Genomic DNA, 60948 nt, shown 5'->3' with positions numbered 1-60948 from the left:
AGTGTTATTTAATTGAGTATGCATGGAAAATTTGTTTATTTCTTTTATAAAGGATTTATTTTCTGGTTAAGATTCTACTCTCAACAGAGCTGACCTTTGTTTAACATGGTGATCCTTGGTGCATCTTTGCAACAGCTAAGAGACTGTTTCCAGTATTACCACAACTAACTAGTCATCTGGACCCTCTGTTTCGTATTTTCATATCACATAGTATTGTCTATTCCTTCTGCCTATCTCATGTTATAGGTTGTGATTCTTTTTGATTCCTGTTTCTTTTTTTTTAATCTGTTAAACTCTTGATGCCTTAATTTGTGGGGTCCTTGAGATATTGTTCTTTATCCTTTTTTAATTTTGAATATATGTATAAAAGAAGATGATTACCGCATTCATCTGTGCGCTATTACTTACTAATTCGTTAATCAGAGTTTCTAGTTAGTTAATAGTAGTTACTAGAATGTTAATATTGCGTTATTCATTTCTTCCTGTGTAGTTAATCATTAATGACTTATCCATATTCTAAAATTTTACCACTATCTTTAATGATGCACACATCATCAGCGGAGGAATGCCATTTCAGCAGCAGTCAGCGTTCAGTGATATCACCATTGTTTTTCTTTAAGGAAAAACCTGTGAATTACATAGGCGTAAGTTTGTTTTGAAAAGTGTTAGACAAATATGAGGGTGCGGCAGAGCAATGAGCAAGATACAAAATACGTTCACAACAGCCCTGTTGTAAGTATACCCATATACAGTATGCAGTAAGCTACAATCATAAAACATTTTTAAATAAATAAAGAGCTCCACTGACCCACACCTCCATTACATTAATCTACATTAAATGAATTGTCATAATTCTTCATGGATTGTTCCAGCCAATATTTTTAAAATTGCAAATCAATATGCTCTTAAACGCTGCTTGTGTGTATTCAGTCCCTTCATACTTGAACCTGGTAGAATCAACGTTAATTAAAAACGACAGATGTAAGTATGTTGGGGTAAGTTCCTACAGGTTTTTCAGGTTGGCTGGATGTAGTTTGTTGGCTGCAATTTGCAAACACTGCCCCAGACTCTCAATGGGATTCAGATCTGGACTTCGGCATGGCCAATGTATATAATATTCAACTTTTTGTTTTTAACCTCTCATGCATTGCTTTGGGCTTGTGTTTGAGTCCAATTTTCTTGCTGAAAGGTGACATTTCTTCTTTTCTTTAGCAGACTAAAGCAGGTTTTCTTGTAATATTCCCCTGTTTTGTGCTCCATTCATTCTCCCTTTAATTTTCACAAGAAGCCCAGGTTCTGAGGATGAAATGTGTCCCCAGAGTAAGATGAAAGACTTGTGATGGAAAACAGACAATGTACAGGCAGAGCCAGAAAGACCACCAGCAGACTGGGCAGGATAATTGGGAGTAAAATCAAGAATAAAACATGCAACAAAAAGCAGCAAGAATTGCTTTAAACATGAATAAGAATTACCAGATACAACTAGAAACCATTCATCAGGTAGAAACCATTCACCATTCATCAGCCTCAGGAATAAACATGGGTGGAATTAGCAAAAGAACATGCACAGAAAGGCAGCAACTTTTGGAGAACTGTCTTATTTTCAGATGAATCCATATTTAACTTGGATGGATCTGATGGCAGAGTGTTTGTCTGGAGAAAGCCAGGAGAAACATTCCAACCAAACTGCACTAAAGCTACAGAAGTGTTTTTCTACAGTGGTGTTGGTGATCGTGTGTTCATTGATTGTATCATGAACTCAGAAGTGTACAGAGATATTTTGGATACAAACCAACAGAAATCAATAAATTATCCAAGTGATAAGTCAATACTTCCCAGAACTCTGACCTGAACCCTATAGAGCATTTATGGGATGCAATGGAGAAGATATTGTTGATTGTCAATATGTCATTGTGGATGAACTGAAAGTTTTTTTGCTTGAAACTTCGAGGAAACCTCTACCACAACTGTTACAGAAACTGGTTGATTCCAAGAACCAGACTTTGTCAAGAAGTTCTGATAAATAAAGAATGGCAAACTAAATACTAAAATACAATAATTTTTTATTTTTAATGAAGCCACTATTGAGTGTCCAAACGGTTTGTTTGGTCTATATTATGACCAGTATATATATTATTATCTACATTTTTAAACATTTGGGAAATGTTTTGCTTGAAAAGTGTGTTTGGAGTATATATATATTTGTGAAAGGAAAAATCCCTGCAATCCTTGAGAGAAATATTGTCTCCAATACCTTCTTCTCTGAGCTCATCCTTGTGCATGTAATTTAACAAAACAATCTGTAGCCTCTCCAGGAATGATTCCTAATGTATGATAGTAGTCCGCTGTGAATACGCTTTCCTAATATCCTGTATTTTGCTACATAATACATTTAATTTATCCCAATACCTAGGACATAGCATTCAAAGTCAACTATGCCTATCAAGCTGCTTTAATATGATGAGTATTGTAAAAGCAATCTATAAATAGAAATTTATAAAACTATATAGCTAGAAATTAGTAGCATTCTATTGTATTTCCTATTCAGATTTTTTTTTTGCCATCCCACCCTCATACACCACGTTTTACAACAAAGGTACACCCATGTCTTTCACAAATGTATACTAAAGAGTGTAGAAAACAACTTATTAGCAAAGGGTTTAGCATTTACTGAAACTTGAAGGAGTTCAATATTGTCTTAAATCGTTGTAATGCTTTTTTGCTAATTAACATATGTAACATGACCAGATGTCACCTCAGACTGTTTTTCACTTGCAGAACCTGCTCTGCACATTTGCACATAGTGAAACAAAACTATCTGTTCTACACCCATCTCAGGACTTCAAATAATTTCTTCCTAAAAAAAGCTACAAACGTTTTGTGTTATTGTTCCATTTCCAAGATACAAGGTAAAATGGGTTGGGTGTAGAACAGTCTACCGAGTACAAATACTGACCACAAGCAGCAGTAACAACAAAAATAACACAGACATCGACTGAAGAAATCATGCTAACAGTCTATAATGGACTAAATGTGGTAAGCTATGAAAATACCTTACAGTGTTCTGCAATTCAAATATTTAATTCAGTTGAACAGCTTAATTAAAATTAAAAGCTACAAATAGTCCTTTTTCTGTACACAAATTAATGACAGTGCTAGTACTAGAAAAGAGAGTAGGAGTGACAGCAGAATTTCCAAAAGTCATTTAATTTTTGCACAATATGATAGTCAAAAATGCATCGGGGTGTATATTTGTGTTTCCGTGCATATTTATAGTGGCAAAGCACTTGTAGAAAGTGCAAAATTTATGTGGGACATTTTTCGCATATGAAGCTTGGCAAGATCAAAATAATGTTGTTGTATTTTTTGTGTTTTTAATGCAAAATTTTATCAAATAAACTTTGCATAGATTTAATAACATTTACCACATCAAATCAGGCTCTTTTATTTTCTCCACAGGTATAACTGAAAATTTGTATTGTTGGATTAAACACTGGCAAACTTATGCTGAAGAAACATGGCGTCTAACGCAGACGTCACTACAAGTAATAACTATATATTATGATTTTTGGCAACATGCATTAATGTGTGTGTGTGTGTGTGTGTGTGTGTGTGTGTGTGTGTGTGTGTGTGTGCGTGTGCGTGCGTGTGTGTGTGTGATTGCATTGGCAGTTTCAGCCTAGATTTTACTACTAACAATCTGCAAATTGAAATAAGTTGCTCATGTGTTTATAATTAAACACAGCTTTATTTTGTTCATAGCAAAAGACTTTGGTTCTGGATCAGGATCAGCACAGAAGGACTCAAGCCAGCTTAGACGTGAGTTAATACCATTATGGCATACCAGAGGGAAATCAGAATTACTTTTATTTTAAATTTGGTGAATGGGGCTTAGAACATAGAGGTGGGGTAGAGATAGTGATATCCATTATTACACAGTAAAAAAAGTTATGTTGTTATTTTAACCTACTTGCTGGGTTACACATATTGGGTAGTTTAGTAGGCTTATTTGTTTCATTATTGGATTAATTTGGTAACAACCAAACATGATGGTTTAGATATTCTGGTCTTGAGATTTCATTTTAAATATTAATGGTCCAACTTGTAATGGACAGAACTTGCTGATTTGTTATATAAGCCTGCTGCTTTACTTGAAAAAATAAAGTTAGCAATATAAATCCAGTGTTGCTGACCAATTACAGGTACATAATATCCACCTTTTTTAATATTCATAAATAAATAAACTCACCCCAGTCAGTTACATAAAGTTAATGGACATTATTTTTGTTAGCTTATTATGTCCGTTACTGTTGCACAAAATGTATACTGAAATACCTCTGGCCCCTGTGTAAGAACACACCCCAACCTTTGTGGATGTCCTCTGAACCTTGAACTGATCATGTATTTCCAGTTTGGTTCAAATCCACATTACCAGTCATGAATTAAAAATATTTAAGTAAACCAGCTCTGCCTCCTCAGAATTGACTGATGTGTGGCAGCCATATTGTTTATAAAAGTCAATATATTTTTGAAAATTATTGAGGTCATGCTCTCCCAAGTAGTTTGCCATCAATTTTGTGAAAATTGGCCAAAAATCCTAGGGCTAGTTCTCAAAAGTAGGTTTTACGTATTATGCAAATTATCATTAAATTTGAGTGGGTGTGGTTAAATAGTCCAAAAGGCAATTTTCTATAGTTTTAGAAATAAAATTTCTTTCTACACCTTATTTTCCAAGAGATATGCTTTTGTGTGCAAAACTATGAATAGCACCCTCAGTGGCCAATTTGAGTGAGATTGCATCAGTTTCTAGTGGGTAACTACCTAACCCTATTATTCAAGTTTCATGAAGACAGCTCAATGTTATCACTGTCAAATGCCTGCTGAAAACTGATTTCCAATGGCGGCCATATTTTTTTTAATGAATTAGGTCATCATCACAAATCCACGTACAGATTTACAGATTTACCACATAGATACAGCATATTAAATGTCAGCACAATCGCACTTAAGGTTCCTGAGAAACAGTTATCTGTTTTGAATTTGCCAAAGTGTTGCAGATTCAGCAACACTTTGCAAATTCAGTTTGGCATTATGCCATAATAATTGTTGATGTGTTATTATGAGAATGGTATGGTCTATTAAAAAGCTTTTGATTACATTTGGCTGGCATGGTCTGAAGATGATCTGAATCGAGTTTGGTGAAAATCGGGCCCATGGCCTAAGTTAGAAAAAGTAGGTTTTCAACTGAATTCAAAATGGTGGACAGCAAGTTCAATCGAATATGGCATAATTGGTAACACTGACCTCTGCATGACTCACAGAATCTATCAAGACCACATTCATTACAGTAGGCAAAATTATTCAAAAGCTATTATCATTTTTAAAAATTTCATTATACTTTTTTATCACAAGGTGGCACTGTCTCTAAACTTCCTGAGTACCTTCAGAGTATGCTGCTGATGACATACCGAGTTTTATAAGTATATGCCAATGCGTTTGTAAAATTTAGAATTTTACTACAAAATTCAAAATGGCCAACATGGGGAAATTGGGTACTGTTCACTTCCATATGCTGTACTAAAACAAATGAGACAAGTCTCGTGATTTTTGGTCAGCCTGTTCAGAAGTTATAAGCAAAATTGGACATTTGTCATATCTCCTGACCACTAGGTGGCGCTGCACTGAAACTGTCCACGTACTCTCAGGTCCTGCTTGTGATGGCAGTTACCAAGTTTTGTCTTAATATGCCAAACTGTTGCGGAGATACAGCCTCATGTCCATTTTGGCGTGCTCTCAGTCGAATTAGTTTATGTGCTATACAAGAACAGTTGGGTCTATCAAAAAGGTTTTGATCAAGATTTGCTAGCACGGTCTGAAGATGATCTGATTAAATTTTGGTGAAAATCTGACGAACTGCCTAGGAGGAGTTCAAAAATATTTTTTTGGGAAAATTCAAAATAGTGTAAAAACATAAAAAGCCAGAGGGTGATGTCGAATTGCCTTGAGCTAAGTAATCAAAGCAAAAAAGAATACTGTTTTTATACATTTCTATCAAAACTTATTAGCATATACATGAGTGCAAGTGGCCAAGGAATTTAGAAAGATTTGACATGACAATGGGCAAAAGTAATCAAAGCAATTAGCATTTTTTAATACTGCATAATACTTTTTGACCACAAGGAGATACTGTTCCAAAACAATGCAGGTACCCTCAAGTCATGATGCCAATCACAGGTACTAAGTTTGGTCTGAATATGTTAATGCATTACGGAGATATAGCCTCACACCCATTTTGGCATGATCACCATCAAATTCGTCCTCATGTTGTTTGAGAACAATTTGGTTTATCAAAAAACTTTTGATAACACTTTGCCAGCATGGTCTGAACATGATAAGTTACGAATTTCAACTAAATTGGGCGACCGGTATATCGATGAGTTTTAAAAAAAATTGGTTTTTCAGAAAATTTTAAATGGACAGGAATTTTAGCCTACCATGGCATAATTACCATCATTGTTCTCTGCAAGGTCCAGGGAAATGGGTCCCGTAAATGTAAATGTTGTAATTTACATGTTGTAATTGTTGACCAGAAGGTGTTGCATCCTGAAACTTTTTGAGTATTTTGGGGGCATGGTACTGATGACACTTACCAATTTTTGTAAGAATGCATCAAGTCGTTCATAAAATACAGTGTTTAAGACTAAATTAAAAATGGCAGACGTGAAAATGTAATATCAAACAACTTGTTCTGCCCCACTGAATCGAATAGAGACCAGTTTCATGATTTTAGAGCGGTCTAGGAGGAGATCGAAAAAATTAGGTTTTTTGGAAAATTCAAAATGGCAGAAAATCTAGTGGGGCAAAAATTAAAACTATGGGGTCCATTCAACTCGGCACAAGCAAAGGAATCGGGGGAAAACCGGAAGTATGTGAGATGGCTATAGGTCACTCCATAAACCATCAATAGGACTTCATCAGTCTTTGTTTGATCTCTTTGGGTTCAACGGGCAATCATGCATGATCTAGCTGAAATGAGGAGGCCAATTCCCTCCCATCAGTCAGCTCTCCCCTATCACATGACGGCTAACAACCAGGGAGGGTGAAGACTATCATGTGCTTCCTCCAAGGCATGTGAAGCCAACCAACTGCATCTTCTCAAACTGCTACTCATGCAACATCAGGGGGTGACTTAAAACACATGTCTTTGATAGATACTCGTGAGCATTTCTGTAAGTCGCTGTGGATAAAGGCATCTCTCAAAAGCTGCAAATGTAAATGTTACCGAATGATACATGATTCACATTTGTGACAATTTTATATTTATCACCACGTATCATTAATATTAAAATAATATATATTTTTTTCAGATGGTCTCCTTTCGTTTTTGAAAACACTGGGACTTGAAAAGTACTACCCAAACAAACTGACTCTGAGGGCTTTACTGGAAATCAACAGTGCCACTCTGTCTGATGAAGAGATAAACTCACTGCAAGCAATACCATGGGTCTTCCTAAGAAACTTACTGATGGTTAATTCGAAATCAAGATCCTTACTATCTGCACTTTGTGAAAAAGATGAAGCAGATGACTTGTTTAGTGATGAGGACAATGATGGTAGCTTTAACCTTCTAGATCTTCACACTGCCCTCTTTTTCTGTGCAGATAGTTTTCTCCAGCAAGAAATGGCACTTAAAATGTCAATGTGCCAGTTTGCAATACCATTTGTGTTGCCTCAAGGAGTACATAATCGAAGCACTCTTATGTTATGGGCTCTTAGATCTATCTTAAAAGAATGGCGTCCCCATTCAATGTCAGAATCTAAAGGGTTTGTTGAAGACAGTGTTGCTCATGCAGAAATTCCCTTGATATCATTTGCGAGGTTAAGCAACTGTAGCTTGTCCAAGTCACAGGTTTTGAACCAAGTGATCAACAATTCAGAGCAGCATCATGACTTCTTTTCTCACCGAGAAATGATCGGAGGATCTGCTCCAAGGATAATCGCTAATGGTATGGTTGAAATGTGTTGGACTCTGCCATGTGGAAACAAGTGCATTGATGTCTTTCCTGAGGCAGTGGCTATTGCTAATTTAAGAGGAGATGCTGGTTCTTTTGAAACACAATTCCGTTTCCTTACTCAGGTGTCCACAGCTGTCTTTGTCTTCCTGGACAGTGTTGAAGAAAACGAACAAAGGTTGTTTGCCTCTTTACAAGAAATGAAGTCCAAAATCTTTCTTGTGGTCAACTCTCAGAGAAATATGAACCAGAATGTGAAGTCATCTATTGAGGCGGTAATTGATACTCTGCAACTGGGAAGAGACCACATAATTAAGAAAAGCCCAAAAGTGAATTTGGCTACTTTTGCAAAGACAATCAATTCTGCCATTAAGAGTGTTCTGTTACGTGAATGTCACACATCATGTCAAATTGAGTCCATGAAGAACACTGCTCAGGAATTAGGTCTTGGCATTGATGAAAGTGAAAACAAAGCCTCCATTTCAGCAGAAGAAATGGCAGAGAAAGTCATGCAAACTATTGGAGTTCGTCAAATAACGGACTATAAAAAGACACAGTTGCCACTACAAGGTGAAAATTGGAAAAGACTGGCTAAAATAGAAAAAGAGCAATGTCGACTAAAAAATTCAGGAAAAATGAGCCTGGAGAAATATAAGGTTCAACTTCAAAATGAAAAAAAGGGAATTTGGAAGAAACAAAACCAGTGTAAAATGACAAGAACAATGGATGTGTTCATAGAAGCTTTGTCGACCTCTGATAACACTGAGCGAGCCTTCTTCCTGAAATGGATGGGACTAAAGATGGATATGCGATCACGCAAACACATGTCAAGCCTTCGACACAAATACAAAGAGTGTGAACAACAGAAAGACAAGGATGCCATAGCCCGATTAGACCAGGAGCTTCTTGATTGTTCTCTTGGCATAGAGCACTACATGAGAGAAATGGGACAAATCTATGAGGCTGCTTCATTTGGTTCAAACAAAATATCTGAACAAAGCAGCAGTCTTCCTACTCTGGCTGCCAAACTGCTTCTAGCTGGGTTTCCTCTTGAACTACTTGATGGAGATGCATCAAATATCCCAGAGAAATGGGTGAGTGATGTTCTCATGGAGCTTCACAGGATGGTTGGCCAGAAGAGCCGTTTGCTGGTTATCACTGTGTTAGGGGTTCAGAGTACGGGTAAATCAACACTACTCAACACTATGTTTGGAGTCCAGTTTGCAGTGGGCAGTGGTCGATGCACACGTGGAGCATTCATGATTTTCCTTCCTGTAGGTAATGACTTGAAAGACGAGTTACTTTGTGACTTTATTCTTCTGATTGATACAGAGGGTTTGAAATCACCAGCACTGGCACAACTGGAAGACAGTTATGAACATGACAATGAATTGGCCACATTTGTGATTGGTCTGAGTGATGTAACCATCATCAATATAGCGATGGAGAATTCCACAGAGATGAAGGACGTCTTACAGATAGCAGTTCATGCTTTTTTACGGATGACAGACCTTGGTAAAAAAACAGTTTGTCATTTTGTTCACCAAAATGTTGCTGGTGTATCTGCATATAACAAAAACCTGACTGAACGAAAACAGCTCTTGGACCAACTGAATGAGATGACAACAATTGCAGCTGCAATGGAAAAGAAGCCTAACATAAAAAAATTCACAGATGTCTTGGATTATGATGTGGAAAAGAACAACTGGTATATACCAGGCCTATGGCATGGCACCCCACCAATGGCACCAGTTAATACAGGCTACAGTGTAGCTGTACTTGACTTCAAGAAGTCCCTCCTGGGTATCCTTAAAGCAAAAAAGGATGAAGAAACCTCTCAGATCCCAGAGTTCCTGCAGTGGATGAGTAGCGTGTGGAAGGCAGTGAAGTTTGAGAACTTTATCTTTAGTTTCAGAAACAGTCTTGTGGCCCATACCTATGATAACCTTTGTAAAGAGTTTTCTGAATGGGAGTGGTCTTTCAGAAGACATATTCAATCTTGGCTTTCAACTCAAATAGTTCAACTATCTAACAATGAAAAAAATGGTACAAATGAGGTTGTTGAGCCACTTATAGAGAATGCACACAAAGAGATTACCTCTCAAAAAAAGATAATTAATGAAAAACTAAATAACTACTACAAAAAGAAAGACCGACATGTATACTTGGTGGAAAAGTACAAAGCTGATTTTGCTAATAACATAAGATTTCTGGAGATTGAAATGAAGGATGAAGTGAGAAAAATAATAGATGCTGCTCTTGAGATGAGAAGTAACAAGAAGAAAGTAGAAGACATTCACAGAAAGCAAACTGCAACGATTGAGTGCCAAGTCCTTAAACTCCTCCAAATTTACAAAGATCAAAAAGATGAGGTGTCTGATGAGCACCTTAAAGCTGAGTTTGAGAGAATGTGGAAAACTGAGGTGGCAAACATCACTGGTCTAAAAGAAAGGGATGTTCCTTCGGATGTTTTGAGACAACTGCAAGTAAGTTTAGTCAATCGCAATGTCATGGAGTATTTGGACAAAGTTCATGATTTGACACAGTATGGGCGAGGAGAATTCCAGGTCAAAGACAAGCATGTAAAATGGGAAAAGAAAATACAAAGTTTCTTCACACAGCGTAGTGCAAAGCAAGATTTAGAGATTATTGCAAATGCTGTAATTAAGTGCTGCGATAAAATCATTCAGCAGCATGCACAAGAAAAATGTGACTACCAAAACACATTTATAAAAGACGTGCTAGAGGAAATTGATAAACAGCTCCAACAGGCAGGTTCAAAAATCAATACAAAATTTGAACTTGACCTTAAATTGCACATTTGTGGCGTTGCTTCTCAGAAATTCCTTGAGATGCACAGGAAATTTCTCACTGAGCAAGATCCCGTTAAACATTTGCAGAAATTTAAGAGTCAGTATCTCTCTGATTTCATTGATTTGTACAGAAAGAGGGACCAGTGCCACAGGAAAGCACGAGACTTCACTCAGCTCTGTCTCAAGCCAGCAGTGACCGTGTACATCGACCAGACCCTCGGACCTGACATTGTTGATGCAGTTCTGCTAAACAACCCAACTGAGTACAGTTCCCGAGTGCTGTTTCAGTACACAATTCAAAAGGATCTACTGGAAAAATCCAACTTTGATGATTTTAAAAAGTACATTTTGCAGTATGATGATTATGTTAAAGATTGGATATACAATCATATCATAAATTGCTTTTCCAAAGACATATCTCTGCAAAATTTAAAAATTAAGAAGTTGGACATCATAATGAAGAAGATCATGAAAGCAATGGAAACCTCTAAACTTGAAGACAATGGCTCGCCTTTGCCCGATAATGCAGGAGGTACAACACGGTTGATCCAGAACTTTTGCAAATCTATGAACTGTGTCATCTCAATATCCATGAACACAGTGGAAGGGGTCCTCTTTCAGAATACCAACTGTTGTGCTCCATTCACCAAAAGTCTCTATGAATGTGTAGATGACATGAAACTACAGCTAACAGATGAAATCTCCAGGTCAACTGATATAAAAGAGACACTAAACAATGTGTCTGTGAAGCCCCAAAATGAGCTCTTTAAGAAGGTGTTTGGATGTGGGAGAAAGTGTCCCTTTTGCAAAACACCATGTGAGGCAGGAGGAAAGACACATCAACAACACCATGCAGCTGTGCACAGACCAAAAGGACTTTGTGGTTTCCCTAATGTAAAGACTAATACTCTCTGTGAAGAGATCTGTACATCTAGTGTACATGGGAATGGAACGTTTCAAAGTCAAGAAACAAATTTTGAACCTCATCTCTGCAAAGACTACCAGAAATTCTACCCAGACTGGCATATTGCACCTGACATATCTATAGAAGCCTCAGATTACTGGAAGTATGTGATGGTGACATTCAGTAAACAATTTGCTGAAAGTTATAAAGCAGAGCCAGCTGTGTATCCAGAAGAATGGAAGAAAATCACTAAAGAGCAGGCTCTTATTAGTTTGAAGAATAATTTCAATATTAAATGAGAAAAAAACTTCCAAAAAGTCACAATAAATGTATTGGCAATTGTGAACAAAATGCAACTAAACAACTAAAGCATGGGGGGGGGACAATGTCAGTTGAGCTGTCTTTTTGTTATAATGAAAAAAGAATCTTCCCTGCTGACTATTATCTAAATATATAACAAGTCTAACTAAAAGTGATTTTCAGGGAGTTAAATGGTTTCTATTAAACATATGTGTATTGTATGTCTACGGTGATTTTAAAAAAATGGTTTGATTATTTCTGTAATTGCAATGTTCATGAAAATGTTACAATTATTAATCATGTTGTTACAATTTTGTTAAAATGTCACAATTATGTTTATTAATTAATTTCTGAAATTCCAATTAATGCATTTTTCAGAATATTCTTTATGATCATACAGTATGGGTATATTCATGAATTAATTGCATGCACAGATATAAAAATATATCTGCAAAGCAAAATTGGTTGTGAAGGCAAGTTGTATTACAATTATACATTTAGAGAACTACTTTATGATAAACTAATAAAAACATAATAAACGAATAAACTCTCATATTCCTTCAATCTGAATCAATTCAACATTATTGTCGTCATACATATACTGTACATGGGTATATCGTATAATGAAATGTACCTTATCTACATGGTGCAAACATATAACATGGATTTAGGTTTTTTAAAGATTTTATACATAATATGAATTATGTTCTCCATACGTAATACTTTACATTATAAATGTTATATGCCAAGCATAATGTCTTATAATGAATGGCATACACACATATAAATGCTTAACAGATTTTTGTGGACCAGATTATGAAGCAGAAGTGTTAGGAGACCTAAATATATACAAACCCCGATTCCAAAAAAGTTGGGACGCTGTGTAAAATGTAAATGAAATCAGAATGCAATGATTTGCAAATCTCCCATATTTTATTCACAATAGAACATAGAAAACATATCAAATGTTTAAACTGAGGTGCCCTGTGATGGTTTGGCACCCTGTCCAGGATGTACCCCGCCTTGTGCCCGATGCTCCTGCGGATAGGTTCCAGGTTCCACTTGACCCAGTAAGGATAAGCAGTATAGAAGATGGATGGATGGATGGATGTTTAAACTGAAGAAATGTACTATTTTACAGGGAAAATAAGGTAATTTGAAATTTGATGGCAGCAACACATCTCAAAAAAGTTCGGACAGGCCCATGTTTTCCACTGTGTAGCAACAGTCTGTATATGTCTGGGAAGTGAGAAGATCAGTTGCTGGAGATTTGTTAGAAGAAGGTTGTCCCATTCGTACTGATACTACTCAACAGTTCTGGGCCTTCTTTGTCGTATTTTTGGTTTCATGATGCGCCAATTGTTTTTAATTGGTGAAAAGTCTGGACTGCCAGCAGGCCAGTTAAGCACCCGGACCCTTTTACTACGAAGTCATGCCGTTGTAATAGATGCAGTATGTGGTTTAGCATTGCTTGCTAAAAAATGCAAGGCCTTCTCTGAAAAAGACATTGTCTGGATGGAGACTGTATATAGAAAACTGTATTAATTGTGAAACTGTATATAGTTTCTTAATAGTTCTCTGGGAGTCATGAAAGAAATAGTAGTTATAAATAGTTTTTTAGTAGTTCTCCAGGAGGCATAAAAGAAATAGTAGTTATTGATTAGCTAATAGTGAACTACCGTATTCATCTGTGCGCTATTACTTACTAATTCGTTAGTTGGAGTTTCTAGTTAGTTAATAGTAGTTACTAGAATGTTAATATTGCTTTTTTCATTTATTCCTGTGTAGTTAATCATTAATGATGGATCAGTATTCTAAAATGTTACCAAACAAAATTTTGCTTTTGTATGGACAACATGTGTACACTCCCTCCATGTGTGGATCATTGTCATTTCTTTGCCTGAAGCACCTCTCCTGCTGACAATCTTAAAGTGGCTATATTAAATGTTAACTGGCTTTTGCTTCAATATGAGATATCTGCTTTTAGACTTCTGAGTTCATGATGCAATCAATGAACACACGATCACCAACACCACTGTAGAAAAACACTTCTGTACCTTTAGTGCAGTTTGGTTGGAATGTTTCTCCTGGCTTTCTTCAGACAAACACTCTGCCATCAGATCCATTCAAGTTAAATATGGATTCATCTGAAAATAAGACAGTTCTCCAAAAGTTGCTGCCTTTCTGTGCATGTTCTTTTGCTAATTGCACCCATGTTTATTCCTGAGGCTGATGAATGGTTTCTACTACATTACTCTCCCACTGTAAACATGTTCAAAGATCCTACTAATAGTTTGTGTTCTATTTGTACCTGGTAATTCTTATTCATGTTTAAAGCAATTCTTGCTGCTTTTTGTTGCATGTTTTATTCTTGATTTTACTCCCAATTATCCTGCCCAGTCTTTCTGGCTCTGCCTGTACATTGTCTGTTTTCCATCACAAGTCTTTTATCTTACTCTGGGGACACATTTCATCCTCAGAACCTGGGCTTCTTGTAAAAATTAAAGGGAGATGAATGGAGCACAAAACAGGGCAATATTACAAGAGAACCTGCTTTAGTCTGCTAAAGAAAAGGAGAAATGTCACTTTTCAGCAAGAAATTTGGTCTCAAACACAAGCCCAAAGCAACGCATAAGAGTTTAAAAACAAAAAGATGAATATTGTATACTTTGGCCAAGCCGAAGTCCAGATCTGAATTCCATTGAGAGTCTGGGGAAGTGTTTGCAAATTGCAGGCAGCAAACTACATCCAGCCAACCTGAAAAACCTGTAGGAACTTACTCCAACATACATCTGTTGTTTTAGCAAAAGGTGGTTCTACCAGGTTCAAGTATGAAGGGATGGAATACACACAAGCAGCGTTTAAGAGCATATTGGTTTGCAATTTCAAAAATATTGTCTGGAACAATCCATGAAGAATTATGACAATACATTTAATGTAGATTAATGTAATGGAGGTGTGGGTCAGTGGAGCTCTTTATTTATTTAAAAATGTTTTATGATTGTACCTTACTGCATACTGTATGTGGGTATACTTACAACAGGGCTGTTGCGAAGGTGTTTTGTATTTTGCTCATCGCTCTGCCGCACCCTCATATTTGTCCGCAACACTTTTCAAAACAAACTTACGCCATGTGTTTGTACTTAAGGATAAACAAAGGTGGGTAAAAAGTTTCCATGTAGAATCTGATCAGGAATTGCTGGTATGCAAAATGAAATCGAAAGTTGGCAACTCTGAGGTGCCATCTGTCAGCATTCAGGGCTTTTCATAATAATGTTTTGTTCACATACCTGCAGGTATTTCTGTGTTTCATTTTCTAAATAGCCATGAACTTGAACTTGTTATTAGATCTCAGTTTTGGTATGTCGGCCAAGGAGGAGGAAAACAGCACTTGATGAAAGAAAAAATTTTAGAGTTGTGAAGAAAAACTTTGCTTCTGGAACAGTTTTACTAATCTTTATTGATGATGCAACTCATGATTGTAGCAGCAGAATGCATTCAGAATGTTCCCGGAATATATTGTCTGCCAATTTACAGAGAAATGCATTCAATCTAATTAAGTGGAATAACATCATGCATCAAGACAATGACCCAAAACACAATGCTAACACAACAAAGACATCAGGGGAAAAAAGTCAAAGGTTTTAGACTGGTCAAGTCAATCATAAGACCTTAACCCAATTGAGCATGCATTTCACCTTTTGAAGAAGAGACTGAAAGGAGAAAGCCATCAAAACAAACAAAAAGAGAAAGAAGCATCAGTACAAGCTTGCTTGCTACATTTCTTGCAAACGAGCTATGCAACCAAAGATTAAGCATTATTTGCTTTCATTTACTTTAAGGCTATCAGTTCCTATACTTTTGCTCACCTAAAATTGAGTGGTCTGGAATGTCATGTAAGTTGTTGAACACATTTAGATGTAAATATCAGGAAATAGAAGTTTAATCTCAAAATCAAAACAACTGGCCTTGCTGTTACAATATGTATTTTGGAACAAAGTAATTAATAAATATAATTATGACAGTAAAATAACAAATACATTCAAATACAATACAAACCATGCTCATTATTCTATTTTAGATTTAATTGCTTTGTTAATTTATTGTGAGTTATTACACACAATCTACTTTTATTTCACAAAATTTAATTGATTGTAAGTCTCGTCGCTCTTAAGATTGATTCCATATTTTAGTAGTAATGATTACCAAAACTTAACTGACACATTTTTCTCCACTCAATTTCCAAACAGATTCAAAAGGGCAAATTAGGAACAATTAATTTTTTCAGCACTGTTTTCTGTATTTGGAGTCTCTACTAACAAACCTGTTTCATATTCATATTTAAGGTAGATTTCAGACTACTAAGAGCCTTTTCTTTTGTTATTTTATTCCATGCACCTGGATACACAGCTGGATTTACATCATACTGTTCAGCAAATTGCTTATTGAATGTCACCAGCACATACTTCCAGTAGTCTGAGGCCTCTATAGACATGTCAGGTGCGATATGCCAGTCTGGGTAGATTTTCTGGTAGTCTTTGTACGGTTGAGGTTGGAAATATGTATCATAATTTATAAATGTCCCGTTGCCATGTACGCTAGATGTACAAATCTCCTCAAAAAGGAAACCAGTCTCCAAATCTGAGTACGTGGCAAGTCCTTGTGGTCTATGCACAGCTGCAAAGTGTAGCTGATGTTTCACTCCCCCTGCCTCACATGGTGTTTTGCAAAAGGGACACTCCATCCCACATCCAAACACCCTCTTGAAAAGCTCTTCTTGGGGTTTTACTGACACATTTTTCAGTGTCTCAATGATATCCACTGAACCTGAGATCTCCTTTGATATTTGCTGTTTTAGATGATTAATACATTCATAGAGACCTTTGATGAATGGTTCACAACAGCTTGTGTTCTGAAACAGGACCCTCTCCACTGTGCTCATGGATATTGAGATGACATCACTCATAGCTTTGCAAAGGTTCTGGATAAACATTGTGGTACCTTCTGCATTATTGGGCAAAGGAAACTTATTGGGTTCAAGCTTAGATGCTTCTACTGCTTTAGTGATCTTTTTAACTACTCTGTCCAGCTTCTTCAGTTTCAGTTCTTGCAAAGATATGTCTTTGGAGAAACATTCAATGATGTGATTGTATATCCAGTCTTTGACATAATTCTCATAATGCAAAATATACTCTACAAAGTCACTGAAGTTGGATTTTTCCAGTAGTTCCTTCAGGATGGTGTACTGAAACAGTGCTCGTGAACTATACTCAGTAGCTTTACTTTCCAAAACTGCATCAACAATGTCAGTTCCCAGGGACTGGTTGATGTACTCAGTCACTGCTGGCTTGAGACAGAGCTGAGTGAAGTCTTGTGATTTACTCTGGCACTGGTCCCTCTCTCTGTACAAATCAATGAAATCAGAGAGATACTGCCTCTTAAATTTCTGTATATGATTTAATGGATCTTGCTCAGTGAGATACTTCCTGTGCATCTTGGTGAATTTCCGAGAGGCAATGCCACAAATGTGCAATTTGATGTCAAGTTCAAATTTGGTATTAATTTTAGAGCCTTCTTTTTTGAGTTGTGCATCTATTAGCTCAAGCACATCTTTTGTAAATGTCTCTTGGTAATCACTTCCACATTGTATAATCTGATCAATCTTCCTCCTACAACTGGTAATGACACGAAATGTAACAATCTCTAGAGCTTGCTTTGCATTACTTTGAGTAAAAAGTCCTTTAATTTTATTAAGCAGTTTTACATGTTTGTCTTTGACCTGGAATTCCTCTAGTCCATATTGTGTCAAATTCTCAATACTCTGCAAATCCTCATTGACATTGCGATTGATTAAACTTGCTCTCAGTTGCTTCAAAACATCAGCAGGAACATCCCGTTCTTTTGGACAAGTGATGTTTGCCACTTCTCTACTCCACATTCTCTCAAAATCAGCTTTGAGGTCATCATCAGACACCGTATCTTTACAATCTTTGTAATTCTGCAGTAACTGCCGGACTTGACACTCAATCATAGCAGCTTGCTTATTTTGTATCTCTTCTATTTTCTCCTTGTTTCTCCTCTTCTCAGCAGCAGCTTCTAATTTCTTTCTCACTTCATGCTTCATTTCAGTCCCCAGAGATTTAATACTATTGGTAAAATCAGCTTTGTACTTTACCACTAAATGCACATTACTGTCTTTCTTTTTGAAGTAGTCTTTCAATTTTTCAGTAATTTCTTTTGTCTGAAGCATGATCTCTGTATCTAAATTTTGTTCAAGTGGTTCAACAACCTCGTGAGTACAATTGCTTTCAGTGTTAGAAATTTTAACTTCTGCACTAGTTAGCAAAGAGTAGATATGTCTTCTGAAAGACCACTCCCACTCTGAAAACTCTTTACAAAGGTTGTCATAGGCATGGGCCACAAGAACATTTCTGAAACTAAATATGAAGTTCTCAAATTTCACTGCTCTCCATAGGCTACTCATCCACTGCAGGAACTCGGGGATCTGAGAGGCTTGTTCATCTTTTCTTGCTTTAAGCATCTCCAAGAGTTTTTTCTTAAACTCAAGTACAGCCTCACTGTAGCCTGTATTAACTGGGGCCATTGGTGGTGTGCCATGCCATAGACCTGGAATATACCAGTTATTCTTTTCCACATCATAATCTAAGACATCTGTGAATTTCTTCACATTAGGCTGCTTTTCCATTTCAGCTGCAATCGTTGTCATCTCATTTAATTGGTCCAGGAGCTTTTTTCGGTCTGTCATGCCTTTTTCATGTGCAGATACAACAGCAACATTTTGGTGAACAAAATGACAAACTGCTTTTTTACCAACTTCCTTCATCCGTAAAAAAGCATGAACTGCTATCTGTAAGACGTCCTTCATCTCTGTGGAATTCTCCATTGCTATATTGATGATGGTTACATCACTAAGACCAATCACAAATGTCGCCAACTCATTGTCATGTTCATAACTGTCTTCCAGTTGTGCCAGTGCTGGTGATTTCAAACCCTCTGTATCAATTACAAGGACAAAGTCACAATGTAACTCTTCCTTCAAGTCATTACCCACAGGAAGGAAAATCATGAATGCTCCACGTGTGCATCGTCCACTGCTCACTGCAAACTGAACTCCAAACATAGTGTTGAGTAGTGTTGATTTACCCGTACTCTGAACCCCTAACACAGTGATAACCAGCAAACGGCTCTTCTGGCCAACCATCCGGTGAAGCTCCATGAGAACTTCACTCACCCATTTCTCTGGGATATTTGATGCATCTCCATCAAGGAATTCAAGAGGAAACCCAGCTAGAAGCATTTTGGCAGCCAGAGTAGGGAGACTGCTTATTTTTTCAGACATTTTCGTTGAATCAAATGAAGCAGCCTCATAGATTTGTCCCATTTCTCTCATGTAGTGCTCTACGCCAAGAGAACAATCAAGAAGCTCCTTGTCTAATTGAGCAATACCGTCTTTGTCCTTCTTTTGTTCACACTCTGTGTATTTGTGACGAAGCTTTGACAAGTGTTTGCGTGATCGCATATCTAGCTTTAGTCCCAGCCATCTGAGAAAGAAGTCTCGCTCATCAGACTTTGACAATGCCTTTACTAATATATCCATTGTTTCTGTCATTTTATACTGGCTTTGTTTGTTATGAATTTCTTCTTTTTCATATTGAAGTTGGTCCTTATACACCTCCAAACTCAAGTCCCCTGCATGTTGTAATCGGCATTGCTCTTTTTCTATCTGAGCCAATCTTTTCCAGTTTTCACCTTGCAGTGGCAGCCGTGTCTTTTTATATTCCACTATAGGACGAACTCCAATACTTTTCATGATTTTCTCTGCTGTTTCCTCTGCTGATTCACAGGCTCTGTTTTCACTTTCATCAATGGCAAGACCTAATTCTTGAGCAACTGCCTTCATAGTGTTGATTTCACATGTGTGGTTTTGCTCACCAAGCAATTTTTTAATGGCAGAACTGATCATAATTGAGAAATTGGCCAAATTCACTTTTTGACTTTTCACAATTATTTGTTCTCTTTTCAACTGCAGAGTATCAACTACTGCGTCAATAGATGACTTCACATTTGGGCTCATATTTCTCTGAGAGTTGACCACAAGAAAGATTTTGGACTTAATTTCTTGTAAAGAGGCAATCAGACTTTGCTCATTTTTGTCAACACTGTCCAGGAACACAAAGACAGCCGTGGACACCTGAGTAAGGAAACTGAATTGTGTTTCAAAAGTGCAAGCATCTCCTCTTAAATTAGCGATAGCCACTGCCTCAGGAAAGACATCAATGTTCTTTCTCCCACATGGCAGATTCCAGCATATTTCAACCATCCCATTAGCGATTACCCTGGGTGCAGATCCTCCGATCATTTCTCGATGAGAAAAGAAATCATGGTGCTGCTGTGAATTGTTGAGCACTTGGTTCAAAATGTGGGATTTGGACAAGCTGCAGTTGCTTAGCCTCACAAATGATATGAAGGGAATTTTTGCATGAACAACACTGTCTTCAACAAACTCTTTAGATTCTGACAGTGAATGGGGACGCCATTCTTTCAGGATACCTCTAAGAGCCCATAACATAAGAGTACATTGATTATGTACTCCTTGAGGTAACAGAAAAGGTACTGCAAACTGGCACATTGACATTTTAAGTGCTATTTCTTGCTGAAGGAAACTGTCTGCACAAACAAAGAGGGCAGTGTGGAGATCTAGAAGATTTGGACTACCATCATTGTCCTGCTCAGCGAACAAGTCATCTGTTTCATGATTTTCACCAGGTGCAGATAGTAAAGATCTTGAATTGGAATTAGCCATCAGTAACTTGCGTAGGAAAGCCAATGGCATAGCTTGCAGTGAGTGAACCTCTTCATCAGATACACTGGCACTGTTGATCTCCAGGAAAGACCTCACAGTTAGTTTGTGTGGGTAGTACTTTTCAAGTCCCAGAGTTTTCAAAAATGAACGAAGATCATCTGAAAGTTGAGATAATTTTATGTCAATGTTAATTTCACTATTGTTTCAGAAACACGACAGCAATGAGGAAAAGCGGAAATAAAAGGTTGAATTCTGCCTTTAAATCCTACAAGAAGTCTCCTGTTTCTCCAATTTGTCTCCTGAGACAATAGCCCCAAGTAATGTCAAATGTCTCCTCATGAGTTTTGGTAGACAAAGTAATACACTGGCTTCAGATCTGCTCTGTGAATGTATTGGGTTCATTAAAATATATTACCAAGTTTTTATGAAAAACATATATTTGAAGAGATGTACTGTTTAAACTTGTTATGCGATCATGTCTTAGCATATTAAAGGGGTCAGGACATGTTTTTTTATTATTTTCCCTGAGGTGTAATTATAATATTAGAAAGGTTTTCTGCACAAAAAACATACAACATTTAGTAATTTAGTACCCTTTTACACCCAGTCTCTGACCCTCTTATTGAAATGGTTTTTGTGTCCTTTTACACTTCAATGTAACCACCCACTGCTATGATTGGCTAACATCTATGAATTAATTATCAGTGCCCCCTACCATAACATTCCACTTTTGACAGCAAGCCAGTTTTCTTGCTGCTAAAGTTAAACATTCTGGAGGGGGAAGAATTGTAGATAAAATTACCAGTGTATATATGCATCATATCCTACGAGATGAAGGAGAAGCAGTGTGTGCTCTTTGCTATTGTGGCCATTTACAACCCTTTTCTAAAATTAAATAAAAACAAAAGTCTGTGGTTTTACAAGTCTCTTGAAACTGTAATTAACTGACAAAAGTACAAAAAAAGATATTCACAAGTTTTCACTGAACAACTTAATTGTTTTTTGTAAATATAAACAAATTTAGAATGTGATGCCTTCACCATACACAAAAAAGTTGTGACAGAGGCAAAATAAGATTTACAGAATATTCAAGTAACACCTTATTAATTGGTAACATGGGAGGTTATCAGTATTGTGCATAAGAGGAGCATCCACCAAAAGCTCAGTCTTTGCAAGCAAGGATGGGACGTGGCTCACCACTTTGTGCCAAACTTCATGTGAGAATTGTCAGTCAGTTCAAAAAGAACATTGCTCAATGCAAGATTGTAAAAAAAATTAGGTCTTTCACCATCTACAGTGCATAATATTGTACAAAGATTCAGAGAATCCAGAGAAATCTCCGTGCCTATAGAGTAAGGTCGGAAACCACTGTTGAATGTGCGTGACACAAGTCCTCAGGTGGCATTGCCTGAGAAATCGTCATGCTACTGTGATAAATATAACCACATGGGCTTGGGAGTACTTCAGAAAACCGTCGTCACTTAACACAGTCAACCTCTACTTCCAGAATGCAACCTGAATATCTATTACACAAGGAGAAAGCCACGCATCAATTCTATGGAGAGACACTGCAGAATTCTCTGGGCCCGAGCTCATCTCAGATGGACTGAAAGACAGTGGAAACGTGTTCTGTGGTCAGATGAGTCCACATTTTAGCTTGTTTTCGGGAAAAATGGACATTGAATTCTTGCCAAAGATGAAAAAGCCCAACCAGACTGTTATAATTGAAAGGCGCAAAAGCCAGCATCTGTGATGGTATGGCAGTGCATCAGTGTCCACTGCATTGGTGACTTGCATATGTGTGACGGTACCATTGACATGGAGGTGTATATTGAGATTTTACAGAGACGTATGTGCCATCAAGGAAACGTCTTTTCGCGGTCCATGGTTATTTCAGAAGGACAATGGCAGGTCTCATTTAGCACGTGCTACAACAGCGTGGCTTTGTAGACACAGGACACGTGTGTTTGACTGGCCTGCCAGCAGTCCAGATCTGTCTTCTATGGTGCATCATGAAGAGGAGAATCAGACAATGGCGACCAGGGACTGTTGAGCAGCTCAAGTATTGTATCAAGCAAGAATGGGCAAAAATTCCACTTGCAAGAGTGCAAAAATTAGTATCCCCGGTTCACAAACAATTAAAAAGTGTAATTAAAAGTAAGGTTGATGTAACATAGCAGTAAACCTGTCTCTGTCCCAACTTTTTTTGAGTGTGTTGAAGGCATCAAATTCTAAATTTGTTTATATTAACAAAATACAATTAAGTTGTTCATTGACAACATTGAAAATCTTTTCTTTGTACTTTTCTCAGTTATGTAAAGTTTCAAGAGACTTGTCAAATCACAGATTTTTGTTTTTATTGCATTTTTAAAAAATCCCAACTTTTATATAAATGGTGTTGTATCTGTGGCAAAAGCATGAACGACAATTAGCTTAGATTAGCGCTTTAGCGTGTTTAAACCAAAATAATAATAATGAAGCACACTCACTTTTTGTTGCAATCGAACAAAATCTCAGTGTAGCTCTCATCTCTGTAAGTGAGCATCACCATCATCTGTCATCATCTGTTTGATGGCAACAGGAATCCAGAATCTGGCCTGCAACTCCTTGGCCATGGCCTACATTTTTCCTGGGTGAAGTGTCCAGCTGGGCACTGCTCGGACTCGGGCACCGAAGCAGTGCCAAGCTGGACACTTCATCCAAGATAGGAGCTACACCAAGATTTTGCTTGATTTCAACAAAAAGTGTGTGTTTTATTATTATTATTATTATTATTATTATTATTATTATTATTATTATTATTATTATACTTTAAACACACCAAGACCATAAGCAAGGCTAAGCTAAGCTAATTGGCTGCTTCTCTTTAATCTCAGATCATCACTACTTCTGCTCACAAGCACAGGAGGCTACGGATCAAATGTGCTATAATGTTTTTCCCATTTTAGTCGCTGCAACAAGTCTTGCTGCAGGGGCAGTCATGTGCAAATGTATTTGCCCATGTGATGTAACAAATCTCTCCAAATCCAGACGAGGCTTGGTTAAATAAATGCTCTTTTTATACTGAGGAGGACGTATTAAGCTATGAATCTTGCAGGACGTTTTAATGGTACAATGACAATATGTCAACAGATTGAGGAAAAATTGATTTCTCATGTCATGACCCTTTAATTAACAATGCATTTATGATAGGCCAATCTAAGTACTTGGGAAAAGCAAAATAATTTTTATATGCTAGCATTTATAAGTATACTTGAGAAATAGAGAAATACACTAGCTGAATATATATATATATATATATATATATATATATATATATATATATATATATATATATATATATATATATATATTTTTTTTTTTTTTTTTTTTTTTTCCACCTATTATTTTTGTTTTATAAATGGGTATAAGATGTATTTCTAAATACTCTATTTCTAAAAATTCAAAATGCTCAGGTCTACTTATTCATTGTACATGTTATTTATGTTTCATGTGCACAAGTTTTAATCCACAAACATTATACCAATAATACATAGTAGAATTAAAATAATATAAAGAGTAATATACTAGATTTTAAAGTGTAATTAAAAACCTTTATGTAAAAATCTTTTAACTTGATTTCACTGGGAAGTCAATTCTTAAAAAAAAATACTAATAATAAAAAAAAAAAAAAAAACAATAAACTAATTTTAAGCCATATTTGAAGTAGTGCAGTGGCAAAATGTTTGACCTGTCTCTCTGTTTTATCTCATTTGATCCTATAAAATCCCAGCTTTTACTCACCTTTGAGCTGGCTCGACTCGGTCTGTGCTGATCCTGAGCCACAGTCTTGCACTAAAAGAAACACGTTTGATTAGACACAGGTAGTATTATTAAAGTGAAGTATTATCAAAGCAAACTATATTAGAAGAATACAGTTGTGGAGGCGGGGGCATGTACAAGCGCTGGTTTGTGAATGGATGGCAGAGCCGGAGAAGGCGAGTGGTAAGGATTGCACACCTATGGGGAATTCTCTTAATTATTGTTCTCTGTTGCAGTGAGACGAGGCAAGGATTAAGGTACATGCACACATGGGAGAACAGTATATAATGAATCACACACAAACATCCATACATTTTTGAAGGAATATTCAGTACTCAAAAATGCTAGTGTGTAGTTACTTTCGTCTGTGTCATCTGTGTCAGAGGCCATATTTCTTCACCATAAATTTGATGGTTGTTACAAATTTTCTGAAATATCTGTGGAGAGAAAAACAGAACATGATTTGAAATGGAGTGTTCTTAAATGGCTGAGTCAGTAACCTGATCTCAACCCAATTGAGCATGCTTCTCACCAGGCTTGGAGATTAACCGAAGACATGTAACGGTGTTACATAAACAGGATACAACATAATAGTAACTGTAATCCGTTTCAGTTACATCGAAAAGCAAAGTAATCGGATTTCATTTTGAGGCATTTTCTAAAAATTTACTTTTGTAAAAAACAATGGGAATACTATCAGGATTATTATTATTTTATTTTTATTTTTTTTTCAATTTAAAACCAAAGAAATTCATCTTTTAACATAACGCAAAATATACAGCTGCTTGATTATAGTTCTAGTTCTCTCTTGCCAGTTCTGGCTCATGTGAGCAACCTCCTGGTGCATGTGCAAATAAATTTTTGCGCAAAATTAATTTGGTACATATGAACACAAATTGTTCTCTGAAATGCTTTTGTAATGGTGACCATACGTCTTCTTTTTCCCAGACATGTGCTCTTTTTCAGACCTTAAAAAAGCATCCAGCCAGGATTTCTAATTTTAGAAAATGTCTGGGATTCGGCTTTAATTTCATTATGATGTGATTATGGTCTGCATCATGTGTGTGCATATTTGCATTGCTTTATCCCCTCTCTGTTCTTCCTGCCTTTTCGCACACCAATTGATCAATTATAAAAGGCTTGCAGCACCTATTGGCCAAATTCCTTCCGCTAAATTATTAGCCTTCTCTCAGCGAACATGTGAAGCACTGTTGTGTATGGCATCAAACAGTTGCTTCACAGTAGTAGCAAATGACAGCATTCCTGAGTTGAAACAATCCCATGGCCATATAAAGTCATTTTTAACTTCACGTTATCACATTGCTTGGTATTACATGGCCATTAAAATGTGTAAATGATTGCAGAAGGTACATTCATGGCATCTAATATTTTGTAAAATACATCATATATAAATAAAATATATAATTATATAAAATGGATGCACTGTGGTTTAATGGTTAGAGCATTTGCCTCACACGTCCAGGGTTGAGAGTTTGCATGTTCTCCCTGTACTTTGGTGGTTTCCTACAGGTCCTTCAGTTTTCTTCACCCATCCAAAGACATACATTGTAGGCTGATTGGTGAGTGCAAAATTATCCATAGTGTATGAATGGGTGTGTGTTCTGAGATTTATTTATCATGTTTGCATTGTTGTGTATTGAACACTCACTCTATTTTGGATTACGCTCTTACACTCTAGGCATGTTATTTATTATTGATTATGTTTGAACTCTTGGCTATAGATATGTACTTAAACCTTCTGAACATGGATCATGACACTATGACTGTTTTAAGTAATTGCTACTGAAACATGTCATTTTTGTTTGTTAATAGCTGAGATTGAAATAAAAATTGATTGATTTCGTCAATCAATTCACATGTTGTTAATAATTTCTTATATTGTTTGTCGTGAATTTATACCATGAGGACATATTGTGAGATCATTGGTTCAGATTTTGACTTGCATTGCCTTTGCATTGTTGATGCAGGAAAGGAGTTTACAAAGTACTTTAAAATCACTCATTAAATTCTGGATTTCAGAGTTCATAACAAAACTCTTATAGAAGAGGCTCAAAGTTCAGGTACATTCTCTGTTAATCAATATACTGTACAGTAAAATTTATTAAATTGTTAAGATGTTTTAGCCATGTAATTTATCTAATTTGATGTATCTTTTATTGAACTAGTCTTTAAAAAAAAAAAAAAAAACTCCCATCTAATTTTCACCCAGATAAGCTTTCATACAAATGCCCGCAGAAAAAACAATCATACAATTTCGTTATCAGACCAGGTTGCTAAAGGAACTAAGAAAAAATATAAGTAATATATATATATATATATATATATATATATATATATATATATATATATATATATTACTTATATATATATATATATATATATATATATATATATATATATATATATATATATATATATATATATATATATATATATAGGCAAATAATCTCCAATGTCTCCAATACAAAATCTCATGTTTTTCCCCCTTTTCTCATTTACAACACAAGCTATTTTTATTCAATGTAATGTACACTTTTCTTTCCAGTTCTGTAAAACACCCATTAAACCTTACACATGGAAGTATAAAAGTTTGTAGCTGACAACAAAATAACAACACAAATAATTTTGTAGTATAGAAAATTATGAAGTGCCATCATTACTTACCAAATGTACTCTCTTAAAGACACCGAGGATAAGTTCTCGTTGTGATATCTGTGTTCTTTCTGTTACAGCTGGTTACGGGCATAATTTATACTCCAAAACTGAAAGTGGATTAACTTGCTCTTGCAGGAAACAAAGGGTGAAAAAAACAACTGGCTTTGAGGTATTATGATTTCCTATAAATGCACAGGACTTTATGGAACTGAAGTGCGGTCAGTTGTGTGTTAGAATATGATGTGCCCAGGCTTGCCCAAAACAAGAAAATATCAAATTGATATAAGAAATTAACAAACATTTGAGAAATTTTAAACATTTACAAACATCATATTTATTCCGTCAGATTAAAAAAAAAGAGTTTAGCAAACATGTGTTTAGCAAACATGTGCAGCCTTTTTAAAGAACATGGTTACATAACACATAAAACTGACACATAATGCACCAAGCACGATGAATCGCAACACAACCCATGATATAATCTCAACACTAATTGGTTTGAACATTATTAGTATGCTAACTAAACACCACATTGGCACTCCTGATTTCCTAGCAAGCATTTTTTTTTTCTTTTAATAGAATAACCCAATGGGGTTTTTTTTAACTTCTTAATTCAGCAGGGATTTCATTCCAATCATCTGATCGGCAAAAAAGTGAATACCTTCCCTTAATAGTTTTGAACATTATATTTTAAAAACTAATACTACAAATGAGAATTTCACTAAAAATTTCCCATATTAAAATTAAACACTTGTTTATATGCTGTTTCAATTGTATTCCTTATCTCTGTCCAAGATATTTAACAAGTAATATGAGGTAAAATATTAAACAATATGATGCATCAACTTATAAATTTTTTCTTTTCTTTTCAAAAAGATGTTACTTTGTTCCAGCAAAATGCTGTATGTCTGACATGGGTTGTTTTTTGTTTTTTTTTAGTTTTACAAAATTCTCTCAATGCATAATCATAGATTAAGAGATTTATAGATCATATATTCTCATTCATGGGAAATATTTGGCTAGTCTCTTCATCTACTTTTACATGATGAAAAAGGTACTTTGTCCACATGAGGGAACTTTTCTTGTAGTTGGACCTTTGAAACCATCTGCATAAAGGCATACCTGAAAATTTGTTAACATATAATGTTGCATGTTTTCATCATGGTTCGGTAGTTTACTTAGATGACTGAATTCTGAATACATTGTCGTAAATGTCTTCATTAACTTACTAAATGTATATACTAAATCATTTATTTATTAATAAATAAAAAGAAACTAATTTAAAATGTGAATAAACGTTAATACATTAAGAAAACCCCCGTGTGAAGTTACAGAGTTCTTCAATTTTACTGGAAAAAAGGGGTTCTGGGTTGGGTCCAAGGAAGGGACAATCTTAAACTGCTAAATAAGGTTATATTTCTGAATCCATTTCTGTGACTGTTGATTTAATGTGAGTGTAAAGGAGCAAGCTGAATTATACTCAGATTTTCTCAATGAATGGAGCACATGACATTCACAATCTGATTCACAATACTCAATAATCACAATAATAACACAATAGACTATGAAAATTTTACTTTTAATTTGTTAAACACAAATAAGAGGACATGTCATGTATTTTCTTCTTATGATCAAAACCAAAAGTAAATGCCATCTCATGCGAGTCTTTGTTTTGAAAACCTGTTCTACATGTTGGCAGAGTTTTCTCATGACTTTGAAAATGCCATGATTTGAAAATGCAAGCCCAAATACAAAATATTTTGTCAGGGTTTTGAATCATTTTTGTTAATATTTAAGAACCCTGTCAGCAGCATAATATTTCAGTTTCACAAAATATAAAGTTCATCTCATTTCAGATCAAACTATGCATGCATTAGTGGAATGTCCAACCATACAGGTACATTTTCATCTACTGTGTCTCATCTCCTCACTGTAAGAAACAACAGCAATTTACAATGATTAATCGTTTTTTAAAACTTGCAAAAGAATGCTTCCAGAAGTTACCTGACCAGAATCCACCTCATGGAATGTGACAGTTTTCTGTTTACAGTTTCAAAACTTGCTTTTTACAACTACAAATGTACAAATCAAAGGCAAAACCCACATTCATTCATTCAGCTTCAGTAAGCACTTGATCCTCGTCAGGGTTAAAGTGGATCCAGAGCTTATCCTGGACGGCAGGCAAGAATACACCCTGGATCGAACCAGGGAACTTGGAGTTGGATCAAACAAGGGAACCTGGAGCTTTGAGGTGGCAACACTACCTGGTGCACCAACATGCCACTCATGTGTATTTTTATTATAATGTTTAATATTAAATTTGAAGGTATTTCATAATATCAGTGAAGTTAATCCTCTGATTTTAAGCACCAACCAAATGTGCATGTTTAAGTCAGGGTTATGTAGAATGTAGTCTTTAAGTGTATATATATATATATATATATATATATATATATATATATATATATATATATATATATATATATATATATATATATATACACACATACATGTGAAACACCAATTAAGTCTCCCTGATTTTCAGTTTTATGGACATGTGTCACGAATCGTGACGTAAGGAAGATCGGGACGGATGCAAGTGCAGTGTGAACAGTTTTATTTAAGAGAGACAACAGCAGGAAAATCCAAATCGTAATCCGTAAACGTAATCCAAAACATGCAACGGTCAGACGATGGGCAAACGGGCATAAACTGGGCAAGGCAGGGATCATAGTCGCAGTCACGGGATACGGGGTCGATATACCAAACATGAAACATAAACAACAGCGAGGGACTGTAGCGGAGAAACCAGCGTGGACTAAATCTAATGTTTAACCTAACTAACTTTAACAAGGAACCTAACATGGACATAAACTAGGACTAGGATTGACTAGACTAGACTAGACTAGACTTCTCTATTCTATTCTATCTATTCTAATATTCCGTGCCCTGTGCTGGGAGGCGCGCGGTATATATACAAACATAATCAGCGTCCTAATAGCTGACGGCTGAGGGTAATTCAGACCCACGTGAAACAATTGCCAATGACAGAACAGGGAGGAGATATAACAGAAACATAACAAATGCACATGTAGAAATGTCACGATTGTCAACAACGGAAAAGCAGGTGCTCACGCACCTTGCTTGTCCATGCGCACTCACATGCTCTCCCGCGTGCTGCCTAAAGGGGAAACCATGACAACATTGGTGGTTCTGGACCAGGTACACAGTGTGGATCTGTCCAATCTTGGACACTAATATTATAACTACCTTATATTACTAAAACTATTTTTGTGACTACTGACATAATAAATATGAGTGGAATGGAACATGCTGAATTTCTCTGGAGTTCCATCTGATAAATTACACTTCAAAACTTTAACACAAATAAGAGGATAAGAAAATAACACTACCATATGATGGTAGTGTCCCTTTATGTGTTCCTGATCAAAGATCTCTGCACTCTGAACTTGGTTGGCTGTGTTAACAGACTCAGGCATTAGCAGAACTTGTTTGTGTTTGGGCGTGAGAATAGCTTGCTTGTCTGTGTCAGCTGACTCGGGCGTGAGCAGAACTTGGTTGGTTGTGTCTACAGACTTGGGCGTGATCAGAACTTGGTTGTCCATGTCAGCAGACTCAGGCTTGAGCAGAACTCGTTTGGCCGTGTCAGCAGACTAAGGGGTGAGCAAAACTTGGTGGGTTGTGTCGGCAGACTCGGGCTTGAGCAGAACTTGGTTGTCCGTGTCAGCAGGCTCAGGCGTGAGCAGAACTGGGTTGGTTGTGTCAGGAGACATGGGAGTGCACAGAACTTGATTTTCTCTGTCAGCAGACTCGGGTGTGAGCAGAACTTGCTCGTCCTTGTCAGCAGACTCAGGCATGAGTCTGAACTGGGTTGGTTGTGTCAGCAGACCCGGGAGTGTACAGAACTTGATTGTCTGTGTCAGCAGGCTCAGGTGTGAGCACAACATGGTTGGTTGTGTCAGCAGACTTGGGCGTGAGCAGAGCTTGGTTGTCCGTGTCAACAGATTCGGTCATGAACAGAGCTTGGTCGTCCGTGTCAGCAGACTCAGGCGTGAGCAGAACTTGGTCGGCCGTGTCAGCCAACTTGGGCGTGAACAGAACTCGGTCGTCCGTGTCAGCTGACACGGGCATGAGCAGAACTCGGTTGTCCATGTTAGTCGACACGTGCGTGAGCAGAACTCGATCGTCCGTGTCAGCAGACTCGGGCGTGAGCAGAACTTGGCTAATTGTATCAGCAGTCTTGAGCATGAACAGAACTTGGTTGGTTGTTTCAGCAGACCTGGGTGTTGTGGGTGCAATTTCAGCCCACTACTTAATTACAATAATTTATTGAACGTTAAAAGTACTTACATCTGATAGCCTCTTGATGAATAAAGTAAGACACAGAACCAGGGAGTGAGAAAAAGCAAAGGTCCACATTTATTGTTCCACCACACAAGATCCACACAATTTGAGACGTCCCAAAAAGCTATCTAAAAGACCTAGGAGCAGGGCTCCCCTTTTTATACATTTGTTTTCTGAGTCTCCACCCCTGGTTATCTTCCCCAATAACAATATGTTTGGTTATGTTTCCCTTCTTTGACTTTGTTTCTTGTTTCATGTTTACAATTCTAGCCTCGCCCATTTCATGCCCGTTTGTTATCACCTGACCCATTACCTGTTTTGACCACGCTTCTGTCTTATGATTTGGATTTGTCTGCCTGTCGCTCGTTAACAAAATCATTGATCTGCACTTGCTTCTGCCTCCATTACCGTTCCATGACACAGAGGAATATCAAAATGAATATTAAAATCACCACTGATTAATACTTTATCTACAGAAACAACCAGGTTTAAGATAAAATCTGCAAATTCACTAAGGAATTCAGTATATGGCCCTAGGGGTCTGTAAATAACAATTAGAGGAGTTGTTTTATTTTTTGTGGCTACATAAGTTATACTGGTATAGAGAATTTCAAAAGAGTTGAATTTATGACTAGGTTTTTGTGTGCCGCCTAGATTTTGACTATGGATGAGTGGGACACCTCTTCCTCTACCAGTTAAATGAGGCTGATGCACTTAACTGTATCCAGGAGGACTGGCTTCATTTAATGCTATGTACTCGTTTGGTTTAATCCAAGTTTCTGTTAAACACATTATGTTATATTGCTGGTCAGTAATGATTTCGTTAACAATAAGAGCCTTAGACGTAAGAGATCTAATGTTTAATAGATCTATCTTCAGATCAGAGGTGCTGGATGTGCATTTGGCATGGTTCACCCAAGGTCCGTGGTGTGTCAGCGCCGGCGTGAAGGACACCTCGGCTGGACATGTCTTGGGTGCACAGTCCCTGCACAGAGAAACACACAGCATAGAGGGGCTGGGAGTGGTAATACCACGCTGCGTGCTTACCTTGGATTTGTAGGCAGAAGCACAAGCTGTTTCCAGCGCATTTCTTCACTCCTGCAGATGGGCCTACTTGTCGAGTAGGACGCGGTTCTGTTTCTCCATGGCCTCCAGTTCCAACAGCACCATGTGCAACTCCAGCGAGTCCTCATCTGCACTCAAAAGCGGAGAAACGACCGGCATATTCGCTTTTAAAACAGCGGAATATGCGATAGATGTGAAATGTAAACAAGGCTAGCGGTAAGGTGATGCTAGCGGGCTACAAGCTAGTCACAGATGTATGTAAGAGCCAATGAATTTTTATATTCCACTATAGGACGAACTCTAATACATTTCATGATTTCCTCTGCTGTTCCCTCTGCTAATCCACAGGTTCTGTATTTACATTCATTAAAGAAATGCCAAGAAATAAATTCTTGAGCAATTGTCTTCATATAATTGATTTCATATGCTTTGTGGACCTCACCGAGCAATTTTTATGGCAGAACTGATCACAGAGACAGTAGTCAAATTTACTGTTTGGCTTTTCAGAATGATGTGATCTCTTTCCAGTTTCAAAGTATCAACTGCTGGTTCGATAGATGACTTCACATTCTGGCTCATACATCTCTGAGAGTTGACCACAAGAAATTCAGCTTAATTGCTTGTAAAGAGGCAAATAACCTGTGCTCCATTTCTTCAACACTGTCCAAGAACACAAAGACAGCTGTTGACACCTGAGTAAGCAAACTAAATTGTGTTTCAAATGTGCAAATATCTCCTCTTAAATTAACAATAGCCACTGGCTAAGGAAAGACATTGATGCTATTCTTTTCACATGACAGATTGTCAGGTGCGGGTGGTCATGTGACTGTGACGCAGAGGCGCTGTGGCTGCTGTGAACTGGAGTCCTGAATTCCTTCTGGCAATTCATAACTGTCACGAACCTTGAGACGGTACGGAAGCAGGCGCGGGAGGCGAGTGAACAGAGTAGAGTCGGGAAGTTCCGGAAGCGTAGTCGTAGAGTCAGCAAGGGTCAAGCGATCGGGCGAACAATACAAATGGGGATATCCAGATAGCGTAGTCGAGACGAGAAGCGAGGGTCGAGGATTATAAGAAACAACGAACTAGAAGAGCTTGGTAACGCAGCAAACTAATTTACTGAGCGTATACTTCGCGTAGATTCTGGGTGGATGTCTTCCCTAAGTACTAGTGTGTGTGTGTGTGTGTGTGTGTGATTGGTGCCAGGTGTGTCTGATCAGAACTCCGGGGATGGTGAGCGCATGCGTGCCTGAGAAGTGAGTATTGCATCTTGGGAATTTGAGTTCTGATTGGACCGAGCTGTGACAGAACCCCCCCCAAAGGGCTCACTCCGGGAGCTGAGTTCTTTCTTGGCCTCCCCCGGGGTCTTGGGCCTGGGAGATGAGGATGAGTGACATGAAAGTCCTTGGTGAGCTGTGGATCCAGTATATCCTGCTTGGGAACCCAGCACTGTTCCTCAGGTCCGTAACCTTCCCACTCGACCAAATACTCCAGCTTGCCCCTCCTGCGTCTAGATTTGAGGATGTTCTTGACGCGGTAAACCGGTTGTCCATCAATCTCCAGAGGGTTCGGAGGAGTTTCAGCTGGTACTTCGGTGGCTAGAGGACCGTTAACAACAGGTTTGAGACGTGATACGTGGAATGAAGGGGAGATGCGGCTGTGTCGTGGCAGTTCCAGACGGTAGGTGACTTCATTGACCCGCTTGAGGATCTTGAAGGGTCCAGTATATCGTGGCGCTAGTTTTTTACAGCCGTGAGCTTGTCTCAAGTCCTTTGTGGACAACCATACCCGATCACCTGGTTGGTAGTTAGGGTGTTCTTTGCGGCGGCGATCTGCTTTGTGTTTGTACGTGTCTGTCGTCTGGGTTGTTGGCACAAAAGGTGCGGAGGAATCGTCCCGGTTCCTGATTGACTCGTTCAGCTTGCCCATTGGCTTGGGGGTGATAACCGGAGGTGAGATTCACCGTCACTCCCATCTTAGTCATGAAGCTGGACCACACTCTGGAGGTAAACTGCGGGCCCCTGTCACTGACAATCTCCTCTGGAATGCCGTAATACCTGAACACATGCTGGAATAGAAGTTCAGCTGTCCTGAATGCAGTGGGGAGAGTGGGTAAGGGAATGAAGCGTACGGACTTGGAGAACCGGTCCACTGCGACTAGAATTGTGGTATCTCCTTGGGATCTAGGCAGGTCTGTTACGAAATCTACAGATACGTGTGACCATGGGGGTTCGGGGATAGGTAAGGGCTTGAGCCTCCCGGCGGGGAGGGTCCGGTATGTCTTCCCTAAGTACTAGTGTGTGTGTGTGTGTGTGATTGGCGCCAGGTGTGTCTGATCAGAACTCCGGGGATGGTGAGCGCATGCGTGCCTGAGAAGTGAGTATTGCATCTTGGGAATTTGAGTTCTGATCGGACCGAGCTGTGACAATAACACTATGTAACTAAATGTCAGTAAAAGAAGCCCGCCTGTAATTTTGTATCTTCAGTGAACAGAAGTGAGACCAATCAGACAGGGTTTACAGGAAATTACATGGAAATACTCGTGTCTTATTGGCTGCCATACGCTAGCTCACACAGCCAGTGTGAGGATAAATGGATATATGCCGATTTTGTTATTTTTATTTAAACCAGTAAAAGGGTTGAAACTGAAACACTAACATCCTCTGATGCTGAGCAGGAAAACAAGTTATGTCAGTGTCTATATGAGTTCCAAGTTACGTGAACATGATATGAGCAGAGCATAAAGACAGCTAACATACTTTGCTTGGCACTGTAGCAGCTAAACCCATACAATGATAGCTTAGTTGTGCCTCTCCTTGGCTAGCGACACCAAACTAGGCTAGTTAGGAAAGTTTTATATTTTATCGCTCTGGAAACAGTGATAACACCCAAGGCAAGTTTTATGATAAATACAACTTTTTGTACAATTTTCACTTTTTTTAAGCAATTAACTCTCACATGCAAGAAAGAAATTCATGGAAACTAAGCTCAGTCCCAGATGAACAGTCCAACTAATGCCCCAGTTACCACTATACTATACTATACATAATAGTGTTTATGAGGGAAGCTGTACTTGGTCTGTGGGTAACAAGAAAGTCCTATCAGAATTTGTACTCCAAAATGAAAGCACATTATTTATTAACCAGAGTAGATTGCTCTTACAGTAAAGGAGTGAAGGAAACACCTTAATATCAAACAGTATGATTTCTTAGAAAATGGTCAGGACTTCCTGGAACTGGAGAAAGTTAATTTATGTGTTAAAACATGATATGCCCAGCCTACTCAAAGCTCAAATGTAAAAGAGTTTTTTTTAATGAACATCTGAGGAGATATAAAGGAAACTGAAAAGGACAAAGAAGAGCAGGTTTTGTAATTGTAACTTCCAAGTTGTGTAGTTGTAAAATGATGATTGCAAATATGTAAAAACTGATTTTACAAAAATTAAAATAGAAAAAAACTAATTTAATAGAATTTCTTAGAAAATTAAAATATGTTAATGCCCATGAGATGCAACCTGGTCCATGAAAATCTATCACAACTGTGAACCAGATAAAGCAGTCACTCAAGATGAATGAATGAATGAATGAATGAATGAATGAATGAATGAATGAAACCTGATCTACATATTTGTAGAGGTTTTCTTCAAGGGAACGCTGCCAAGAGTCACCTGAACTGATAGAGTTATTGTTCATTCCCGTAAAAATAAATTGGTTAATGAATAATCCTCTTACAGATTTTGACCTGCACCCATCAGCATAAAACCAATTTTATCTTTATCTAGGTGGTGCTGAAATACTTCCACACATTATTTTTCCATTAGTTTTAATTAGATGGGTTTTTTTATTATTATTATAATTTTATCATTTGTGTTTTAGATGCATTGCAGCCACACTTTGCATATACTAAGCATACTAACACATGTTTTTGATTCTGATTATTCTGATTATGTCATGCTGTAATGTAATAGTGGAATGTAGTCATGAACATATTTAAATTAAGGGCAGAATTTGCAGTTGAGTAAAATATCTAGCGTTTACATATTGATATAATGACCATGTTACTACAATAAATTAAAGTTCGTAAGTGTGCATATTTCTATTTAATGAGTTTAACATAAACCTGCTATTATTTACCTATTTCTTTTTTGCAACTTATATATTTTACTTAAGATGAAATTCTGCCCTTAATTTAAATGCATTGATCCATGAATTATTTTATTCAGTTTGTAAGTCTAGGACAAAATAAAAGCATATACTTACGAAAAAGTTGGGACAGTATGGAAAATGCTCATAAAAATGAAGAGGAGTGATTTGAAAATGTACTTTGACTTGTTTTTAAACAAAAAACACATAAAGACGAGGTATTTGATGTTTTACCTAATCAACTGCATAGTTTTTTTGTTAACATAAATGTTTATTTTGAAATTGATGCATGCTACACATTCCAAAAAAGTTGGGACAGGGGCAATTCAGGTCTAATAGCGATGTGACAATAAGAAGGTGATGTGAAACAGGTGAGGCAATCGTCTAATCATAGTATATAAGGAGCCTCCAAAAAAGGCCTAGTCCTTCAAGAGCAAGGATGGGTTGAGGCTCACCAGTCTGCCAAAGACAAATCGGTAGGAATTTGGACATTTCACCTTCTTCAGTGCACAATATAATTAAAATATTCAAGGAATCTAGTCAAATCTCGGTGTGTAAAGGGCAAGGCAAAAAAACACTTCTGAATGCGCGTGATCGCCGACCCCTCAGACATCACTGTCTTAAAAACTGTCATGAGTCTGTAATGGAGATCCTGACATGGACTCGGGAATACTTTGGTAAACCTTTTGTCAGACGACAACATTCACCACTGTCTCTTCGACCTGGAACAGGAACTTGGCGTGAGCAGAGCTTGTGTTGGCCATCTCTTCAACCTGGGACTGGAACTTGGTGTGAGCAGAGCTTGGGTTGGCCGTCTCTTTGACCTGGGACAGGAACTTGGCTTAAGAGGCCGTTTCTTCTACCTCGGTCATGAACATGGCTTGTGAGGTCACCTCGTTGACCTCTAGCAGGAACTTGAGTTTATGCTGGAACTCTGGAGCTGAGACCTCCTCATAGGTCTCAGGCTGAAACTCTGGGGCCGAGGTCGCCACGTTGACCTCTGGCTGGAGCTCAGCAGCTAAGACCACCTCCTAGGTCTTGAGCTGGAGCTCTGGGGTTTCCATGTGAGTCTGCTGATAAGACATAGTAAATGGTGTCAGCTTCATCTCTGAGGCATGGCTCCGACACAAGATCCTCAAAGATCGCCCAGGATTCTGGGCCGCCGTACACCATCGTGACCAGTCCCACAAACAGATTGACACTTTCCAGTCCCCAGGATCCCCTGGCTGCTAAACACTGTGCCCACTGGCATGCTGGGCTGCAAAAACAGGACAACAGGAAACCTAGCCATTGCTTCTCGCCGGGCTTGTGGTCCGTTAGGCTGGAAAAAAATATCTGGCAGTCCCCAAGAAAATATTCAGCATCACCTGACAAACCATCAAACAGTTCCAGGAGATCGTTTCTAGTCCACTGCAGAAACTGGTTCGAATTCACAGCTGGGATGGTTTGCTGAGTTTTCTTGGTGTGACGTCTCCTCCGTCTTCCTGGTTCATCCATGTTAGGTGGAGTATTCTGTCACGTCCCGAGACGTTGGGGAGTTGAGTACAGAATAAAAGGGCAGGTAAAGACGTTTTATTAAAGGAGGCAGGCAGACAAATCCAAATCATGAAACAGAGGCGAAGTCGAAAACAGGCAATGGGTCAGGCAATCAGCAAACAGGCATAAACTGGGCAAGGCAGGAATCAAAAGCAAGGTCACACAAAACATGAAACGTAAACAGGGAGATGAGAGGCAGGAAACAACAGCATGGTAATGATAACTAATCTATGTTAAACAAACTATCTATCGAGGTAACTTACCTAACATAATACTCCGCACCGTATACTGAGAGGAGTATATATAACAAACATAATCAGCATTAAGTACTGATGGCTGAAACCAATGAAGACACACCCTCGAACAACAAGCAATGACAAAACAGGGAGGAGACAGAACAGAAACTAAACAAACGCACATGTCCACAGTAAACAATGTCACTGTTATAAACATTTGAAGACCTTGCACTTGCTGAGCACTCCGGCTCTCCAAGCTGTAAACAGAGAGTGCAGGTGCTAGCATGGCCTGCCTGTAGTCCTGAGCTGTCTCTGATTGAGAATGTGCGCCGCATTATGACACGCAAAATAAGGCAATGAAGGCCCATACAGTTGCGCAGTTGAAGAAATGCTTAATGGATGAATGGGGAAAAATTCCACTTGCTAAAGTTAACCAACTGGTGTCTTCACTCAGCGCCCAAACACTTAACAAGTGTTATTAAAAGAAAAGGTGATGTTACACAGCGGTAAACAGTCGACTGTTCTAACTTTTTTGGAGTGCGTTGAAGTCATCACATTCAAAATGAGTGTATATTTTCAAAAGTAAATAAAATTCACAAAGTGAAACATCAAATAATGTATAAATAATATGTTTTCAATATAGTACAGGGTGATTTGAATTTTCAAATTACATGTTTTTTTGTTAGTTTTTTTGAAAAGTTGTCCCAACTTTTTCGGAATTGGGGTTGTACATCAAACCATGTACTCCTAATATACAAGTATTAATAATAAATTCTGCAATATTTCAGTGTATTGCGCACACAGCACTCAACACTGTACATGTATACATACAGTATGTGTATTAGGCCTGTGTAAATACCTTAGTTTTGTTATTGGAATGAACTTAAGTAGTTATCATCATGTAGTTTTAGAGTGCCATAAAAAGAAGAAACATTAACAGCATAGTTACACAAAGCAACAGCACTACACAAAAGGTGAAAGCAGTATCTCTTTGTTCAACAAATCCAATCACAGGTACACAATATCATAATTAGGCCTATGTCTTAAATTGTTTTTATTTACCTACAGTAATATTTTCATGGCGCTGATATTTAGCTAGATTTTCAATTTCTTCTAAATCCTGACATCTAAAAAAAAAATCTCCAACTTGTTTTTATGTCAGAATAATTTTTAATAAGCACCACCAACACAAATGACTGCATAGTGTATAATATAATGATATTGTCAAAACCTGTTAACCATGTAATCACATTTAAGAAGTATTAATTTAATTAGACAACTGATCAATAATTCACATTCTGTGGATGCGATTAATCCACAAGTATACAGATTACACTTCCCAACAAAAATTTGCCCAAGTCTCACTCTTGATTCAGTGGATAATCTCACCTGCATACAGTAGATTTGTACATTAGAACTGCTGCTGTAATCTGTAAGACTGTTTTGTGCATGATAATATTCATGCAGTTCATTAGTGGAATTCATGTCCAACTGTATGGGTAAATTTTCATCTACTGAACCAGAGTATACTATCTCATCTCCTCACTCTTAGAAACAACAGCGCTTTACAACTATTCATTGTTTTTTAAAGTTGCGAAAGAACACTGCCAGAAGTTACCTGACAAATTCCACCTCGTGTAATTTTACAGATTTCTGTTTTCTTTTTCAAAACCTGCTTTACATAATGAAATATAATGATTTTACAACTACAAATGTGTGGGAATAAATTTAAGACACAGGACAACATGAGGGTAACAGAGTATGTAGTTTATCGAGAATCACTCTCATACACATGTTCTGGGGAGGGAATAGTGCTTGTTGGTGAATAATTTGTAGGTGAGAGGTCATATGATATGTTTGTAGCAAAGCTACTATCATCATCAGAGGAAATAATAAACGGGCCCTCCACAGAAGTTACAGGAAGAAATTGAGCTTCAGTTTGAGTGGAAGCATGAACATAGGTCACCGATGGACTGATACGATAGGCGGGAGAATAGGGAGGTCCGGTAGGTGCAGGTAAGGAGCAGAGACGTTCCAGCAGAGCTGTAACATCGATGGCCAAATAAGCCAGCTGATGACGTATATATTCACTCTGGCCACCGAGGCCTGTGAGATTGAGCAGCCGAGAGAGAGAACAGATAGCTGCAGGAGGGCGTTGATTAGCTGGATGGAGATCAGAGGGAAAGGACGGAAATTAGATAAAACAGTAGTGGTAACACTTAAAATATATTCACATAAATACATGTACAAGCACAGAAAAAGGTATCAATACATGACATGGATAAAAGCATGAAAAACACAGTCATACGATATTTTGATAAACACACACCCACACAGTCAAAAATGTTCAAGAGGAACACACACACACTTACAAATATGGTCAAAAGAAACACACACACACACACACACACACACACACACACACACTCACACACACACACACACACACACACACACACATATACTCACAGAATGTCTAAAAAGCACCAAAAACCATAAACAAACAGAATTAGAGAAGAAATACATGTAACATTAAGCAATAATAAAAATATATCTTATTCATAATGAAGAAGTGATGAAAATATCCAAATTAACTGTTCAGGACAATGAGCGATGAGATGCACACAGCACGGTTACCAGAAGTGGGTATGGCAGTGGGGACTTGAACAAAAAACATGGAGATAAGAAGATATCCAATGACTGAAAATGTGTTCTAAGGGGAATTCAGAATGAGAAAAACTCGTTCTAACCGTATTTCATTTTGAGGAAAGTTGGATTTAAGGGGAATCAGAAAAAGACGTTAATAAAGCATGTTAGAATTCCAAAATAATGAGATATGTAGGCGTAACCATCACCATTTCACCAATTACACATTTTAGCTTGTTAAGTAACAATATGTTTTTAAACCTTTTATTAATAGCCTTGGATTAAATTAGACCATAGAAGTCCCTGAGATTTAGCCATTATTATAGAATCAATAGCACATTAAATAGAACAAGCATGTAATTATAAACCCTATAAAAACCTTTACTGATGTTATAGAAAATGAATCCACACATTCTGACCAATGAGAGACTTTAACAGTGATGTAGAGTCACGATCTCCCCTTTAGACAAAGCTGCAGCCTGCCGCACGCTTTGAGTGCTGGAGGGCACGCTCTTCATATGTTGATAACTGTGACATTGTTTACTGTGGACACGTGCGTTTGATTGTTTCTGTTCTGTCTCCTCCCTGTTTTGTCATTTTCTTGCTGTTTTAAGGTGAACCTTCATTGTTTTCAGCTGTCAGCACTTAACGCTGATTATGTTCGTGATAAATACCTCTTGCTTCCCATTACTCGCAGAGTATTATAGTTAAATTGTTGATAGTTAATGTTACATACCTGGATAGATTTAGTTAGTTTAAAGTTAGATTAGTTAAGTTTTAACCACGCTGGTGTTTTCCGCTCTCAGTTCGCAGTCATAGTTTCATGTTTCTTGTTTTGTGTTTTGAGCCTGTTTTCTGTGACCGTGACTTTGATTCCTGCCTAGCCCTGTACAAGCCTTATTGCCAATCACCCGACTTGCTGCCTGTTTTTGACTACACATCTGTTTCACGTTTTGGATTTGTCTGCCTGCCTCCTTCAATAAAGTTCTTAACTGCAATTGCTTCCGCCTCCATTCCCGATTCATGACATGTAGTATATAATGTTTAATATTAAATTTGATCAGTGAAGTCAAAACTCTGATTTTAAGTACAGCCTTATCACCAACCAAATGTATGTGCATGTTTAATTCAGGGTTATGTATAATGTAGTCTTTAAGTACACTGTCCTAAATGTATTGTATAGCATACTTTGTAAATATATATATATATATATATATATATATATATATATATATATATATATATATATATATATATATATATATATATATATATATATATAATAACATATTCAATATGCACAATATACAATATACACATATGAAACACCATTTAAGTCTCACTGATTTTCAGTTTTATGGGCATGGGTGGTTTTGGGCCAGGTACAGAGTGGAGATCTGTCCAGTCTTGGACATTAATATTATAACTACCTTATATAACTAAAACTATTTCTATGACTACTGACATAATAAATATGCGTGGAATGGAACATGCTGAATTTCTCTGGAGTGCCAATGCACCATCTGATAAATCACACATTACACTATTTCATTTAATTACACTAAAAACTTATCACAAATAAGAGGATAAGAAAATAACACTACCATATCATGTGTTCCTGATCAAAATAACATGCTGTGGAAGCAGGGGCATGGTGCTGCAATGTGTTCATTGTGAATGAAGGGTGGGGTCAGAGAAAGTGAGTGGTATGTGCAGAATTTGGCAAATGAACATGCTGAGTTTCAGTGAATTAGTAAGACTGATACCGTATAATTTAGATAGTAAGTAAGGATGAGCTGAATTTTCAGAATAACAAACTGATAACTAGCACACCTGAGCAATAAAACAAGTGATGGAACTGAGAATGTTTTATTAATCATATTGTTTAGTGTGACTTTATGTTCTCATCACAAATGGCACTAAAATTTATTAAAGTGTTAAGATGTTTTAGCCATGTAATTTATCTAATTTGATGCATCTTTTAATGAACTAGTCTTTAAAAAAAAAAAAAAACAAAAAAAAAAAAAAAACTCCCATCTATTTTTATGCGGTCATTCAATGTAATGTACACTTTTCTTTACAGTTCTGTAAAACACCCATTAATCCTTACAAGTAGAAGCCTAAAAGTTTGAAGCTGACAACAAAATAACAACACAAATAATTTTGTAGTATAGAAAATTATGTGTCATCATTGCTTACCAAATGTACTCTCTTAAAGACACCGAGAATAAGTTCTGATTGTGATGTCTGTGTTCTTTCTGTTGCAGCTGGTTACGAACATAATTTATACTCCAAAACTGAAAGTGGATTAACTTGCTCTTGCAGGAAACAAAGGGTGAAGAAAACACCTGGCTTTGAGGTATTATGATTTCCTATAAATACACTTTACGGAATTGAGGTGTGGTCATTTGTGTGTTAGAATATGATGTACCCAGGCTGTTCAAAACAAGAAAATATCAAATAGATATCAGAAATGAACAAACATTTGAGAAATTTCAAACATTTACATACATCATATTTCTTCCTTCAGATAAAAAAAAAGAGTTTAGCAAACATGTGTTTAGCAAACATGTGCAGCCTTTTTAAAGAACATGGTTACATGACACATAAAACTGACACACCAAGCACGATAAATCGCAGCACAACCTATGATACAATCTCAACACTAACTGGTTTGAACATTATTTGCATATCTAACTAAACACCACACTAGCACTCCTGATTTACTAGCAAGCAGTTTTTATTAAAATAAACCAATGGGTTTTTTTTTTTAACTTCTTAATTCAGAAGGAATTTCATTCCAATGTGCAAATGGAAATGGAATTTCATTCCAATGTGTTTCCATCTGATGTGCAAAAAAGTGAATAAATTCCCTTAATAGTTTTGAACATTATATTTTAAAAAACTAATACTACAAATGAGAATTTCATTAAAATGTCCCATATTAAAATTAAACACTTGTTTTTATGCTGTTTCAATTGTACTCCATATCTCTGTCCGAGATATTTAACAAGTAATATGAGGTAAAATACTAAACAATATGATGCAATAAACAATTCCCCAGATCAACTTATAAATTTTTCTTCTCTTTTCTTTTCAAAATGATGTTACATTGTTCCTGCAAAATACTGTATGTCTGACATGGGTTTTTTTGTTTGTTTGTTTGTTTTACAAAATTCTCTCAATGCATAATCATAGATTAAGAAATTTATAGATCATATATTCTCATTCATGGGAAAGATTTGGCTAGTCTCTTTCATCTACTTCTACATGATGAAAAAGGTATTTTGCCCAAATAGTTGCTTTTAATACAAGTTTTAGATGCTTGAGCTCAATGAGGGAACTTTTCCTGTAGTTGGACCTTTGAAACCATCTGCATAAAGGCATACCTGAATATTTGTTAATATATAATGTTGCATGTTTTCATCATGGTTCGGTAGTTTACATAGATGACTGTGTGGTACGGTGTGGTACGGTAGCTGCACCGCAGCAGACAGGGAGAGGCTTCAGAGAGTAGTAAGAGCAGCACAGAAGATCACTGGCTGCCCTCTCCCCTCCCTGATGGATATTTACACCTCCCGTTGCCTCAGCAGAGGAAAAACCATCATTAAGGACAGTTCTCACCCTGGCTTTGATCTGTTCAATCTGTTGCCCTCAGGGAGACGTTACAGGTGCATCAGAACAAGGACTAATAGATTTAAGAATAGTTTCTTCCCGAAAGCTATTACCATTATAAACACATACATGTACTGAGTTCACAGCATATGTATATAGTGTCTCAAAACTGTGCATTTCATAGTACCTCCCCCATCCACCCCAATATCTTGTTTATTTATCTTGTTTATTTATCTGTTTATTCTTCTTGTTTATTGAATGTACATGTTTGCACGGAACAAAAAGGAGCGGCTCTTAATTTCATTGTACATGTGTATAGTGACAATAAAAGGCATTCATCATCATCATCATCATCATCATCATCTGAATTCTGAATACACTGTCCTAAATGTCTTCATTAACTTACTAAATATATATACTAAATCATTTATTTATTAATAAATAAAAAGAAACAAATTTAAAATGTGAATAAACGTTAATACATTAAGAAAAACCCCGTGTGAAGTTACAGAGTTCTTCAATTTTACTGGAAAAAAGGGGTTCTGGGTTGGGTCCAAGGAAGGGACAATCTTAAACTGCTAAATAAGGTAATATTTCTGAATCCATTTCTGTGACTGTTGATTTAATGTGAGTGTAAAGGAGCAAGCTGAATTATACTCAGATTTTCTCAATGAATGGAGCACATGACATTCACAATCTGATTCACAATACTCAATAATCACAATAATCACACAATAGACTATGAAAATTTTACTTTTAATTTGTTAAACACAAATAAGAGGACATGTCATGTATTTTCTTCTTATGATCAAAACCAAAAGTAAATGCCATCTCATGCGAGTCTTTGTTTTGAAAACCTGTTCTACATGTTGGCAGAGTTTTCTCATGACTTTGAAAATGCCATGATTTGAAAATGCAAGCCCAAATACAAAATATTTTGTCAGGGTTTTGAATCATTTTTGTTAATATTTAAGAACCCTGTCAGCAGTATAATATTTCAGTTTCACAAAATATAAAGTTCATCTCATTTCAGATCAAACTATGCATGCAGTTCATTAGTGGAATGTCCAACCATACAGGTACATTTTCATCTACTGTGTCTCATTGTTTCAGCAGACCCAGGTGTTGTGGGTGCAATTTCAGCCCACTACTTAATTACAATAAAAAATTTATTGAACGTTAAAAGTACTTACATCTGATAGCCTCTTGATGAATAAAGTAAGACACAGAAACAGGGAGTGAGAAAAAGCAAAGGTCCACGTTTATTGTTCCACCACACGAGATCCACACAATTTGAGACGTCCCAAAAAGCGATCTAAAAGACCCAGGAGCAGGGTTCCCCTTTTTATACATTTGTTTTCTGAGTCTCCACCCCTGGTTATCTTCCCCAATAACAATATGTTTGGTTATGTTTCCCTTCCAAAAACTATTATTTCATCATTTTACTTACTTTCAACAACCCTTATGTTTGCATTTTAGACAGTTCCCAATTCCCAATCCTGACTTTCACTGAGAGAAGACCTGGGTCACACTGCTCTTGGCATTTTCTTCATTATGGGTGAGTTTTTAATTTATACACTGAGCACTGACCTCTTATTTCCTATCTCTGTCCTTTTTGATCCTTGTGTGTGTATGTGTGTATGAATTAATGTAGTGCCCTTCTCTATTATGTTTAGGCCATACATTTTCCAGTTTTATATCCTCTCTCACCTTTACATTAAACTATCATATATGTGTGTTTTATGTTCATACACATCCCTAGAGATAGTTGTTTGACCAGTTTTTCTCGCTCTGTGTCTTTGTGCAGCTAACCATGGATTTGATTTTCTGTTCTCGTCCCTGGAAGGCTTGGTGGGGTTTGACCTGAACACTCGCTACCAGCTTTCTCATTTATTCGCAGACCCCGTCCTCTTGGTTGAGGTTCTACGCACTCCGGCCAATACTTCCACTTTCCCTCCCCCTCTGAGGTACAGGATCAGTCCGGCTAAAATTGGTATGGATGGTTCCACTCAGACTGATCTTCGTTCTCCTACCTCACCTGATCCTTCCTTTGATTATCAGGTCGATGATGATATGGCCTGTTCTGATCCAGGGTCTGACCTATCTATGCCCTTCACTCCTGCCAGTCCTGATTATTCCGACACCCCTACGAGTCACGTTTCTTTGCCTGGTCGCACCCCTTATTACCAGCCTTTATCCCCTTATCGCCCCACTTCTCTGACAGATTACACCCCTACGAGTCCAAATTATTCTCAATAAAACAATTATTCTTTCTTACACCTCCTGTCTCCCTCGTGTTTTATTTTCCAATTATTTACACACAACATTGTGAACAGAACTTGGTTGTCCATATCAGCAGGCTTGGGCGTGATCAGAACTTGGTTGGTCATGACGTCGATCTCAGACTGGAACGTGGCGTGGAAGGTCACATTGTCGATCTCAGACTGGAACTTGGCGTGAAAGGTCAAATCATCGATCTCACACTGGAACTTGGCGTGGAACAAGAACTGTCTCGTGTTGTCACACTATCCAAAATTCGTCTCCGGGAGGTCTATGGCAGTCTACTGTGGAAACTGGACTGACATGAAGGGTGGCCAGACATGCAGACCATGTACACTGCGGTGATGCTCTCCTCGATCTCCTGCTGCATCCATGTAAGAGTTTTATTATAGGAGATATAGGCAGACAAATCCAAACCAAGATCAAGAGCCTGGTCAATACAGGCAATTGGTCAAGCAATCTACAAACAGGCATAAACTGGGCAAGGCTAGAATTCAAAACAAGAAACAAAGTCAATAAACATGAATCAAACCAGAAACAAGGAACAACCGCTTAATAACAAGAATACACTCGATACTACTCAAGGAAAAAAATCTCTTTTATAACAAAAAAAGTCTCTTTTATAGCATGGAGTGAGTGAGTATGAGATTGGCAACAGGTGTGTGTGATTAGAATAGTGAGATGGTTAATGGAGAAGGTGAACGTGTGCGTGTGGGAAGTGTAGTCCATGGTGGGTATGTTTGTAGGCCGCAGTGCAGCATGGGAAATGTAGTCACTGGTTTGCTGTGAAATGACACTCATGATTTGGTTTCATGAGACCAATCTACTGGCATGTGCCAATAAGGAACACGTGGAATATATTGTACACACAGACTGATGAAATAGACCAGGTGAATTGCATTATAGGGAGGCAGAGCAAGGCATCCCTTTTGTTTTAAACATATGTTATGTAACACTAGTTTTAGTTCTCCAAATACTTCTACTTTATAGACTGTTCCTTTTCATCTATTAAGAGTTTATGTAAATTAATGGCATTCTGTATAAGATATTAAGCTTATAAGATTACATTCTAAATGTACTTATATTGAATTATGTATGAAATCAATATAATAGAAATATCATAGAAATCTATGAAATATGACAATTACTTTATTCCATTTTTATTTGTTTAAAGCAACTGTAATCACACTCGACATTCCAAGCCATTTTGCTTTGTAGATTCATATACCTGTGTATATTTATGTAGTTACTTCATGAATATACTCATACATTCATACAATTTATTCTAAATAATGCATTGATTTGAATTTCGGAAAGTAGTTAATAAGCATGATTGTAACATTTGTAAAAATGCTGTAGCAAAGTGATTAAAAGTGATCATTTGATCATTTGAATTAACATCACCAATACAGAAATATGTAATACAGAAAGCATAAAAATATTTTATTTTAATTTTCAACCTTAATGTAGAATCTTAATTTTATTTTTCATGTATAATAATCGTAGACATACAGATATAATGTTTATTAGAAACCATTTAACTCTCAGAGCAATCCACAACAAAACTTTTAGTAAGACTGATACAAGTTCAAATTCAAATTCCGCATAAAATTCAAGGCCTTGATGCTCACCTACAAGACCTTGTCTGGAGCAGCACCTTCTTACCTCAACTCTCTCCTGAAGGCTTACGTTCCCTCACGCAATCTGCAATCGATTAGCGACTGATGCTTAGTAGTACCTAGTCAGCGTGGCTCAAGGTCCCTTTCATGAACATTAAAACTAACTGCTTCTTCTGGAACTCAATTAATGGATCTTGTATGGTAGCACAACTTGTACTGTTCTCTGCTTGCTATATCACTTTGCTTGTATTTTCTCATTTGTAGGTCGCTTTGGATAAAAGAATCTGCTAAATGAATAAATATAAATGTAAATGTAATGTGATACCACATAATTTAGATAAAGTAAGTAAGGATGAGCCGAATTTTCAGTATAACAAAAAGATAACTAGCACACCTGAGCAGTAACATGAGTAATGGAATTGTGAATGTTTTATTAATCGTATTGTTTAGTGTGACTTTATGGTCTCATCACAAATGGCAGTATTTTTCTGTGATATTTTGGCATTTCTGTCTCATTTAATATTGAAGTTATGCTTCAGACTGAGAAGAGCCTGCTCTTTAGTGATTTTCTTCCATTCATCTGGATACACAGCTGGTTCTGCGTCAAAATCTTTAGCAAATTTGTCATTAAATGTCACCATAACATACTTCCAGTAATCGGAGGCCTTCATAGACATGTCAGGTGCAATATGCCAGTCTGGGTAGTACTTCTTGTAGTCTTTGAAGGGATGAGGTTGGAAATTTGTTTCATAACTTCGAAACGTTCCATTCCCATGTACACTAGATGTACAGATCTCTTCACAGAGAATATTATTTTGTGCATACACAAAACCACCAAGTCCTTTTGGTCTATGTAGACCTGCATGGTGTTGCTGATGTTTTTTTCCTCCTGCCTCACATGGTGTTTTGCAAAAGGGACACTTTCTCCCACATCCAAACACCCTCTTAAAGAGTACATTTTGGGGCTTCACAGACACATTGTTTAGTGTCTCTTTTATATCAGTTGACCTGGAGATTTCATTTGTTAGCTGTAGTTTCATGTCATCTATACATTCATAGAGACTTTTGGTGAATGGAGCACAACAGCTGGTATTCTGAAAGAGGACCGCTTCCACTGTGTTCATGGATATTGAGATGACACAGTTCATAGATTTGCAAAAGTTCTGGATCAACCGTGTTGTACCTCCTGCATTATCGGGCAAAGGAGAGCCATTGTCTTCAAGCTTAGAGGCTTCCATTGCTTTCATGACCTTCTTCATTATGATGTCCAGCTTCTTCATTTTATAATTCTGCAGAGATTTGTCTTTGGAAAGGCATTTAACAATATGATTGTATATCCAATCTTTGACATAAGCTTTATATTGCAAGATGTACTTTTTAAAATCATCAAAATTGGATTTTTCCAGTAGCTCCTTTTGAATTGTGTACTGAAATAGCACTCGAGAACTGTACTCAGTTGAGTTGTTTAGCAGAACTGCATCAACAATGTCAGGTCCGAGGGACTGGTCGATGTACTCGGTTACTGCTGGCTTGAGACAGAGCTGAGTGAAGTCTCGTGCTTTCCTGTGGCACTGGTCCCTCTCTCTGTACAAATCAATGAAATCAGAGAGATACTGACTCTTAAATTTCTGCAAATGTTTAACGGGATCTTGCTCGGTGAGGAATTTCCTGTGCATCTCAAGGAATTTCCGAGAGGCAATGCCAGAAATGTGCAATTTAAGGTCAAGTTCAAATTGTGTATTGATTTTTGAACCTGCCTGTTGGAGCTGTTCATCAATTTCCACTAGCACGTCTTTTGTAAATGTGTTTTGGTAGTCACATTTTTCTTGTGCATGCTGCTGAATGATTTTATCGCAGTACTTAATTACAGCATTTGCAATAATCTCTAAATCTTGCTTTGCGCTACGCTGTGTAAAGAAACGTTGTATTTTCTTTTCCCATTTTACATGCTTGTCTTTGACCTGGAATGCTCCTCGCCCATACTGTGTCAAATCATGAACTTTGTGCAAATCCTCCATGACATTGCGATTGACTAATCTTGCTCGCAGTTGCTTCAAAATATCTGCAGGAACATCCCTTTCTTTTAGGCCAGTGATGTTTGCCACCTCTTTTTTCCACATTCTCTCAAACTCATCTGTGAGTTCTTTGTCAGACACCTCATCCCTACAATGTTTGTAATTTAGCAGGAGTTTAAGGACTTGGCACTCAATCATTGCAGTTTGCTTTCTGTGAATGTCTTCTAATTTCTTCTTGGCACTTCTCATCTCAAGAGCAGCATCTATTGTTTGTCTCACTTCATCCCTCAGTTCATTCTCTAGAGCTTTGATGTTATTAACGAAATCTGTTTTGTACTTTTCCACCAAGTACACATGGCGGTCTTTCTTTTTGTAGTAGTTTTTTAGTTTTTCAGTCATTTCATTTGTTTCCTTTTTTATTTCTTTATGAGCTTTCTGTTTGAGTTGCTCAACAACCTCATTGTTAACACTTGTTTCAGTGTTAGATATTTGAACTATTTCAACTGAAAGCCAAGAATTAATATGTCTTCTGAAAGACCACTCCCATTCTAAAAACTCCTTGCAAAGGTTATCATAGGCATGGGCCACAAGAGTGTTTCTGAAACTAAAGATGAAGTTCTCAAACTTCACTGCCCTCCACAAACTACTCATCCACTGCAGGAACTCTGGGATCTGAGAGGGCTCTTCATCCTTTTTTGCTTTAAGGATCCCCAAGAGGGATTTCTTGAACTCAAGTACAGCCACACTGTAGCCTGTATTAACTGGTGCCATTGGTGGTGTGCCATGCCATAGGCCTGGTATATACCAGTTGTTCTTTTCCACATCATAATCCAAGACATCTGTGAATTTTTTTACATTAGGTTTCTTTTCCATTTCAGAGGCAATCGTTGTCATCTCATTTAGTTGGTCCAAGAGCTGTTTTCGTTCAGTCAGGTTTTTATTATATGCAGATACACCAGCAACATTTTGGTGAACAAAATGACAAACTGTTTTTTTACCAACTTCCTTCATCCGTAAAAAAGCATGAACTGCTATTTGTAAGATGTCCTTCATTTCTGTGGAATTCTCCATTGCTATATTGATGATGGTTACATCACTCAGACCAATCACAAATGTGGCCAACTCATTGTCATGTTCATAACTGTCTTCCAGTTGTGCCAGTGCTGGTGATTTCAAGCCCTCTGTATCAATCAGAAGGACAAAGTCACAAAGTATCTCTTCCTTCAAGTCATTACCCACAGGAAGGAAAATCATGAATGCTCCACGTGTGCATCGTCCACTGCTCACTGCAAACTGAACTCCAAACATAGTGTTGAGTAGTGTTGATTTACCCGTACTCTGAACCCCTAACACTGTCAGAACCAGCAAACGGCTCTTCTGGCCAACCATCCTGTGAAGCTCCATAAGAACATCACTCACCCATTTCTCTGGGATATTTGATGCATCTCCATCAAGTAGTTCAAGAGGAAACCCAGCTAGAAGCAGTTTGGCAGCCAGAGTAGGGAGACTGTTTATTCTGTCAGATATTTTGTTTGTACCAAATGAAGCAGCCTCATAGATTTGTCCCATTTCTCTCATGTAGTGCTCTATGCCAAGAGAACAATCAAGAAGCTCCTGGTCTAATTTGACAATGCTGTGTCTGTCTTTCTTTTGTTCACACTCTCTGTATTTGCGTCGAAGGCTTGACATGTGTTTGCGTGATCGCATGTCCATCTTTAGTCCCATCCATTTCAGGAAGAAGGCTCGCTCAGTGTTATCAGATCTTAACAAAGACTCTATGAAGATCTCCATTGTTTTTGTCATTTTGTACTGACTTTGTTTGTTCCAAATTTCCTCCTTTTCTTTTAGAAGTTGAACCTTGTATTTCTCCAAGCTCAATTCTCCTGAACTGTGTAATCTGCATTGCTCTTTTTCTATTTTAGCCAGTCTTTTCCAATTTTCACCTTGCAGTGGCAGCTGTGTCTTTTTATAGTCCGTTATTTCACGAACTCCAATAGTTTTCATGACTTTCTCTGCACTTGCTTCTGCTGATACACAGGCTTTCATTTGAATCTCATCAATGGCAAGACCTAATTCCTGAGCAGTCTTCTTCATGGAATCAATACTAAAAGATTCGTGAAATTCACTTAGAACAGTCTTAATGGAAGAATTTATCATTTTTGCAAAAGTAGCCAAATTCACTTTTTGGCTTTTCTTAATTATGTGGTCCCTTCCCAGTTGCAGAGTATCAATTACTGCCTCAATAGACGACTTCACATTCTGGTTCATATTTCTCTGAGAGTTGACCACAAGAAAGATTTTGGACTTCATTTCTTGTAAAGAGGCAAACAACCTTTGCTCGTTTTCATCAACACTGTCCAGGAACACAAAGACAGCTGTGGACACCTGAGTAAGGAAACGGAATTGTGTTTCAAAAGAACCAGCATCTCCTCTTAAATTAGCAATAGCCACTGCCTCAGGAAAGACATCAATGTTATCATTTCCACATGGCAGATTCCAGCATATTTCAACCATGCCATTAGCGATTACCCTGGGAGCAGATCCTCCGATCATTTCTCGATGAGAAAAAAAGTCATGGTTCTGCTCTGAATTGTTGATCACTTGGTTCAAAACCTGTGACTTGGAGAAGCTGCAGTTACTTAACCTCACAAATGATATCAAGGGAATTTCTGCATGAACAACACTGCTTTCAACAAACCCTTTAGATTCTGACATTGAATGGGGACGCCATTCTTTTAAGATACATCTAAGAGCCCATAACATAAGAGTGCACTGATTATATACTCCTTGAGGCAACAAAAATGGTGCTGCGAACTGGCACATTGACATTTTCAGTGCCATTTCTTGCTGAAGAAAACTATCTGCACAGAAAAAGAGGGCAGTGTGAAGATCTAGAAGGTTAAAGCTACCATCATTGTCCTCATCACTAAACAAGTCATCTGTTTCATCTTTTTCACAAAGTGCAGATAGTAAAGATCTTGATTTTGAATTAACCATCAGTAACTTTCTTAGAAAGGCCCACGGTATTGCTTGCATTGAGTCGATCTCTTCATTGGACACTGTCCCACTGTTGATTTCCAGTAAAGACCTGAGGTTCAGCTTGTTTGGATAGTACTTTTCAAGTCCCAGTGTCTTCAAAAATGAAAGAAGTGCATCTATAAATAAAGACATGTTTTATTTGAATACTAAGTATATAAATAGTCACAAATGTGAATAAAAAAATATCTGATAGATCAGGTAACACCAACCCCTCCTGCACCTCCCAACCCTCCCACAAATACACACATACCTATCACGCCACACTACCCACACCCTACCCACATCCCCAACCAACCCCAATGTCCTAATCATCATTCACCAAATTTAAACTGAAATAAATTCTGATTTCCCTCTGTTATGCCATTGTGTTATTAACTTCAACTCACCTCTAAGCTGGCTTGAGTCCCTCTGTGCCGATCCTGATCCACAGTCTATTAAGTCTATTATTATACATAAAATAAAGTCATGCTTAATTAAAAACACATCGCAGATTTTCAGACTGTTAATAGTATAATTAAGTTGAAACTGCAAATGTTACAACACATACACACATCAATACATGTGCATAAATATCTGAATGAATATATAATGTAAATAATGATAATACATAGCTCCTACCTTTAATGACCTTTCTGTTAGAAGCCATCGTTCTTCAGCATTAGGGTTGTTTTTTTTTCAAGCTGCCCATTCAGATTTTCAGAAACACTTGTCGGGGGAAAAAAAGAACATGATTCGGTATGTCTGTCCATCCAAGGTTTTCTTTAGCGCAATATCTCAAGAAGAAGTGGTTAAATGTTTGTAGAATTTATATGGAATTATCATTATAACCAGCAGATGAACTGATTAGAGGTAACTATCTAAAATAGTTTTTCTTCAACAATTTCCTTCCTGTTTGAAGAATATTGTAAGGGTATTTCTAGTATACCAGTTATTAATGAAAAAGGACTAAACCTGGTGGCAGAGGCATCCCCATTAACACATCAATTCATCGAGTTCTATTTGTGTTTAACCTTGTAAAAATAAACAAATAAATAAATAAATAAATAAATAAATAAATTTAAATTGGTGTTATTGTGAAAAGCGTCTTTTTGTATTTTGAGCTATTTTTATATTGAGAATTATATTTACACACAGTCATATTTCAGAACATACATAAGATAAGTAATAAATATTAATGACCATTGTGGGTCTGTGACAGAAGCAAGTGCAGGTTATGTAGTTTAATACCAAAAACAACAAGTCCAAAGGGTAATGCAAAATGCACAAACTTAAACAGGCAGAGGTCAGGTGATCAGGCAAACTGTCAAAACAAGGTTAAGCAGAGAGCAAAGTCAAAATCAGAAAAACAAACACGATATCAAGGCTTAGTATAGACAGAGAGCAAGTCAACTGAGCGTATACTTCAGAAAGACATTGTCTCTATAAAGGAGTGGTGTGGGTGAAGGTGCAATTGGCAGCAGGTGTCTCTAAATAGAATTCAGGGAATGGTGAACTTGTGTGTGCGTTTTTGGGAGTTGTAGTCTTCGTCGGCCATGTTTGTAGTACATGGTGCATTCTGGTAAATGGAGTCGCTGGTTTGCTGTGATATGACAGTCGGCTTTTTTGAGACATATTGGGTAGTTTCACAGAGTTAGACAGAGAGAGGTACACTACAGCAATTTAATAAATACCTTTAAATCCCCTCTCAACTTGTTTTTATCATTAGCTTTTTACTATTAGCCGTCATGGTCGAGTGTGATGTTGGGCTACCGAAACTGTGTGCATGCGTGGTGTGCTGCTCACTCTCAGTGCGCTGTGCCGTCACGGCTCCCATCTGTGTAGCATGGCAGTTTAATGTAGCCCTGGTCGGAGCGCCAGCTGTTTCTGTCACAACTATTAAAGATGCTATCATATGATTTTTGTATGTGCCATCTTGAGTATTATGTCATCGGATCACGGGTCCTTGAATTTGCATGCGTTAAGGCAGGCTGATTGAGTACGGTCATTTCGGTATAGCCCCTCCCCCTCACTTGCAGAGCCAAATTGCTGCTTTGTTCTGTTTGGTTTTGTATTTCTCTGCTTCGCTTTCGTTTTTGGTGTCCAGTCAGGCCTCCGTCTAATACTCAAGTGGGAAGGAAGGTCCCTTCTTTCTTCTTTTTTTTGTTGTTGTATGAATGTTTTTTTGTTCTTTTGCTTTATTTGTGTTAGTTACTGTCACTAAGATCAGTTTTCTTGAACTCAACTGTGTTTTAACAGTCTTTATCAATTATGCTGATACCGCTATGTGGTAGCAGTGGTTTTGGTCAATCTTGGTAAACTTGCTACCTGTAATCAGTTTGAGCTCAGGGTTATCTCTGTGTTTTTGTGACAGTAAGTTTGTTTTTGTTGTGTCTTGTTTTTTTTTATTATTATTATTCTTTTGTTTGTCTGCTTTGAGTATATTGTAATTGGTTTTTCTTGGGTTTTGTTTTGTTTTAGTAAATTGATCTGGAATGTGTTTTTCATTATTATTTAATTTTTTTTCTGTTTCGTAACTTTGTGTTCTTTCTTAATGTGACTTCTTTGTTTTGTATTCTCCTTGTAGGAGCGGAGTACTTCCTGAGGCTGGGCGGAGTTCTTCGCTGCACCTTAGGCTTTACTTCACTAAGGGTCGTCATTATTGCTGTGTTTATTTGCAGTGAATTTTGTGGGTATGATTCTGATTGGAGGGGTTCTTTTCCCTTTTGTACAGCTGGTGCTGTTGTACTAACCTGCCCTTCATACAGGAGGCCTCAGTCCTCCTATGATTATTGTTAATTTCTTCTTGTGACTGTTTTATTTGACCAATGCCTGACTGTGTTGGTTGCTGTTTTTAAAAATAATAATAATAATATTTGGCCAGTCTGAATAACTTCAAATAAAATTTATTTTGTATGGAAACCCATGCCTCTTGCCTGTTCTAAGCGGGTCCTAGTTGTGTGCCTTTGTTTGGGTTGTTTTCCTCGTTTCCTTGGGGTGGTGTAGTAGTTACAAACGAGCCACATGCTACACCAGTATTATATATAGTAATATTTTAGACCTCAATGATAAGTATAAGCTATTGTATGTCAATCATAATTAATGTCAATATAATAATCTTTTTTTTTTCCAAGGAGCTTTAAATATGCGGAGCCGGGATATTGAGGTTTCCATAAACAGCTGTATGACCAAAATTTGTTGTGTGCCATGACACAAAGGTCGTCTTGGTTAAACCAAGTAAGATGAAGTTAAAAACTGGTGGTTGTGGAATGCTATTACATAGAGGTAAGCATAAAAATTCAGAAAATTAAAAATGGTCCAGCAACCTATAATAGACCACTTCAGATGGAATGACCCTAAGATCTTACTGCTCTAACAATCAACATGACTGGAGCCATTCTGCCCATGGCAGAATATCCCCAAAACTCCCTCACCTTCGTACCCATTGGACTCACAAATAGCTATAAACCATTATAATCTGAGCAAAGCAGTGCCACAGACCTCACCTACAAATAAGATAAACCTTTTTATTGCCTCTCTTATGCCCCAGACAAATGGTGTAGCTATTCAAATGAGGCCTAAAATTGAGACTGGATTCATTGGTCCTATCAAAAGTTTAAAACAAGTTAACCCAGTAGCCTAGAGACTAAATCAGCCTTCATCATATATAATTTGTTATATATTACAGGGGCAGACACCAAGAGAACAATGTTCATGCATGCTGTACGTCATACACTGGGGGGGGTACCATACGGAGGAATGCACCTGGATCACTGCTGAGGAAATACTACACCTTTTTCTAATCATGAACTTCCACTGAAAACAGACCCCATCGTACACCCCATCGGAGACAGATTGCACAGTTTGGGGAACTGGCCAATGTGGGAGGTACTACCTTCCCCTCCCCACTAGCTACTACCATAATATAATTTCATTATCACACCAGGTTGCTGAACAAGCTAAAAAATATATTTTTTAAAAAATATGTAGGTAAATAGCCTCCAATGTCTCCAACACAAAATCTCATATTTTTTTATTTCCTCTCTTTTCTTGCTAACAACACAGATGTGTATTTTCATTCAGTCATTCAGTGTAATTTTCTTACCAGTTCTGTAAAACACCCATTAAACCTTGCAGATGGAACTGTAAAATCAAATGTTTTTAGCTGACAACAAAATAAGGACAAAAATAAAAGTGTAGTTTAGAAAATTATGAGGTGTTATATTTGCTTACCAAATGTACTCCTAGTTGGGACGAGTGCTCATGGTGATGTCTGTTCAGCTGTTTATGATCAGAATTTATAACCCCAAAGTGAAAGCAGATTAACTTCCTCTTACAGTAAATAGCAGGTGAATAACAACTTGCGCTGGGTGGAGTATGATCTCTTGGAAATTGCTCAGAACTTTCTGTAACTGAAGTTCCTTTGTGTGTTATTGTTTTTTTATGTAGCATAAGCTGTGATATTTTTCCAATATCGTATCATGTAAAATTGAAGGTATATAGTAGACTAATGAGAGCCTTTTCTTTGAATATGACTGGTTTAGGTGTTTCATTAGGTGCTTTAGTGTTTCATTTCCATGAACCTGAATACATGGCTGGCTCTTCTGTGTAATGCACAAGACTCAGGATCCATATGCAGGAGGTTTATTAGTAAATACCAGAAATATCACGCATATATATACACAGTATCTCACAAAAGTGAGTACACCCCTCCCATTTTTGTAAATATTTTTGATTATATCTTTTCATGTGACAACCCTGAAGAAATGACACTTTGCTACAGTGTAAAGTAGTGAGTGTACAGCTTGTATAACAGTGTAAATTTGCTCTCACCTCAAAATAACTCAACACACCGCCATTAATGTCTAAACTGCTGGCAACAAAAGTGAGTACACCTCTAAGTGAAAATGTCCAAATTGGGCCCAATTAGCCATTTTCCCTCCCCGGTGTCATGTGACTTGTTAGTGTTACAAGGTCTCAGGTGTGAATGGGGAGCAGATGTGTTAAATTTGGTGTCATCGCTCCAACACTCCCTCATACTGGTCACTGGAAGTTCAACATGGCACCTCATGGCAAAGAACTCTCTGAGGATCTGAAAAAAAGAATTGTTGCTCTACATAAAGATGGCCTAGGCTATAAGAAGATTGCCAAGACCCTGACACTGAGCTGCAGCATGGTGGCCAAGACTATACAGCGGTTTAACAGGACAGGTTCCACTCAGAACAGGCCTTGCCATGGTCGACCAAAGAAGTTGAGTGCACGTGCTCCGCATCATATCCAGAGGTTGTCTTTGGGAAATAGACGTATGAGTGCTGCAAGCATTGCTGCAGAGGTTGAAGGAGTGGGGGGGTCAGCCTGTCAGTGCTCAGACCATACGCCGCACACTGCAACAAATTGGTCTGCATGGCTGATGTCCCAGAAGGAAGCCTCTTCTAAAGAACCATGTCCTGTGGACTGATGAGACCAAGATAAACTTATTTGGTTCAGATGGTGTCAAGCGTGTGTGGCGGCAACCAGGTGAGGAGTACAAAGACAAGTGTGTCTTGCCTACAGTCAAGCATGGTGGTGGGAGTGTCATGGTCTGGGGCTGCATGAGTGCTGCCGGCACTGGGGAGCTACAGTTCATTGAGGGAACCATGAATGCCAACATGTACTGTGACATACTGAAGCAGAGCATGGCCTCAGGGCAGTATTCCAGCATGATAACGACCCCAAACACACCTCCAAGATGACCACTGCCTTGCTAAAGAAGCTGAGGGTGAAGGTGATGGACTGGCAAAGCATGCCTCCAGACCTAACCCAATTGAGCATCTGTGGGGCATCCTCAAACGGAAGGTGGAGGAGCACAAGGTCGCTAACATCCACCAGCTCCGTGATGTCGTCATGGAGGAGTAGAAGAGGACTCCAGTGGAAACCTGTGAAGCTCTGGTGAACTCCATGCCCAAGAGGGTTAAGGCAGTGCTGGAAAATAATGGTGGCCACACAAAATATTGACACTTTGGGCCCAATTTGGACATTTTCATTTAGGGGTGTACTCACTTTTGTTGCAAGCAGTTTAGACATTAATGGCTGTGTGTTGAGTTATTTTGAGGGGACAGCAAATTTACACTGTTCCACAAGCAGTACACTCACTACTTTACATTGTAGCACAGTGTCATTTCTTCAGTGTTGTCACATTAAAAGATATAATCAAATATTTACAAAAATTTGAGGCGTGTACTCACTTTTGTGAGATACTGTGTATATATATATATATATATATATATATATATATATATATATATATATATATATATATATATATATATATATATATATATGCCGTAGGTGTGACATGTGTTTGCGTGATCGCATGTCCAGCTTTAGTCCAACAGGAGTTAGTTAACCGAATGAGTGTCAGGTGCGGGTGGTCATGTGACTGTGAGGCAGAGGCGCCATGGCTGCTGTGAACTAGAGTCCTGAATGCCTTCTGGCGATTCATAACACTACTTAACTGAACGTCAGCAAAAGAGGAGAGCCTGTAATTTTAAAACTTCAGGGAATGGAGGTGAGACCAGTTAGACAGGGTTTACAGGAAATTACATGGAAATACTTGTGTCTTATTGGCTGACACTCATTTTTATTTACCTATTTCTTTTTTGCAACTTATATATTTTACTTAAGAGTAAATTCTGCCATTACTTTAAATGCATTGATCCATTAATGATTTTATTCAGTGTAAAAGTCTTGGACAAAATAAAAGCATATACTTACGTTACTTCTGTACCACTGCTAATTACTACTTTTACAAGAACTGTATTTTGTCAGTGACTATAAGTATTAAATCATTTGCAATACAGATTCTGTATAGATATAACAAATGTACAATGCAAATACATACTTAGTACAGCCCCAATTCCAAAAAAGTTGGGACAGTATGGAAAATGCTAATAAAAACAAAGAAGAGTGATTTGTAAATTAACTTTGACTTCTATTTAAGCAAAAAACATATAAAGACAAGGTATTTAATGTTTTACATAATCAGCTGCATAGTTTTTTAATATTAACATTTATTTTGATATTGATGCAGGCAACACGTTCCTGTTGG

At 37.5% G+C, this 60948-nt stretch overlaps 3 protein-coding genes across 6 annotated transcripts; 1 reads left to right on the top strand and 2 right to left on the bottom strand.

Moving 5' to 3' along the window:
* Positions 1 to 261: 261 nt before the first annotated feature.
* On the top strand, positions 262 to 12108 carry LOC108269833 (up-regulator of cell proliferation-like). Of its 2 annotated transcripts, XM_017475908.3 has the most exons (4): positions 263 to 3036; positions 3460 to 3545; positions 3763 to 3819; positions 7368 to 12108. In XM_017475908.3, exons 2-4 carry the CDS (start codon positions 3518 to 3520, stop codon positions 12026 to 12028), a joined length of 4746 nt encoding a protein of 1581 aa, XP_017331397.1. In that variant the 5' UTR covers positions 263 to 3036; positions 3460 to 3517; the 3' UTR covers positions 12029 to 12108. The 2 variants fall into 2 exon arrangements, with proteins under 2 accessions (XP_017331399.1, XP_017331397.1); XM_017475910.3 differs by lacking the exon at positions 3763 to 3819 and having other exon boundaries at positions 262 to 3036.
* A 3848-nt stretch (positions 12109 to 15956) lies between these two features.
* LOC108269832 (up-regulator of cell proliferation-like) lies at positions 15957 to 27485 on the bottom strand. Its single transcript, XM_017475906.3, has 4 exons — positions 27340 to 27485; positions 25014 to 25091; positions 24637 to 24687; positions 15957 to 21011 (listed from the first exon to the last, which is right to left on the bottom strand). The coding sequence occupies exons 2-4, from the start codon at positions 25042 to 25044 to the stop codon at positions 16345 to 16347; spliced, it is 4749 nt and encodes a 1582-aa protein (XP_017331395.1). The 5' UTR covers positions 25045 to 25091; positions 27340 to 27485; the 3' UTR covers positions 15957 to 16344.
* A 20871-nt stretch (positions 27486 to 48356) lies between these two features.
* On the bottom strand, positions 48357 to 58162 carry LOC108269835 (up-regulator of cell proliferation-like). 3 transcript variants are annotated; one of them, XM_047157865.2, is made up of 4 exons: positions 58095 to 58162; positions 54504 to 54590; positions 54272 to 54325; positions 48357 to 54001 (listed from the first exon to the last, which is right to left on the bottom strand). In XM_047157865.2, the coding sequence occupies exons 2-4, from the start codon at positions 54529 to 54531 to the stop codon at positions 49344 to 49346; spliced, it is 4740 nt and encodes a 1579-aa protein (XP_047013821.1). In that variant the 5' UTR covers positions 54532 to 54590; positions 58095 to 58162; the 3' UTR covers positions 48357 to 49343. The 3 variants fall into 3 exon arrangements, with proteins under 3 accessions (XP_047013821.1, XP_017331401.1, XP_047013822.1); XM_017475912.3 differs by having other exon boundaries at positions 54272 to 54316; XM_047157866.2 differs by lacking the exon at positions 58095 to 58162 and adding an exon at positions 57967 to 57981.
* Between the last annotated feature and the right edge of the window lie 2786 nt (positions 58163 to 60948).

The sequence above is a fragment of the Ictalurus punctatus genome, chromosome 9 (assembly GCF_001660625.3).
Source record: "Ictalurus punctatus breed USDA103 chromosome 9, Coco_2.0, whole genome shotgun sequence".
NCBI classification, from domain to species: domain Eukaryota; kingdom Metazoa; phylum Chordata; class Actinopteri; order Siluriformes; family Ictaluridae; genus Ictalurus; species Ictalurus punctatus.
The sequence above is the reverse complement of the archived record's forward strand: the minus strand, read 5'-3'. Positions and strand labels throughout refer to the sequence as shown.

Coding starts and splice junctions, on each gene's coding strand:
- LOC108269833 (XM_017475908.3), top strand. CDS start 3,518: ATGGCGTCTAACGCAGACGTCACTACAA. Junction 3,546..3,762: donor TAACGCAGACGTCACTACAA/GTAATAACTATA, acceptor TTTTGTTCATAG/CAAAAGACTTTGGTTCTGGA. Junction 3,820..7,367: donor GGACTCAAGCCAGCTTAGAC/GTGAGTTAATAC, acceptor TATTTTTTTCAG/ATGGTCTCCTTTCGTTTTTG.
- LOC108269832 (XM_017475906.3), bottom strand. CDS start 25,044: ATGGCCTCTGACACAGATGACACAGACGAAA. Junction 24,688..25,013: donor CACAGATGACACAGACGAAA/GTAACTACACAC, acceptor TGTTTCTTTTAG/TGCAAGACTGTGGCTCAGGA. Junction 21,012..24,636: donor CGAGTCGAGCCAGCTCAAAG/GTGAGTAAAAGC, acceptor CTCAACTTTCAG/ATGATCTTCGTTCATTTTTG.
- LOC108269835 (XM_047157865.2), bottom strand. CDS start 54,531: ATGGCTTCTAACAGAAAGGTCATTAAAG. Junction 54,326..54,503: donor TAACAGAAAGGTCATTAAAG/GTAGGAGCTATG, acceptor GTATAATAATAG/ACTTAATAGACTGTGGATCA. Junction 54,002..54,271: donor GGACTCAAGCCAGCTTAGAG/GTGAGTTGAAGT, acceptor CTTTATTTATAG/ATGCACTTCTTTCATTTTTG.